Here is a 72,089-nt window from a genome sequence, read left to right on the forward strand (position 1 = left end):
TTACATCACCATTCCCAAATGGGATGCATTGCATAAGTGGAATGTCCTACCACACCATATCTCGACATATTGTAATCCCTCCCTTCAATTAAGTCCCAATTGTGGTGTTATATTGAACCTGAGAGAAATGAGAAGAGACCGAAAGTGTATTAAGTAATCAGCTATTACTCACCTTCTGACATGGGAAGGTGACATGAGAAGACTTACATGAAGCCAGTCCTATAGTTTCATCTATTCTCAGCATCACACAAATATATATATATACAAATATATGTGTATATATATGTATATATGTATATATATATATATGTATATATATATACATATATATATATATATATATACATACATGCATATATATATATATATATATATACATACACGATACACATTAAGCTGGGGAACACAGATACAAAAGAAAAAATCATATTGGTTATCAGACTCCCCAAAGTTTTGTTGTTCTTCATAAAAGGTCTCAACTGTTTTTTTTTTATTATTACTCCTCTTTGCAATACAATCAACTCTATTGCTGCAATATAAGAATCAATTAGGGCTTTAGGGATAGCCAGTAAAAAAACAAAGTCAAGAACCAGAGTGCTATGTTCAAGGAACAGCAAGGAGGCCCATGTCACTGGATCACAGAGTGTGGGAAGTCAGACGTAAGGTACAAGAAGACAGGATAGGTAGATAGGATTCAGGTTATGGAGGACTTTATAAGCAAACAGATCATTTTGCATTTGATCCCAGAGGCAATGGGAGGCCATTACAGTTGATTGAAGTCAGGTTGGGGTATGTGGATAAACTTGCATTTTAGGAAGAACAATTGGATAGCCAAGTGTAGGATGGCTATAGTGCAGAAAGACCCCAGGCAGGGAGACCAACCAGGAGTCATTTCAGTAGTGTGTGAATGAGGTAAAGAAATCCTGAAATAGAGTGGTGGAAATGTTAGAAGAGAAAATGGTGTATACAGTAGAAATGATACGAAAGCAGAAAACATAGGACTTGGCAACTGATTAGATAGGGGGAGAAGAAAGTGAAGAATTGAGAATGACATATAAGTGCAAGCCTGGGTGACTAGGAGGCTAATGAGACCCTTGATAACAATAGGAAAGATTAGAAAAGGGAAGCTTTTATAGGCAAGACAATGAGTTAAGTTTTAGCCATGTCAACCTTAAGGGGTCTATGAGACATTCAGGTTAAGATTTGCAATAAGCAATTGGAGATGCAAGACTGGAAGTAAGAAGACAGATTACAAAGTAGATATTTAATAAAGATTTTAAAAATTGAATTAAAATAACTATGCTCGTAGCACACCAAATGAATGTTAAAAGGAAATAAAAATCTTGTGAATAACAATGCATGACTACAAATTTTAAGCATAAGTCCAACAAATTCAATTTTTATATGTTAATCATTCCCAGTGAAGTTAGCAAGCATCATTTAAATAAACATATCATTACGTTTATAGCAGAAACTATAATGTAATTGTAACATATTGCTTTTCTTATAACTGGTGAACACAAACTAGTTGGTAGAAATGTGTTATGATAAATATAAATATATTAAAAGTTTGAAGATTCCTTGAAATTGAACAATTATTTACTATTTACATGCATATTATTTAGTGACTATAGATATAATATTCTTCTCATCATTGTGGGAGATACAAAAAAATGAAAGAGAAACCATTCTTGTGTTCAAGGGATACATGATTAAGTTGCAAAGAGAAGACACACACACACACACACACACACACACATGATTCAAATATCAACACAAGCAAAATCTAGATGTACCAAAATGAATAGTAGAACCAATGTCATTTTTTTCATTGACATGCACCATTGGATAAAAGGAGCATATCTATAGTTGGCAAATGCATGAAACAGTCATAAAAAAATGAATCTTAAAATGAATCACAGAATATCAAAGATAGAAGAACCTCCAGACACGTTTTATGCTTATGAATTTGTATGAATAAAATGTGAGCTCCTTGAGAGGAAGAACTCTTTGATGTTTTTGGCCTTGGAATCTCCAAGGCTTATCTCAATACCTAACAATATCTAACCTGAACAAATGCTTAATTAGTGTTGGTGTTGCTTAATCTAATCATATCCACAATATCTAGTCACCCACACACTGCTCAAAGACCTGCAACTGAGAGTAATGCCTTATCTTTTGGGGCAGTTCATTCTATGTTTGTATAGATGGAATTCTTAGGAACTTTTAAAATTTGTTCATATTGCACATTCCATTATGTATGTGTATGTGTGTGTGTGTGTGTGTGTGTGTGTGTAAAATCTTGTGTGTATGATTTTTTTCAAATATTGGATCTCCCATTAGAATATGAGCTTCTTGAGGGCAGGGACCATGTTTTTGCTTTTCTTTGTATCCCCATGACTTGGCACATGATAAGCACTTAACGTATGATTGTTAACTGACTGAAAATATGTCTCCTTGCAATTTCCATGCATTGCTTTTAGTTCTAACCTTTAAAGCCTAGAATAATAAGTTAAATCCTATTTACGTGTGATAATTCACCAATTTCCTAAAGACAGATTTTATGTAACCTCCTCCTACCCTAAGTATTCCCTTTACAAGGCTCCATCCTTCTAGTTACTTTGCCTGATCATTGGACATTATTTTCAGACCCCTCCCCAATCTGGTTGCCCTCAATGTCCTTCCTAAAATGTTTTCTTTCATATATGGATCCAAAGATAGTATCTGTTTATAGTATTCATATGAAATTTCTTAGTTTTTTGGGAAAAACATCAGAATATTCCATAACTTGATGTAAGCTGAAGGCAAAAGTTAATACTGGCCTATTAGTTAGCATTTCCCTCTCCCTTTCTTTCTTTCATGACTTCATTATGACATCTGTGGATATGTTATTTGATAATATTCTAAGAAGTTATACTATAGAATGAAATTTCTTTGAGAAAAATTAAATCCAGAAAGTACCCCTTTCTCCTTTATGAACTTAGACCTCCTCAATTCAGGCTATAATGACACTTTTTCAGATATAATGCTTTGTCACCCTTCCTTGGCTCAGCCAGCTCTTTCTAGTTTGCCAAATGTGATGGTTCTTACAGCAAGCTTTGCCTGGGGTGATATGGCTGCAGGCCAGAGGAATCGCACATTTCGACACAAAAGCCTATACAGTGAACAAATATGTTTTATGTATTGTTACTGTGTTTCTACTCTCTATGTGATGGAGTGCTTTGAGCCAGAGGAAAATGTGTCTATAAAATTTTATAGGACCTAATGATGCCAGAATTCAGTCCCCAGTCCCTTCAAAGAATTCTTTCAACCTAATACAGTAGGTAGGCATCATGTCTCTATCTTTTCTAGGTAGAGGGTTTTCTTGAGGAACATGGGATCATGCATGTAAACATCATTAGTAAGCTTAATCTGCTTCATTGTCATCCCATTGTAACAACAATGTGGCTAGCAGCTGCTGAAGGGTGTAAGACCAATAACACCAGCACACAGAGTGCTGCTAACATAGGTTCTTTGATCCGCTTTTCTAAGGAAAGCAACTTTAAGGGGTTAATAATCTCAGTTTAATCAAACATACATATACTTATATCATTCACTTAGTTCAGGGGGAAAAGATCAGCCTCCTGAACTTCAAGGCAAATACAAACAGAAATTACCAACATCCACATACAGATCTTTTCTAATTCAAATCACAATTTAGAGAAGCACCAATATCTGTCTGGATTATCAAAGCTGGAGGGGGGTGGGGCAGTTATACCTTGCCCAGAGTCTCAACACTCCTTCCATAAGAGATCCCCAAAAGTCAAACACCAAACTCCCCTCAATTACATCCTGTTTGGACCCCTGAGGGCTCTGACCTCACCCAGGCTGGGTGTGTGAAAGTTCCCAATCCCTAGCATCACATCATATACAAGTCAATGACACCTGATTGCCTCAGTGCTGAGAAATAGCTGAGAAATACACGAAGACAAAGACAGCAAAAGGTTTCCCACCAATTCAAACAAAGGGGAGACTTAATAGTCTTAGCATCCCAAGAAGGAAGAACTGGGAAAAGTCTGATTGCCATTACACCCATTTATGAAAGTAAATCAGCCTTCTTAAAAGTTAGCAGCCATCACATATAAATCATGACTGGCTATTTTGCAACCAATTTATAGAAAACTCTATTGTAGATTCTCATTGTACCATCAACTATGGTAAATGAGAAGGCACAAAACAGTAAAAAAAAATACAAAGGAAACTTTTTAAGTAAAATTTGATTGCTTATCCTGACATTCAAGCCTCTCCACCTTAATCTTTCACCATCATCATATAAAGCTTCTCCCCATGTTCTGTACACTCCAGCCAAACTTGGCTATACTTTACCACTAAAAAACACCTTGTTCTTTCTGATCACAATCCCTATGGTTGAAATATCTCCTTTCTCCCTAGTTAACTGTTGAAATTATGCCCTACTTTTAAAGGATAACTCAAGTGCCAGCTCCATCGTGATGCTTCCCTTGTCCCTTCTAATTACTTACACTTTCTCTCCCTGCCCAGCCTTACATAGAATTGATTTTCATTTCTACAGTAGGTGAGGAAACACAGTCTTTCCTTTCAGTATTTTGGGAGGGAGGGCTTCTCTTTTCCTTCTGTGCTTAGTTATGTTTAAGTTATTTTAAAAGGTTGTTCCCCATGAAGCCCCATCATATGAGAGTTACTCTTGCCTTACTTGTCACTTCTCTAGCCTTATTTCTCTCGTCAGTATATATATATATATATATATATATATATATATATATATATATATATATATATATATATATATATATATATATATATTTTTTTTTTTTTTTTTACCCTGGCCACTGCAAACCATGCACTTGATATCTCCTCATCTTCCAATTCAGTTCCCTTGATATTAACTTTACACCAAAAGTAATTTCTACACCTTGCTTTATCATTTTCTTTGGTAAGGAATTGGTTTTACAGCTTTCTGAACAGATGTTCTCTCATCTGTCTATGTCAGAAGAGGCATAAAAAGTTATATTTATATATACATACATATATATAAATGTATATGTGTGTGTGTCCTAGATCATGAGTAAAATTTACCCTCTGGAGCCAAATACAGAAATATTAAATAAGACCATTTCATTCAGTAAACCAAATAAATATTATATGAAAGATGAAAAGTTAAATGTGCTACTTTTTTGTGGAATGTTCCTTTCATTAAGAAGTCTCTTGGTAAAGAAATCACTCAGAAGTCTTAGAAAGAAAGGTGAAGAACGATGTATGTAATACAATATGAGTTGTCCTAGAACAAGACATGTGACACACATGAATATTCATAAATATGTATATGAGTGTGTGTGTGTGTGTGTGTGTGTGTGTGCATAGCAGATATATGACTAGGGCCAATTGCCAGCTGGGTAGTTAGGACTTTGTTCCATGGTGCTAAACTTAAACATGCCTAGGTAGTGCAGAGGACAGAGCACTGGCCCTGGAGTTAGGGAGACCTGAATTCAAATGCAGCCTCAGACACTTATTTCCTGTGTGACCCTGGGAAAATCACTTAACCCTGTTTGCCTCAGTTTCCTAATCTGTCAAATGATCTGGAGAAGGAAATGGCAAACCACTCCAGTAGATTTGCCAAGAAAACCCCAAATAAGGTTGCGAAGAGTTGGGCATGACTGAAAATGATTAAACAACCGCAAGCTGAACTTAAAGGAAAATGATCTCTAGGTCTAGATACTAGTCCATGTTTTACTTCTGGATCAGATTAAATGATAATTTTGGAAGAAATGAAATGATTAAATATTAAAATAATAAGGACACAGGAGGATTAGAAAATAGAATCTGAGGTTGAGAAATAAAAGGAGAAGATGGTTTTTAAAACAAGGTAAACAAAAGTAAATGAAAAAAATCAGAGAGTAAAACAAATTGAGGACTTGTGAGTGGGGCAAGTTGGTGAAACAGATAAGGGGTTAGTGCTTGGGGAAGCTGAGGTGAGGGTTGTGGAGTTGTTAAACATAATGAAAGAGAATTAAATTGGTTTGTGAAGAAGTGATAATTGGTCATTACAATTTTAACTAGGTATTTTTGATAAAAGTCTCTCTCCCTTGCTTCCTCTCTCCCTCTCTGTCTCTCTATCTCTCCTTGTCTCTCTCTCTCTCTATCTCTCCCTCCCTCCCTCCCCCTCTCTCTTTCACTTTCTTTTTCTCTCTCAAGCAAAACAGCTTAGCCTTTTCTTGAAGTTTGGATTAACCATGAAGTGGAAATTGTACTATGGATCTTATTTTCACTAACAAGGAAGAATTGTATTGGAATGAAAATAATGGGGACTCTGGGGAAGGAAGAGCACTCTTCTTCAAGTCTTGATAGAGGACACGAAATCTGAACATGATATCATATGTGACCTAATTTTTGGGAAAGAAGCTTCTAAAGTGAGCAGAGGAATCATAGAATCCCATGGATAGAATTCCCATGAGGCATGGGAAACTAGCCTAGGAGGACTAGGAGATTCTCAGGAAAGAAATTCAGAAAGGGTAATAATACCAGTGAAGAGGTAAAATAAATCAGGAATTGCCTGAACAAAATTAATGTAGGTACAGAAAGAATTCCCCAATCTATCTTAGATTTAAAATAGAAGTGTACAGACTATGTTGAGACCAGGTAACTGAAACTAAAGAACAGCAAAGTGGCAAAGTAGGTGGAGCACTGGGCTTACAATCAGGAAGACTCATCTTCATGAGTTCAATTCTGACCTCAGACACACACTAGCTGTGTGACCCTGGGCAAGTCATTTAACCCTGTTTGCCTCAGTTTCTCATCTGTAAAATGAGCTGGAAAAAGAGCTGGCAAACCATTCCAGTATCATTGCCATTAAAAATTCCAAATAGGGTCATGAAGAATCAGCATGACTGAAACAACCCAACAAAAACAACTGAATATAGGTTATCAGAGCATGGCATAGTTCTATAAAAAAAGTGTCAGAAACAACTTAGAATGAGCAGAGTAGGCAAAGAAAACTAAGGCAAAACTAAAGCACATGAACATACACAGACAGTTTTTTTCTAAATATATTGGGGGAAAAAGAGAGGATCAAAGGAGTAGATGAGATGATAACTGAAAACAGAAGCAGAGCTCCTCAATTCTCATTGGCTTCTGTTTTGCTCCAAAGAGAGTAACCTTTGCATTGTAAAAGACAATAAAATGATGCTTAGGGAATTAACACTCCATATTAGTGAAGAAAGAGTAAGAGAACAACACCCAGTTGTCCTGGATGAATTCAAATCTCCTCACACAGGTGAACTACCTCCATAAGTCTTGAATCAACTGGCGGATGTGAAAGCTTAGGTATTGTCAGTGACACTTAATGCTGTTCCTCTCCAGAGTTTTGGGGTTGCTGTCTCCTAGGCCTAGAATGCACTCCAATCTCACCTCCACTTCAAACAAGAATAGTTTAGAGATGGTTGTAATAGACAACTCTTGTTAAATTTTCATTGACATTCAGTCAATTGATAAACATATACGAAGTGCCTACTAAATGTCAAGTACTGTGCTAAATTCTGTGGATACAAACAAAGGCAAAAGACAGCCCTTGTTCTTAAGGACCTTAGTCCAATGGGCAAGTCATGTATTTTTTAAAAAAAATATTCAAACAAGCTATATGCAGAATAAAATAGAACTAATCAACAAAGGGAAGGTGTTAGCATGCAAATTCTAGAAATCAAGGTTTAATTTATTGGGGTTTTTTGGCTTGGCTTAAGAAAATGATGATGAAAATAATGCATTAGTTTAATAATGTAGATTTTATTTAAAAGAATCATGCCTACATTTTTAGATGTAGTTGTTATACATTTAATAGCATGTCTTTAATTTCATGTAGCCCTTTATATCATTCAAAACTGTGCTCACTGGACTTTCTATTCACTCTCTAATCTGCTTCACCTTTGCATCTTCCTATCTGTCTTTCTGTCCATCTGTCTATCTATCTATTTTTTTATCTATGTATTATGTATCTCAAGCTTCGCTTTCACTTGAACCCTTTCCTGATGTCTCTAGCTGCTAGTATCCTTCCAATAACGCCTCAAATTATTTTGTTTTATTTTGTATCTATATCTGTATGTCCTTTCCTCTGACAGGCTATAATCTCCTTTAAGTATGGAAAATAGAAGGCACTTTAATGCTGATTGACAGATAATAGTGATCATAAAAAGAGGTTTGCCTGCCTTCCTTCCTTCTTTCCTTTTTCTTCCTTTCTTGGCCTCCATCCTTATTTTCTTTTCTTCCATCCCTGTATCCTTTCTTTTTATTAAAATGTATTTCTATTTTTACAATTATCAAGTACTTTTTTTCCTCTCTCCTTCCTTCCCATTGAAAAAAAGAAATGCAGAATCCTCATATAAGCAGCGCTAAGCAAAATAAATTCTCATGTTGGCTGTGTCCAAAAAATGCATTTCTCTTTCTTCATATTAGTACATCATCTGTCTGTCGTGATGTTGGAATCATTTCAATCAAGCCTCTGGGAAAAAAAAAAACTTGCCCTCTTAATTACATTCAGGCCTCGTCTTTTTCTTGGCTATCACTATATCCTAGTCAGGAGAGCCAGAGTTAAGGCCAAGTGGTCTTAAAAATCTGTCTAGTGCTTAACCCGTTGACCCATATTACCTGCCAAATAGGTCAAAAACTTCTGATTTCTTAACGAGGGTCATCTGTTTAAGTTCGTTTAAAATGGTATTAATCCCAAGAAACACTATTTTCCTAAATGAGAGGGCCTTTTAAATATGGCTGATTTTAAAGCCAAGTGGCCTTTAGTGCCTCTTTAAATAAACCACCCTGTGGATCAAACAAGTATGAGTAGAGAACTGAAAGATTCTCATTGATTTTCTTTGAATGATAGAGCAAAACAGTTTTTGGCTCCTCTGGCTCACGTATGTTGATATTGTTAGCTAATGAGGATTTCCCCCCCCCCCCCCAAGCTATACATTCCTAGTGATATTATGAGGAAAAATTCTGGTGAATAAATGTGAAAGTAAACAAGAAGGGATACTGTTGGCTTCAAGTATATGAGAAACAGAAGAAGGATAAACAATGAAATATATACATATGATACTTTGTGAGAAATATAAAAATATGTGTTCAATATATATGTGTATATGCATATATGTGTATATATACACACTCACATGTGTGTGTTTGCACACACACATATACAAATTGAGAAGGCATAGAACAATTGGGGAATAGATTTCAGTCTTCAAAAACAATCTCCTCCACATCCCCATTCCTCCTCAAACAAACAAACAAACAACAAATTGATAATCAACCAAACAAGAGGAAAAAAATTTAAATCAATCTACATCTATCCAACACATCTATACCATGACATGTTATATGATATCAGTCAGTCACCAAGAATTTATTAAATAATAACTATGTTCAGCTACTTAGGATACAAAGAAAACACACACACACACACACACACACAAACACACACTCTCACACAGGATAGGAAAACTGGTTCCTGCCCTCAAGAAGCTTATATTCTAATGGGCGATACAGCATATAAATAGTTCACTATGTATTAGATACATACAGAGTAAGGTGTAATCTGAAAAGCACAGGCAGATGGTAGGACTTAAAGGCCTCATGAAAAAGATGGAATTTCAGCTGCATTTTGAAGGAATCCTGGAAGCTATGAGATAGAGTTAAGGGAGCAGAGCATTATAGACCTGGAGACAGCCATTGCAAAGGCATAGAGATGGGAGTTGGAGGATCATCAAGGAACTGCAAGTAGGCCAGTATAACTGCATTGTAGAATGTGTGGAAGAGAGTAAAAATATAAGAAATCTGGAAAGATACAAAGACCACAGATTCAATTATGTCTCATATATGGAAGGCCCTATATATTAGGATTCTGGAACAAAAAAAAAAAAAGATAAAAGCCTGCCCTCAAGTACCTTCAATTTTATTCTTCTTAATCCAGTTTGGCTGACCTATACTGAATATGAGGGGGAGGAAAGCAAAATAAGGCCGAGATATTGGGTTGGAGGTAGGTGGTAATGGACCTAAAAGGCCAGATTAATGAATTAATATATTATCCTATAGGGAATTTTTTTTGTAAAGCTGAACCTTCACAAACAAGTTGTTTCAATTATATTTGTAGTGGTTTATAAAATCCATCTTTTAAAACATCACCTATAGATTGGACAACAACTTTGGTATAATTGGGGTAATTTTGTCCTCATATGAATGGTGGGGAATTTGTTACCTGAGCCATCTTTTCTAAGGTATTTCAGACATTATCTCAGTTTCTTCATCTGTAAAATGAGGATAATCATAGCACCTACCTCTTATGGTTGTCATGAGAATCAAATGAGATTTTAATTGTAAAGCACTAAGCATAGCTCCTGGGATGGAGTATGCACTATATAAATGTTAGCTATTATTTCTAATGATATGTTTTATCAGTCTCTCTCTCTAATATAATATAATCTGTTTTAAGCTTCACTTTAGACATGAAAACTTTCCTAATTTCCCTAGCTCCTAGACCCTCTCTCAATCTTCCCTCCATTTCATGTATATATAAACATGTATATGTATGCTATTTCCTCTGACTCCTTAGATTCAGGTATGGAATATAATAGCTTCTTAATGATGATTGATTGATTTTATAGACTAAGAAAAATATAGGAAGTATAATGGGAAAGATAAAAATCATCTTATTCTTTCATGGTGGAGTACAAAATTAGGAAGGCAGTGAGTGATGAGTCAGCTCATTTCTAATGTAGCTTACCTTGCTCCTGCTAGTTCTGGGTTTTTGATTTTTTACTTCCCTCTCATGGGAAGTCTCAGCAAATAAGCCTTGAGGAAGCCGTAAAGCCATCTTAAAGGGATGGTCTCAACAATCTCTCACTGTTCACTTTGGGTGTGAACATAGCACTGAAACCTCCAGAAGCAGGGTCATATAGAAGTATTCTCTCAAGCAGAACAAATAGCACATCTTATTACAAGGAGAATTGAAGTGTAAGAAGCATCCCAAGTATTTCAAAAGGCAGAGATTTCCTCAAAAATTAAACTTCCTACCTAGATTTCTCCCTTCCTCTTTCCATTTGCTTCTCTCACATTCTTAGTTCTCTAATCTAATCTGAGATCAAGGATGAGGAAGAGAATACTGTCAGTGCCAGTTTGAAAAATGTAAAATTTTTTCTAGTGCAAGGAAATTTGGGTTCTTCTCCTGGTTCTATCATTACTAGCTATATGACCTTGGTATTTACTTGTTTCAGTCTCAGGTTTCATATCTGCAAAATGAAGGAGAGTGGACTATATCAGAGCAATCAAATATGCTGCCTATGTGCCACATGCCACCCGCAGTATGCCCAAGGGTGTCCTGAACCAGATTAAAATGTAATTGAAAAAATTTAATAAAATATAATAAAACCTAGACAATACTATATCTTAACACTAAGTCAATATGTGGCCCACAGAGGTCCTGATATATAGGTCAGCAGTACCATTTCTATTTGAGTTTGACGGTACTGGATTAAACACACACACACACACACACACACACACACACACACACACACACTGGAAGGAGTGTAGGGTGTTCAGGGAAGACTAGTACTTCTGGTGTGAAGGCTGCCAAGCCCTTTTAAAGGCTACTTTCCACCTTTAGTGTCTAACTAATTCACCCAACCCTCACCTATGGCTCCAAGAAGGTGTAGCATGTGTAACAGCAACACTCCAGGAAACTCTTTTTTGCAGATAGGCTAAACCAAGTTGAGAGTAACTGAGGGGTCTTGAACCTATTGGTGAATTATGGGGGTATCTACTCCAATCATGTGAAGACTTTCCCCAGTCGAATGGATGGATGAGAGCAATTTATTCTAACAGTCATGAAGATGGATGAAGCAGATGCTATGGAATTCTTAGAGTTCATTTTGACATTGAAGATGCCAAGATCATCCACTGCATCCAGAGCCATGGGCAGTCATCCTGACTTTTGTCTTTCCACTGGACTCTATTGGCTCTGGAAGAGAGTGAAGCCAATGATTTGTAGCAACTCTGCCTTACTTAAATCCAATTTATGCTTAAGTCAAAAGACATCACCCATACCATTTTACCATTTTTGTGGTGACAGGCAAGTGATGAAACAGCAGGTGTGGATACACTGGGAGCCATAGTCCAACTCTGCACACAGGCAGCCCCAGCTATAGGATTGTCTTGTCACTAGAATGAAGCAGCAGTGGGATTTGACAGCCCCCTGGATATCTGAGCAGCCTTTTTGAAGAATTGCACCACTCACTTCTTGGCGTAAAGAAGGGACTAAAAATGTTGCCCTAAAAATCATCTGCTTTACCCAACATTGGCCTGTTTGCTACAGCAGGCAGGGATCACACCCTGTAGCCAAAACACACACACACACACACACACACACACACACACACACACACACACACAATGTACAAAACTTTTACAAAGATGATTCCATTCACTGTTGGTACATGGAATGTGCTTATGTTAATAGACAACATGAAATCCAGTAGACCTGAAAGATGAACAGCTCTTGTTCAGAGAGGACTCAGCAGGTATCATATCCAAATAGAATCCCTGAGTAAAACAAGGCTGACAAATGAAGGCCAGCTTCCTGAAGGGAGTCCTTGGGAGGAGTGGAGTTGAAATAACAACAGCAATAGTCACTTACTACAAAAGATTTGTGTGTCTCATGACCTTCTTAGCACCAACATTTGTCTTCCATTTAGCTAAACATAAAAAACCTTCATGGATACACCCTCTTAGCAAACACTGGCATATAATTGATTATGCCAGTTTAAGGAGAAGAGACAAACAGGATGTGATAGTAACAAAAGCAATATGTGGCACAGAGTGCTGGACCAATCATAGGCTTATCCTCTCCAAGCTAAATATTCACATTCCACAAAAGCAGGCCCCCTGCCAAGGCAAGATGACTACCAGAAAACTTAATATCAACAGATTAGAATGTTTCTCCAAGAGGAATGTTCATTGGTAACTTGGAGGAAAAGCTGAGCCAAAACATGGTTGGAAACAGAGGAGCAGAAAAGGAGTGGGCAGCTTTCAGAAATTTGGTATATACCACTGCATTTACTCATCCAGGCCAGACCACTCACAAAATCAAGATTGGTTTGATGAAAATGACGGGGAAATTCAGAAGCTCCTAACACAAATTGAGAACTCTCCAGGGTTTACCAGCAAAATAGATCATCTGTCTGTAAGAAGACATTGTTAAACTTCATCAAAAGTAAAGAGCAAACAAGGCTTAGAGATAATCAGGATTCTTGGCTTAGTAAGAAGGCTGATAAAATTCATTTTTATGCTGATAGTAACAATCCAAAGAATCTTTATAATTCCCTGAAGGCCATTTAGGGGCCAAGGACCTCTGGTGCATCTCAACTGGAGAGATGGGCTGAACACTTCCATAGTGTTCTCAACATACCATCATCTATCAATGCTGGAGCCATTGATCATATACCTCAGGTTGAAGTCAATCCCTCTTTAGCCAAATCTCCAACTGAAGAAGAAGTTTTGAATACCACTAGGCTTCTCTTGTGTGGCAAAGTGGCTGGTGCTGATTCTATTCCAGCTGAGGTTTACAAGGCAGGGAGGCCACTGGTCATATAAAAGCTGACTGAAATTTTCTGGCTTATATGGCAAGAGGAAGTTATCCCCCAGGAATTCAAGGATGCCTCCATTGTTCATCTCTATAAAGGAAAGGGAAATAGGTTGTCCTGTGACAACCACAGGGGATTCTCTCTCTTAGTCATTGCTGTCAAGATTCTTACCAGACTCCTCCTTAATAAGATGATCCTTCACCTGAAAGATGGTTATCTGCACAAGAGGCAGAGTGGCTTCAGAAAGGAATGAGGAATAGTCAATATGGTGTTTGCTGATTGATGACTCCAGGACGACTGCCAGGAGCAGAACAGAGGTTTGTATACAACATTCATTGATCCAACAAAAACCTTTTATTCTGTCAGTTGCAAGGGCTTGTAGAAAATTATATCAAAATTTGTTTGTCTGGAGAAGTTCTTCAGTACTGTACATCAGTTTCACCACAGAATGCTTGCCTGGGTCCTGGATAAAGGACAATGCTCTCTCACTTTCCTAGTCACCAGTGGAGTGAAGCAGGGCTATGTGCTTGCTCCCATGCTTTTCAGCATGATGTTTTTAGTGATGTTGTCAGACATCTTCAATGTGGATAAAAAGAGCATCAAGGTGAGCTACTGCACTGACCATAAATATTTTAACTTGTAAAGGCTACAAGCCAAGGCTAAAGTGGAGGGACAGTTTGTGAATGACAACTTGTTTGCAGATGATAGTGTACTCAATGAAGCCACTGAGGCTGAGATGCAACAAAGTATTGATTCACTGTCTGTTGCTTATACAAATTTTGACCTGATAATTATTACCAGGAAAACAGATTGCAACAAATAGAGAAATTTTGAGTAATGTGGATGTGTTCACTTACATTGGCAGTATACTTTCCAGGGAGGTATGCAGAGATGATGAAGTTGATGCATGCATTGACAGAGCTAGCTCAGTGTTTGGGAGGCTCCAAAGGAAAGTGTGGAAGAGAAGAGATATTAGACCACCTACAAAACTGAAGATCTACAAAGCCATTGTGTTGATCTAATTGTTGTAAGCCTACCAGTGCTGTTCCAGGAAACTGAATCCCTTCCATGTGAATTGTCTCAGCAAGATTTTGAAGATCAACTGGCAAGATGAGGTACCAGACAATAAAATCTTTTCTCCTACTGAACTGCCCAAAACTCAAACTCTATTGCAGGCAGTGCAACTCCTATGCATTGGCCACATTGTTAGAATGCCTAAAACACTATTTTACAGAGAACTTAGAAAAGGCAAACACTCACACGGAGGTCAGAAGAAGTGATACAAGGACATTGTCAAGGTCTCTCTGAAGCCTTTTGGAATCTATTTTGTCATTTTGAGCCTCTTTGAGAATGAGGGACCAATTAATGAGCTGGAAGAAATTTTAGAGATTGAATCTGCCCTTCTTTGTTTTATGTATGTATATATATATATATACATATATATATATGTATATATATGTATATATATATGTATATATATATCATATATAATATACACATTTATATCTTTATATAAATATATACACATTATTCTAAATCTAATTCTTTTAAATAATATTTTATTTTTTTCCAATTACAAGTAAAGACAATTTTAACGTTATTTTTTAAATTGAGCTCCAAATTTTCTCTCTCTTCCTTCCTTTCTTCCTCCCTGAAATAGTAAGTGATTTGACAGAGGTTATATGTGTATAATCATGTAAAATATTTTCATATTAGTCATGTTATAAAAGAGGAAAGTTTCTCAAAAAAAGCAGTTTGAAAAAGGAAAAAAATAACATGAGAAAAATAAAAATTAGAAAAACCATGAGAAAGGAAACACACACACACACACACACACACACACACACACACACATGAAGTGAAAATAGTATGTTTCTGTCTGCGTTCAGACTCCATAGTTATTTTTCTCTATGTGGATAGCATTTTCCAACATGTCTCAAATTGTCTTGGATCATTGTATTGCTGAAAAGAGCTAAGTCTGTCATAGTTGATCATTGCACAATGTTGCTGTTACTGTATACAATGTTCTCCTAGTTCCGCTTACTTCACTTTGCATCAGTTCATATAAGTCTCCAGATTTTTCTGAAATCTTTCTGCTCACCATAGTATTACATTACATCTAAGCCTAATTCTAAATTCATTGATTTATTTTATTAAAATTTTCAAGCATTTCTTCTACCTACTATTTCTCCCCTCTTCCCCAATTAATTTAAAAAAGAAAACAAAACTCTAGTAACAAATATGCATGGTCAAGTGAAGCAAATCCCCTCAAACAAATCCTGGCCAAAAACTCATGTCTCATTCTACCTTTTAAATATGTCATTCAGCAGTATGCTGGTGACTATTTAACAGTTATCTCTTTGGAAGAGAAATATACAACACACTCAAGTTTAATCTGCATCATCATCCCTCTGTCAAGTGATAGGTAGCATCCTCTGGAATGATTATATCCATTGATATAGAAAGGACAGAGGTTTAATTTTGAGACAGGAAATTCTTGAGGACATGGTTTGCAGTAGAAGCATTGCTGTATGGTATTGATTTCTCAAAATTCACTTTTATGGGGTACTTTATAGTTTATAAACATTTTTGCCACAACCACAATGTAAAGTAGATAGTACAAACACTATTATTATTCCAGTTTTACAGATAATAAAACTGAAGTTCATAGAGATTAAGTGATTTACCCTGGCTCAGTTTATAAACATAAAAGATAGGATTCAATAGCAGGTATCTCTCGCCTAAATGCAAAGCATTTTGAATTCATCACACTATCTCTCAATAGGAGATAGTGGGAACACTGATTCACTAGGTTAATTTTCTAGCAAGATATTTAGAAAACATTAATAGGTCTATTTAAAGATAAAACATGGAATAATAATTATGCAAGGGCAAAAAAGAGTTATTTCTTCAGTTATTTTTATAGTGGAATTGTTTGTGATTGAAAAAAAATCTGGAAGTAACCTAACAATAAGGGAACAGTTAAATAAATTGTGAATGGTTGAAGCACACATATAATTCTCAGATTTTCTATTAAATTAAACCTCCCACATTGTATCCATCGTTGCCACCCTCTCATGTCACCACTCCCCATCTACCTCTACTCCCTTCTTAAACTAATTAAAAGCCTAAAAGATCTGAATTTTTTCTTAGTATTCTGCTTTCAAGAGAAAAGACAAATCATGATAGTTGCAAAAGGACAATACGTCATCTTAAGGTATAAGTATAATGGAATGTATCCCATCCACATGGCAACTGCTTTCGCTGATACTACAGAAGAAGTGAGCAGCAGAAAAGTATTTGAGTAGCTTAAATGTTGTAAAATATCTGTTCAAGACATGAGATTGTCCACCAAGTTTGATTTTTGAGTACCACCAACTCATTTCCATTGCAGGTTCATGATTTCTGTTTACTCTAAAGTATAAGTAGGGTCTCATATAACCCATAATTTATCAAATTACCCTAGCCATAAGTCTTTTCAGGATCTGATTCTACTTACCATTTTCAAAAGGCCCTGTTAGACTTATTCACTCACATAGTGACTTACGCTAATTTAATAATACAAAATTAAAATTAAGAAAATAGAACTGTTAAAGGGCTTCAAATTGGTGGAGGTCCTTTGAACTCCCCTCCTCAGCCCCCTTCCATGGCTCTGACACGGAATGGGAATATGTCATACCAAGAGTTTTTGAAAGACATACACTCTTAAATATTCCCTGACAAAATCACACTTTTTTGCTCCTACTCCTGCATTGAAAACCAAGTAATAGTTATCACCTTCTGACTCTCAACTCTTAGCCAACTGCCACTTGATTCAGCCATCAGATATCTCTGCCAGTTTCCATAATGAACGTGGCTGGTCTTTTTCTGAATTTCACATGAGGTTTCCCCTGCCTCCCTGGAATCATAGTTCCTGAGCACAAGCACCCCAAAAAGCAACTACTATTAGATGTTTTCATGTGCTGGACCACTTTATTCTTTTCTGTACAATGGATGCAAACATGGCTACCCTTTTATTACATGCTACAGAATCTGAAACCCAGACTGGTAGAGGTAAATATCCAAAGTCACACAGCTGGGAACCAGAAAGGTCAAAAGCATGACTCTCCTAATGAAGAGAGACATGAGTGCTATTTCATCCTTTCAAAAGTTCCTACCAGAGCTGAAGACTTCTTCCAACCCTTTGATTGTGGTCCTTGAAACCTGCCTTGTAGCCATTCAGCTCCATACTCATGTCCATTTGATTCCTAATCCTATGGACATTGCTGAAGAAACATGTGCTATTTATACATAATGGGAAATTATTGTAGAAGGTGTTGTATAAGAAAGCACCAATAGGCTTTGCTATCAGATGGCATTAGACTGGCTGTCATGGACCAATGACATTTATTTGCATCTCACTTCCTTTTTATCTGGTGGAATCATCTCCGCATTGGTCCCTTCCTCCCTGAGTCATTGTAGCACCTACCACCCACTGCTACCAAAACCTAAGGCCTCTGGTTATCTCTATGTTTCACTTAGTCTTTAAAATTACTCTGAATGTGATCAAGAATGACCTTATAATCACATGTTGTTTATTTAATAATCTTCATTAGTAACCTAATGATCCTTACATTATCTTTGTTATACTTTAACTGCACATAACCAAATGATTGCAGCAGACCTCTTTCAATTTGTGTCTTAGAGGCAATTTGACAGATGACCCAAGCTTGATCATAGACCAATCAAAGACTCAGTGAAAGGAGAGTTTCCAGCTGTTCAGGGAGGAATGGTGGTGAATAACTTTAGCAAAGATAAACAAAGTACAGCCTGAAGATTGATTTCCACATTAGCATGTGCTTAGGAAAGAATAAGTTATCTTGTTATGACAAGAATAATTTTCAGAGTGTGTGTGTGCACATGTATGTGTGCATGTGTGTGTGCTAAAGAATGTCCTTTTCAATTTTTTTTGTCTCTAGCCCCAGAACGCTGACATCTTAATCAGTAGAAGTAAAATATAAAGCTTTACATATGTAGATTCTGGATTCCTTCCTCTAAGTTATAGGAAAAAATTTAAAGCTTATATTGTATTCAAATCTAAGGTTAATTTTGAGATTGAGTTTGTACTGTCTCTGAGGATTTTAGGTGACTGAAAAATCCCTCTTAAAAATAAATATTATAAAACCAGTTAAACTTGTTTTGTGACTATTACATTAAAAACATTAATTTTAGTGCCTAAAGTATCGTAATTTTTTTATTCCCACTTCTTGTTTGCATCTCATTCTCTCCACTCACAGTCACCACTCAGTATCAGGCCCTCATCACTTCTTACCTTGACTACCAAAATAGCTTCCTAATTGGACTCCATAGTTCTAATTTCTACCCTCTCCAATTTATCCTTCAGACACTTGCCAAATACTCTTCCTAAAGTAAATATTACAACCCTGCTCTAAGAGCTTCAATGGTTCTCTTTTACCTTGAGAAAGATGGTTCAGGGTTCAGTTGTTTCAGTTGTATCTAATTCTTTGTGACTGCTTTTGGAGTTTTCTTGGCAAAATTATCAGAATGGTTTGCCTTTTCCTTCTTCAGCTCATTTTACAAATGAGGAAATTGAGGCAAACAGGGTAAAGTGACTTAATCAGGTTAATACAGCTGGCAGGTGTCGGAGGCCAGATTTGAACTCAGGTTTCCTTCACTCCTGGCCTGCTGCTCTATCCATTGCACCAACTAGCTGCCCCAGAGATAAAATATCAACTCCTCAATGAACCATTTAAAGGTTCTTCCAAGTCTGGCACACCAATCAAACTGACCTAATTGCTAACCCTCAGATTTGTCATTTGATCAATTTCCTTCATGCCATTGTATAAGGGGTCTTACATGGGTCAGAAAGCACTCCCTCCTCCCTCACATCTGCCAATTAGGATCCTTAGCTTCCTTTAAGTCACAATACAGATAATATTTCCTGTGGCAAACTTTTCCTCATGTATCTGTTTAGTTTCCTCCCTCACCAAATTATAGCTATTTATTTGCTGTATCCCAATGTAAAAGTATAAACATCTTAAAAAGAGATTTTTTGTTGTTATTTTGCCTTTTTATCCACAACACTAAACAGTGTTGTATATATGCTTAATAAATGCTAATTAAACTGAATTTAAATAAATGTGTTCCTGTCCCTTAAGTCTCCATCTCAAACAAGGTTTTTGTTTTTTTTTTTGTTGCTTTATTTACATTTACTTTCTTTTTTATATGGTCACATTTACTAAGTACTCTGTTGTTTTTTTAATTCTTTTTTCACTTTGCATTATCTCTTGAAAGTCCTTCTAGATTTATTTATATTCCTCAAAACTGCTAAGTTTAATTTCATTATAGTATTCGGTTACATTAGTGTACCACAATTTATTTAATCATTTCCCTTATTGTTGGACATTTAGATTGCTTCTAGGTTTTTTTCTTTTTTTGCAATTACAAATAATGTTGCTATAAAAGTAATTGAACAAATATAGCCCTTTTTTTCTTTTTTGATAATACTCTTAGGGATACATTCCTGACGGTGGAATTATAGGCTAAAATGCTCTGGTATAAAAAAAACTTTTATTGAATACTATTAGAACACTTTCTAAACAACTCTAGTTTGCAACTCTACCAGCAATGAAGGAGTGTAGCTGTTTCTCCACAATTTAACCAATACTGAATTAAGAATACGAACAAGCTGTGGTATATGAAGGTGATGGAATACTATTGTGCCATAAGAAATGGGGATGATGCAGACTTCATAACAACCTGGAAAAACCTACACGACATAATGCTGAGTGAGCGGAGCAGAGCCAGGAGAACGTTGTGCACAGCCACAGATATGTGGATTCCGTGAGGACCAACCCTGACATACTGCGCTTCTCTCAGCAACCTAAAGGGGCAAGGACAACTCCAGGGGACTCACGATGGAGAATGCTATCTTCATTCAGAGAAAGAACTGCGAAGTTTGAATACAGACTGAGGCACACTACTACATGCTCGCCTTTTCTGCTTCTCTTTTGTTTTTGGTTTTGGGGTTTTTTTTTTGGTTTTTTTTTTTGGTTCTGTTTCTTCTTTCTCATGATTCATTCCATTGGTCAAAATTCTTCTCCACGACTTGACTAGAGCATAAATTAATTCAATGCGAAGTTATACATGACAGTTATATGAGACTTCATGCCGTCTTGGGGAGGGAGGGGGGAGGGAGGGGAGAAAAACTGGAACTCAAAACTATGTAGAACTGTGTGTGGTAAACTAAAAATAAATAAAAAATAAATTAAAAAAAAAAAACAAACAAAAAAAAAGAATACCTATTTTTCATGTGTTCCACATTTCATTTCCATTTTATGTTAATCTTGTCATCTAACTTACATTCATATGTTAATTCATGATCAAAGCCTTAGCATCCTTTTTTATAAAAATCACCAGTAGGTGAATTTGACAGCAAGTCATTTAGAAAGATAAACATTAATAAGTCTATTTAAAGAAAAAAAACATACATACTAATTATGGGCATTCAAGACAATGTAACTCCAGGCAATTTCCTATCTGCTTTTGTAGAACAGGGCCACTCCAAGAGAAAAAATAGAAAAGAAACATACAATATCTCTGTTCCTACAGGAATCCCATACTGTGACAAGGGAGAGAGAAATCCATTACTTTTAGAATGCCTTCCCAAGAAAACATTTCCCCCTAATTTTGAATATGACATAAAAAGAAAAAAGTGGAGAAATCAGAAAAACTTATCAGATAAACACTTAGCAATCAGAACCAAACCTTTATCTCATCAATCTTCGTCTAGTACCTGGTGAGTGTGATTTATAGATAATCACTAGCCTAGCTGGACAACTTAAGAGTTAAACAGTATCCTTCATCACTGAAGAAAGACAAGTCAAAAAACTAAAGTTTTCTATTCCGGTACTCTACTAAGGAGGAAAAAATGACCTAGAAATTTATAAGGAGAAGGAACCCTCGACCTCTGGTACATCCCCACTGTCACTGGACCAACAACTAAAGAGGACATAGAGATTAAATGCCATAAGCAAGGTTATATAGATAATAAGTGTAATGGTTTTGAATTTGAGCCTAGGCTCTGAATCCAAGGCCACTTCTTATTCTACTACCTGACAGTGATTCTGTTCAGGGCCTTAGTAAAGATACTGTTAATGCTAATGACTGTTTTGCAGGCCTATGTGACACTGTCTAGTATATACTTAGAAGGGAAGACTGAATCATATTCTAAAGAAAACTCCCTTTCCTGATAGTTTGAGCCCATTTTTTCATGTGGTTCAGCTTACCTGCTCCATGGAAACTTCCATGAATAACTGTACTCTCATGTTGACTTTATCATACCTCCTTTATGCATTATGTATGTATATATATTTATATGTATATATGCATGTATATATGTATCTATGATATGTGCATATATACATACACATGTACACATACAATATATAGATGTGTGCATATACATATATGTGTGTATACATGTGTATATGTGTATACATGCACATATACATGCACACATATATACATATACACATGTACATGCATATATACAATATATACATGTGTATATCCATATATGTGTATGTATATATGTGTATATGTATATATGAAATATATTTCACATATATTTCATACATGTATATTTCAAGTATGTATATTGCATATGTGTATTTGTGTATGTATGTGTGTGTGTGAAATGACGGTGAGCACACTGCCTTCTAATTGTTCTTAAGTTATTTTCTATCTAGCCAGATGATAGGCTCCCCCAGAGAAAGGTATTCTTCTTCTATTTATTTTTTCTGTCCTCTGAGCATGTTTAATGGTACCATGTACATAGAATCACAGATGACTTAAAATTCTGATATAGATCGACACATCATTATCACTATCATATCTGAGTACACATTTTACAAGGGCGTTCGTTATGTTGTGGAACTCATCATATCTGCGTGTACATCCTTTTTAGCGGATGGTTTTAATGTCGGGTTGTCACTAGAGTAGCCACAAGGTGGCATTTCTCGAGTCTGTGATGATTTATGCAACAACTCATAGACTATATATGCTGATTTAGTTTAACTCAGTAGCACATACTTATAATGGTCTTTGGGTGCACTCTGCTTAGTTCTTTATGTCTATTGAAGTGTCTTAATGGTTGCTTGCCTATCTCAGAGTTCATCATGTTCTGAGTAAATGTATACAGGCAGAAGAGCCATTGTGGAGTGTGAGCCCAGCCCTCCCCTGAGCCATTGGGTTTTGCTCCTAAGGACATTTCGATTGAAACATGGTCAATGTTACATTGATAAACTTTGAGTCTTTAGCCAAGAGAGAGGTACTGTGACTATATACCAAAATGAGCTGTGCACAGAAATACATCTTGGTACCTTGTCATCTGACAATATATGATGAAGTAACATTATTTTTTACATGCCACATTTTCCTTCTTTGAGAATTGTGAGTGATTATACCTGGCTTAACCTACTTTTTAGGACGTCAAAGACAAATGCAGCAGGCCTTCAAATTAGAAGAGAATGTGTATGGAGGATTATATGTGTTTTGCACTGAATATTTCTGCTGGAACCTGTAGTTTCACTTACATAAGGAATTCCTTGGTGAGACAACTCCCTTAGCTAATGCTGATTGCCACTTTCTTAGCAATTTATAGTTAAAGTCACCTAGAGCACTGAAATTTGCCCAGGTTAATATAGTTGGTATGTGTTAGAAGCAGGACTAGAACCTACCTTGTTCTGGCTTCAAGGCTGTCTGTCTGTCTGCCAGGGGTGGGGAACCTGTGGCCTCAAGGGCACATGTGGCCCTCTGGGTCCTCAAAGAGCTTCATCTGAGGACCCAGAGTGCCACATGTGACCTTGAGGAGGCAGATTCCTCACTCCTGTACACCATGCTATCTGTTTCATAACAGTAATTTTATAAAAAGGGAGTAGATTGATGATTACTTCTTTGTAATATAGTTTTAGATCTGGTATGGCTAGATGTGGCATTCTTAATGAGATATTGTTTGTAAAGCGCTTAACACAGTGTCTGTCATGCAGTAGTCAGCACTTAATAAATGCGTATTTCCTCCCTTCTTTAAAGTTTATAAAGTTCTTTAAAGTTTATAAAGTACCTCAGAGACATTATCTATTTTGAGTCTCATAAAGACAGCCATAACAGCAATGATTACTACCATTCAGGTATTCTTTTAAAGTTTGCCAAGCACTTCACATAGGTATTGCATGCATTGTTAACTCCCTTTTGTAAGTAAGGAATCAGCTTCAGAGTGGTTAAGTTATAGTGTAGAAGTGGTAGAAATTGAATTCATTTCAGGTCTTTCTAACTCCAATGGAACAGAATATTCATAATACCATGTTACATACCACTGTTGCATAGAATAGCTAGGGTTAGGTTTAGTCAACATATTACGTCTTCTACTCAGGTCTATCGTTAAACAAGTCACACAAAGGGAATGGAATAGATTGTTCTTGGATCTACATGGTGGTGAACAGAGAGGACAGCTGGGAGAGGGCAGACACAGAGGCCAAGGGAGACTGGATAGAACACTGAAGGCACTATAGTCCCTTAGTTCCCCTGCTGATGGTGGGCTCCTGGTTTTTCCCACTTGTATCTTCCTTTTGGTGAACATGGAGGTGTTCTGGCTTATCTGTGTGGATTCAGACCTATGCTCTCATTTTTCTTTGGAAGCCAAAAATTGCTTCTGATACATTATAGGGAGCTGCCTCCAGGTGTCATTCTAATTATGCTGACTGAGCTCATGCCATTCCCCCTCCCCAACAGTATGACATCGCAAGTGGTCATGGGACATTGAGTGTTCAGAGGAACCGTGATACTCATGTACACTTTGCAAAATGTTGTGGTAATGCAAATATAAAGAATTGTTATGTTTAAGAAAGGTGCTAAACACACAAATACTTTAAAATAACTAGTAGTTAAGGGCCAGGTTGACAGTATCAGACGCTATACCTTCTTAAGGACTTCAGCAGACTGTTGGCCAACCTTTCAGAGACGTTGCAGAATGGATTCCTGTGTCCAGTAAGGACTTGGAGAACCTGGAAGATAGTAAACATTGATCAATATCTGTTGATTGATTGATGAACTAGACTCTCCCTAAACATGCTTCCAATTCCAGGATGGTATAATTCTGAAGGGTAATAGGGAATAACAGACCTCTGTTTTATTATAGTAATGTGCTGGCAAAGTCCAGAGGTATCAACTGAGCAGGAAAACAGCAACTTTGTAAATATCATCAGGGTTCTCTGGGACCTTGCTCAGAAAAGAGGCTGGAACTTGCCAACAGTGAAGGCAAATTGCCAGCCATAAATAACCCAGAATAATATACACCCAACAAAAGCAAACTGGAAAGACACATTGACCTTCATGGTACTGTGGAAATAGTTTTCAACTTATACTTAGAAGGCCTAGAATGAACTCCCTCTTCAATGCTACTTTTGAGAATCTCAAAGATCATTCAAAGCTCATTTCGAATGCCACCTACTATATAGAAAGCCCATCTCATTCATCTCCCTCCCTAATTTTAGTGCCATCCCTTAACTGGTTTTTATATTTTTTTTACATTTAATCTCCCAATGGAATGGAAGCTTCCCAAGTGTAGACACTTTCATTTGCATCTATTTTCTCAGCACCTGACATGGTGGCTGGAACACTTAATTTTTTATTGAAATTGGACCTGCTAGAATTGGATTCAAAAGTTGTATCTGCTGCCATATGAGTGATTGACAAATGTTCTGAGCTTCATTTCACTCATCTGGGAAATGGGGAGAATAATTCCTACTACCCAACTCATAAAATGATTATAATGAAAGCATTACATAAATGTGGACCCTGACATCATGGAGCAGCTGATTATGTACATATGAATAATTTATCATTTTTGGCAACTGCAAAGTTACCACTTATTATAGCACAGTTCTTGGCACATAGTAAGTGTTTAATGAATCTTTATTGATTGATTTAAGTGACTTGCCCAAGATCACATAGATGAGAACTATTAAAGGCAGGGCCACTAGGTGGTGCAGTGGCTAGAACCCTAAGCCTGAATTCCAATAGGGCCTCAGATACTTGCTAGCTATATGAACCTGGACAAGTCATTTAATCCCTATTTGCCCAGTTCTTCATCTGAAAAATGGGAACACACTGGAGAAGGAAATGGCAAGTCACTCCAGTATCTTTGCCAAGGAAATTCCATGGACTTTGTCCATGGGGTCATGTAGAGTCAAAGACAATGAAAAGACTAAACAACAATAATAAACAGAACTTGAACCTCTGACCTCTGACTAAATTATCCAGTGGTCTTCCTATGACACCATATACTTCCACCCTTTTGAAAAGTTCCCATCTAGAAGCTATATACATAACAATGATTCTAGCACTATAGAAATCATTGTTAGAGCTCTTCATTGTAAATGCCTTCAGAGAGCCTTCTTTGTTCTTTTAAATATCCTTATGTACATGCAAATACTTATCCTTTCAAGGTAATTCTGAGTTTTGGAAACAACCAATAGCAATTCAGAGCGAAATATGGTGAGGAAGTAGGATGGTCAAACGGGGTAACTGTTTTGGATGAATAATGAGGCATGAACAATAAAACGTCATACTTAGGTGGCTTAAAAATGATGACGATTACAATAATGAGCATTATGTGCCACTTTCAAGGTTCGCAAAACTCTTTAAAAATATTTTCTCTTTGGATCCTTGCAACAATCTTGGACAATAGGTGCTATTTTTATCCCTATTTTGCAGATGGGGAAACTGAGGCAGTCAGAGGTTAAGTGACCCAGGGTCACAGAGCTAGCCAATGTCTAAGGCCAAATTTGAACTCGATCTACTTGTTTCCAGGCCAACCACTCTATCCACCATGCCACCTTGCTGCCTCTAGCACTGAAAAACCATTCATTCAATCGAAATGATCACTGAAGATAATTCTGAAAAAGAAATCTAGGCAGAGCCATGCTATGCCATAATCCACATCTGCATTTGTCATTGCTAGTTTTCATATCATTCAATTAGCCTCATTATCTCTCAGTTCTCCTTGGTTACTGTCCTCCCTTATGTCAGTGTGAGGAATCTGTCTCTTATCAATGTTGTTCCTGTTCCTTTCTTCTTTACTCTTTCAAATATGTAAATTCCAAACTAGAACTCATGCACTTTGAGGAAAATGCGGCAATGACATTTAATAAGAATATTTTCTGGATATTTAACACAGGGTGTAACAAAATACTTGCTGTTCCTACATACCAGACAGTGACTGTATATTGCAAGAGAGGAGGAGGTGGGTGGAAAGTGGGGAAGCATGTTTTAGGCCTTTAAATATTTGTAGACAGGAGGCTATTCTAGCTGAAAAAAAATGACTTTTTCCCAAAAGAAGAAAACATTACATTATTTCATGCTCTTAATGGAATCACTCTGCATTACATTTTATTTTGTTCAGTCTTAGCTAGCAAAATCCATGCTTGCAAAGAGCTTTGCAAATATTAAAGTGCTTGGGAGCCATCACTATCATCTACAGATGCATAATTCTGTGAGGAACAAAATTTGAGCTCTTATAAAGAAGAGTGCCCTAGTTTCTTTTTCTTTTTTTGGCCAGAGATGTGATTTCATCACTGAAAGGAATTGCTGGTGAGAAAACTCCCTCCAATGATAAAGTCTTTTATTGTTGCTTGGGGAACTGAGAGGATAAGTGATTTAGTGACTTGCCCAGAATCACTGATCACCTAGTACATGCCAAGGGTGGGATTTGAACATAAGACTTCCTGAATCCAAGGTAGGCCACTGCTTCTTGCCAGACTTTGTCTTGTTTAAATATATAAACCATTACTATATTCAATAAGGAATTCTACTGACTTGCTGTGTGCAATTGGATAAATCTCCCAACATCTTCCCTTCTATAAATATAAAACAAAATATTATTTATGCATTTTGTTCTCCTAGCCATGTCCTCTTCTCACTACACCATCGGTTGTTTAACCAATGTGTTGGGATCTGGCCTCAAGATTTCTTTCATTGCATGTATATCAGTGGAATACTTGGATTGTCCATTGACTATCCACCACCTTAGTTACAAGTCAAACATTTCTTCTTTTCTTGTCCAAAAGCATTCTGAGAACATACTTCATGCTAATATTCCTCTGTGATTTTTGATTACTGTTGTATTATGGCCTTCTTACATCTAGCACATACCTCTTCGTTGTGCCTTTGTTTTTAAATTTTTGGAGACTATGATTTTGTGACTCATCACTGGAAGAGTACAACTCTTAAAATGATGGATATTTACTTCACAGATAAGCTTTTGAGATCATTAACCACAATGCATCACTTCCCAATGGCAAGTTAACTTACTTTCTTCCTCCTGTCCAATTCTGAGAATTACCCATAAGCAACATATTTTATTTCCAAAATGTTTTGATGGATTATCCAGCCAAATACATATAACAATCTAAACAATAGTCATGCTTCATTCACTTTCTTCCCCCATTGGGGACCTGGGGCAATGGAAAAGAGTTGTACAAGATTAGAAACCATGATGGCTTGTGAATCTGCTTCATTGAAGGAAATACCTGTATCAATAAGATCACAGATTTCTATAAATATTTAGTGATTATTTCCATTGAAAACCTTGATATTTAACATATATATATATATATATATATATAACATATATATATATATATATATTACTGAAATACTAAACAGTAAGTTTCTAAATTTAAGCTACATCTATATGAAACAACTACATGTAATTCTTTAAGTCAGCAAAATTAATAAAGTTGACTAATCTGCATTTAGTGTACCTAGTCATCCCATTTTATGCCATTTTATGTTCTTTCTGGTTTTTCCCTTCCTCCCCTGCCCCCAATCAATAACACAGTATGGAAGAACTCACATGAGGTTAGTACCACAGACGATGGGGCTAATCAGCATAAGTTTCTCCAGGGGTTGGCAGATGGTGCATTGTACTAGAGATGAGCATTGAGGTCTACCCGGATACTGCTGACCACCTTTCCCTTCCAGATACTCTCCTCTCTGTGAGTTTTTGTGACAGTGTTCTCTCTTGATTCTCCTCCTACCTGTTTGCCCTACTTCTCAGTCTTCTATGCTTTTCCATTATTCATTTTATGCCCACCAACTATGGTTATACCTCAAATATCTGTCCTGAGCCTCCTTTTCTCTTCTCTCTGTTGCCTCACCTGATAATCCCCCAAAGGGTCCAATTCTTTATGCAAATGATTCACAAATTGATATCTATCCCTATTGTTTGTTCCAGACACAATCCTGCATCTTCACTTACCTATTGGGCATTTCAAAATGGATATCAACCTGTCCAAAATATATATTATTATCTTTCCCCTGAAAAATCCATCCCTCTTCTGAATTGACTTATTACTTTTAAGGGCAATGCCATCTTTCCAGGCACCCAGGCTCAAAATCTCAGCATCATGCTTGATTCCTCAGTCTGATATATTCCACATATTTAATTATTTGTCAAAAATCTTTGTATCATTCTCAAGACATTTCTCAGATATATTTTCTTCTCTCTGTTTGCATGAAAACTGCCCTAGTTCATGGACTTATTACCAGTTGGCTAAATTATTGCAATAACTTCCTAATTGGTCTTGAGCCTTGTCTCCCTTCACTCCAGTTGATCTTTCACAGAGCTGAAAGAGTAATTTTTTATAAAGCTGACCCTATCATCCCCTGATTAACAAACATCAATGGTTTTTTATTACCTCTAGGATCAAGTATAAGCTCCCCTGCTTGAAATTCTAAGCTCTTCACAGCTTGTCCCCTTCTTAGCTTTCAAGTCTTCTCACATACTAGTTACTGCTGTGCACTCTATATTCCAACTGTGCTGGATATTGAACTGCATTATTTCCCTCACAAATGATATTTCATCTCCTATTTCTTTGTCTTTGCACTGTTTGTTTCTCATGCTTGGGATGCTTTTCTTTCTCACCAATGACTCTTAGCTTCCCTTATTGCTGTTAACACTTGGCTTAAACACCACTTTCTGAAGGAGCTCTTTGTTAATCTCCCCTCCTGCTAGTACTTTCACCTCTAAGGTTTCTTTCCATCTACCCTAAACATTCTAGTAGTTGTTTGTCCTTCATTTTTAAAAATTTTGTCACTTTTTTATTTTATTTTTAATTTATGGACTAAAATAAGCATTTCCATTAAAAAGTACTATAAAAAGACGATTACACAAGAATTACAAATCTACTGTACACAATGTGCTACTCCTTTCAAATATACAACAAAATCATGCTATAAATTACTTTTCTTCCCTCCCCCTCCATGCCCCACCTGAGAGATGGCTACCATTAGATACAAAGAGGCATATTTGTAGATAGATAAATATAGCTGTATATATAATATATATACAGATACATACGTATATGTACGTATGTAAAATTCTATACATAGTTCTATTTGTCATTTCTTTCTCTGGATGCAGAAAGTGAATTTGTTCATATATTCTTTACAGTTATTTTGGGTATTTATAATAGTCAAAATAACTTATTCACTCAAAGTCATTCTTAAAATAATATTGCCGTTACTACATACAGTGTTCTTTTGGTTCTGCTCATTTCACTCTTCATTTTTTTGGGCAAGTCTTTCCACGTTTTTCTAAAATCATTGAGCTCATAATTTTTATACCATATTAGTATTCCTTCATTTTAAAGACATCAGGAATGAGTGATGTCTTGATTTGCATGTGAATTGGATTTAAGTGAGGCAGCATTGCACAGCATTGTCAACCTTACTTTCTCTTCCTGAGTCATTGAAGTCCAGTGTCAAGACAAAAGTCAGGACACCTGGCTATGGCCCAGGATATAGTGGATGACCTTGCAATCTTCAATGTCTGATCAAGCTCTAAGTGCTCCACAGTGTCTGCTTCAGCCTCCTTTATGGCCATTGGAGCAAATCGTTCTCATCCACCAATTCCTCCAGGGGAAGTCTTAACATAGGTGAGGTAAACACACCCCTAACTCACCAACAAATTTGAGGCCTGTGGGTTATGTTCAACCTGGTTTAACCCATCTGGAGAGGCAGTTTACCAGGGTGTGGCTACTATGCAAGCTATAGCTTCTTGGAGCCACAGGCAAGAGTTAGGTAAACCAGGTGGACACCAAAGCTGGATAAGAAACCCTGAAAAGGGTTCAGCAGGCCCTCACACCAGAGGTGCTAGATCTCCTGAGCACATCATACAACCCAACATTCCAATATAAATTCCTTGAAGGCAGGGATGGATTTTGCCTATTTTCTTTTGTATCCTCTGCTCTTAGCACAGTATCTGGAATATAACAAGTACTTAATAAATTCTTATTGATTAATATAAAAACTCTATTAGTTATCTAAGCTGGTTCTGCACTGCTTTCAGTTTAATCTGGTCAGAGTACCCCCACTCTCGTGAGACTTTCTGCAGAGTTTATGAAAGAATAAGGTAGTATAGAGGCACTCAGCTTCAAATCAGACATCGTGTAGACATCTTAAACTCAAAATACCCAAAACTAAAAAAAATATATCCAAAAATATTCACTTTCATCCTCGGCTCCCCACTCTTCAAACCGTCTATATCCAGGCTGTTACCAAGGAGTCAATTTTACCTTAATAATGTCTGCCATCATTCTGCCAAAGACCCTCATTACTTTATACTTGGACTATTGCAATGACCTGCTAGTTGGTCTCTCTGCCACAAGTCTCTCCCTACTCAAGTCCTTTGACTGTCAAAGTGATATTCCTAAACCCCAGGTCTAACTATGTTACCTATCTTACTGAATAACAATGGCTCCCTAAACATACACAAAATCCTCCAGCCTTTAAAGCCCTTAATAACCTTCTCCACTCCCAAATATTTCCAGTCTTCTTATACCTTACTCTTCCCTACACACTCTTTGATCCGGTGAAATTGGTCTTCTTGCTATTCCTCGAACAAGGCATTTCATCTATCAAATCTAGGCATTTTCATTCTCTCTCATGCTTGGAATTATTTTCCTTATTTTTATTTCCTGGCTTCTCTGGATTCCTTCAAGTCCCACCTAGAATCATGCCTTCTGCCTTTCCTGATCTGCTTTAATGATTCTTCTGTTGATTGCCTCTAGTTTATCCTGTATATTTTTGGATTGCACATAGTTTCGTCTGAATATTGTCTCTGCCATTAGACTGTGAGCTTGGTCTTTTGCCTTTCTTTGTAACCCCAGCATTTAGCACAATGCTTGGCACATAGTAGGTGCTTAATAAATGTCTAACTGACTAAGGTTTCAGGAAATTTGTAGTGGCTTTCATAGATATGTTTATTTGGTGTTCCAGGTATGTCCTGGTAACCCTCCAAAAAGTGTTTTTGTATTTTAATTTTAATAACTTGGTGACAAAGTATTGATTACTATGTCATTCAGAAAAGTACGATATTGTATAACCTAGATTTTGTAGAAATTTATAGAAAGCCTACATTTGCTGACAGCATGCATCCCCATTTATAGCACTGAATTGTCATCAGGCCTCTCCTTGCTGTCCAAATAGTATTCTAGAAAAAGTGCCTTCATCAGGCATGCCCAGCATCATGTCTGCAGTGATTGAAATCCCTGTTGCAAGTACTTTACTGAAATAGCATCAAAAGCCTGTGTCTGCTTTATGAGTCAATTTTATTATATTGCTTTTTTATCTTAGTATATGAATTGGTTGGTTAAGATAAGGAAAAGGAGTAGACAAACTGAATTATAATGAATGTGCAGATAGTAGTTTTGATATCTTGGACTCTTCAGTTAAGAATTTAAATAAAAATAATGCTACCTTCTATACCAATTTATGCAATAAACTGAATATGTAGCAGAAACAGATTTTCCTCTTAGGTCAAGTCAATGTAGCTCCTGTCCAAAGCCATTAGACATTGTGTCTGATGATTCAATATGAAAAAATAAAGCCAATATTGAATATTTAGAAGTCCTTACCAGTCTAGATGGACTATGCTTCCTAGACATAAAATAAGAGATAAACAAAGAAGTTCATAGTTTGCAAGGTATGACAAGTATAGGTGGTTGGTTTAGAGTCTATCAAATGATACTAGATTTTACATTGACTGGTAGTGCCGTGACTGAAGAGTAATGGAACCCTTAATTGACATTATTCTGGTTTTTTGTATGTTTGCTTGCTTGTTTTGTTTTGTAAAATGTGGGAGGCCATTCATGGATCACAAAAAGAATTTCACAGTTTTGATAAAAATATACATTTCTAAAACCTGTCAGTATGCTCTAAAACAATGGCATTGTCTTGGCAAAAGACTTGTAGCAATTTCCTTGGAAAGCTCCTTCTATTCTATATTCCCATAGAATACGGCTTAATTATGGCCTTAACCAAATGCAGAACAAAACATTGTGTCTTCATTAAAAGGAAAAACAGTTTCAATAATGGACATTACTCAAAATGGCCATGAATGTGGCCCGATATTTTCAAAATGAAAATCATTGTCTGGTTCAATATTTGATATCTCATCAGGGAATATAAACAATGGTGTTCCATCTATTTTTGACCATTACAGTAAATGTCCTTGACATTGTTTAACTTGGCTAGTCTTTAGTTGTGTCTTCAGCATGTGATGATGCTAGTGCTAAGTTTTGATATACTCTTGGCATTCAAGTGAAATGGAAAGAAACAGTGAAACATGGGAGTGCTATGGGCGTTGTTTGAGCCTCTTCCTAGTAGATCCATAAACCTCAAGGGCCCAAGAGAACTATCTGGTTTCTTTGTTCATGTTATTTATACTCTATGCTTCCATGGAGGGTAGTTCTTTGTAACCATGAGTAAAGAAGAAGATTTCCCTAGAATTCCTGTCTTGGGTGAAGAGTCTGATTTTACTGGTTTCCTTTAAGTCCTAGCTACAGTCCCATCTTTTACTGAAAGCCTTGCCCATCTCCTCTTAATTGCAATGTCTTACCTCTGTTAATTGTTTCCTGTTTATCCTGAAGATAGCTTGCATGTAGTCTATATGTGTATCTTGTATATAGTTTATATATACTTGCTTCTTTGTTGTTTCTTGTATTAGATTGTAAGTTCTTTGAGGGCAAGGACTGTCTTTTGCTTGCTTTTGAATCTCCAGTGCTAGCACAATACCTAGCACATAGTACATGCTTAATATTTATTGATTTGATTTCTGTAAAACAAAACCCACCCATAATTTTATTTTTTATTTCTTTTCCACTCTACTTTTTCCCAATTGCCTGTAAACATAATTTTAATATTCATTTTTTAAAAATTGAGTTTCAAAATCTCTTCCTCCCTTCTCCCCTCCCTGAGATGGCAAGCAATTTGATAGAGGCTATACAGTCATCACCCATCATTTTATAAACCTTATCAGAAATTTTGCTCATTACAAAGAATTAGCTTTGTCAGTTAATTACAGTGATGTGATTGAGGAATTTAAATTCATAACTCCTAGGAAGTAGTAACACCTCATTCTCTAGAATAAAAAGAAGACAAATTAATCTATTTTTCTTACTTTGAGTTAGGTCATTATCAGGTTAAAGTTAAAGATTATGAAAATCAAGGATATTTTTATACATGCCTGCTTATAACTACAGCAGAAATTTGGCATTCCAAATCTCTGTTTTGAAGCTGGTATTTTAAAATGGTTTATGTTAAAAATAAACTCATGATATTAAATAGTTTAGTTTCTAACAAAAATATTGTTTTGTTAAGTTTTAGATTCTTTAATATGAATAAAATAATAGTCTTTATAATTTAGTAGTAAATAAATAATTGCAGAAAATTCCTTGGATGCACACCCTAATGCATCAAAGTAGATTCTCCCTTCTCCATTGCAAATTGTCCTCTAGCATCCTGCCTGCAATCATGAGTGGCCCTAGCTGTTGCACCTCTGTTAAATATGAAAAAACATCAGCCAGAGGATGGTGTGATGCCTTTGCATCTATAGGGGTTATGTGTGATATTAGATGAAGGTCTGGTCAAAATACATCCAAGCAGGAATTCGAACAGCAATGGTAAAGCTGATAGACTTGGTGTCAGACCTATAGATTTAATTCTTCATAGCTAAACTCAACCCCTCATCACTGAAAAAGACTATCAGTGGATATCTTCAATACAGGCTGTGCTTTCCACCTTTTCCAATTTCCACTTTGCACGCTCTTCAGAAACCAACTGAAACCAGCTATGGCATATGTAATTTACCTTAAGGTGTAAATAAGTAGTCACAGGCCAAAGTTTTAGCCTTTCCAATGGCATGTTCATTTGAACAAGAATTAAAGAATTGAAATGTATTGAGCTCTAAATGGAATTTAGACATCAGATAGAGGATAGGGTAAGATATTTTGAGCACCAAGTCCTTCATCAGTGCTCTGGAAATCATACCATGCATGTAGGTGGTTGTGTACTGTTCCTAATGATAATAATAGCTGACGTTTATTTAGCAACATCTTTTACATACATTTTCTCATTTGAATCTTATAACAACCTCATACAGAGGTAGAGAAAGGGAGATAATTATTAGCTCCATTTCAGAGATGAGGAAACTGAGATTCAAAAGAATTTAATACATTATATGTATTTACATAACCTAGCCAAGTGTTAGAGGTGGGATTCAAATCCTGATCTTCCTGACTCCAGGTTTCGTAACCCATTCACTAACAGTAGCTGCCTCCTTTATCTATAAAGCTAGCTTCAAGAGCAAGTCACTATGGAGTGGGAGCTTTGTCTTGTAGCAAGAATGAATTGAATAGGACAATAATCAAACCCAAGAAGTATTTATTGAGTAATTTTTATGTGTACTTTGGTAGATTAAATTGACTTTGAGGTAGATTGAACTGCCCATTAAACCATCAAAAAGTATTAAATAAACCTCACTCTGATCCAATCCACTTTTTTTTTCTTTCATTAGGTGAAACAGCTGGTTTCTTTCATTAGGTGAAACAGTCTTAGTTTCCAGCATTCAAAAGTACATTCTGTTCCCTAGGTTTCCTTTAATATTCCCTTGATACTCTGCCCTCCTACATCTCCATTCTTTCTTATAATTTTAATTTAATGATTTTTTCCAATTAAGGAGCATTTATTTTCTCTCACTCCTCCCCCTCCAACTGAATAATGAGGAAATGAAACCCTTCAACAAATATGCACAGTTAAACAAAACTAATTCGTATATTGGTCATGTCCACAAATGTATTTTTGCATTATATTTTAACTCCATTCTAAGTCTCTATTTTAAGCAATTTTAAGTCCATTTAAGTCCATTCTGTATGTCCACCACCTCTCCGGCAGAAAATGGATAATGTACTCCTTCATCAATCCTCTGGAATCGGTAATTATCTCCATTCTTAAATATTATAGCCCCTTTCTTTGAATTCAAATTTACCAGCTTCCCCAACTTGATAGATTGGGCTTGTACCCAATGAGTGGAACTCAGTATTCTCACATATGCCTAGCTCTATTGCCCCCTCAGCCACCTGGCTCTAGGAATAGCATATCCTAAAAACTAATAAGATCTCCTTTCCAAATCAGCTGATTTAAAAGAGGAATGCTCATTCATAATTGCTTTTTTTTATTTAAAAAAAATGAAAGTAGGTAGAATATTATCTCCTGGGCCACTGACCACATTTTGACCCTCCTCTTCTAAATATTCCTTATAATTTCATCAGAGATGGTTTTTTTCTTCCCTTTTCATTTTAAACTGTTGTCCAAGGCCAGTGTGTACTGTTAAATAGCTGCTGTCGCCCTCCCTAGAGGATGCTGTGTTTTTGCATTGAATTTAGTAATCCTTATCTAGCACTGCTTACATCTCTGGGGTGTTGTCTAAATCAGTAAAGGACCTCTGAGACTGGTTTAGAGAAAAATCAGGGAAAGATAAAATAACCTTAAGTCATTCAGAAAGAGTATTCCATTGTGTTCATTACTATTATCGTTATGTTGATTTAGAGAGATAGAGAGCTGGCCTCAAAACCTGGAAGACTCACGTTTAAATTGTGCCTATGACTCATCCTTGCTATGGTTGTTTATCCTTCCTTTTCCGAGAGAACCAGTGACATCACATATGATGTCTTGACTTGCTTGTGAATTGGATTTAAGTGAGACAGAATTGCACAAAAGCATCACCTTTATTCCCTCTTCCTGAGTCATCAAAATCCAATGGCAGGGCAAAAGTTAAGACAACTAGCAATGGCCGGGAAAGCGGTGGATAATCTTGGCATCTTTGATGTCTGACCAAGCTCTAAGTGCTCCTGCTTCAGCAGCCGTAAAGGCTGTTAGAACAAATTGTTCTCATTCACATATTCTGACCAGAAAAGCCTTCACATACTTGGGGTAAACACACCCCCTCCCCAACTCACCTACAGGTTTGAGGCCTGTTGGTTATCCTCAACCTGTTTTAACCTGTCTGCTGAGATAATTTACTGGGCATGTGACCACTGGGCATGCTACAGCTTCTTGGAGCCACTGGTGAGAGTGGGATGAATTAGATGGACCCCAAAGGTGAGTTAGCAGCCCTGAAAAGGGCTCAGCGAGCCATCACACCAAGGTGTTAGTCTTCCCAAATACCCCATACACCCCAATATATTTACATCCTGATTATATGACCCTAGTTAAGGAAATCACCTAACAGTTCACTGCTCTAGGCAACTCTTTAAGTCACAGAAAAGGCTCAAGACTGTTTTAGTAAAGAAAGTCCCCTATACTAATGAATTCTCAAGCTCAGTCCCTAACCCCATGTTAAGATTATGATTTAAAAGTTTCTTGGGAGAATCAATTCAATTTACTTTCAAACACTTTTGAGCCTAGTACAAAGCCTTAATTAATTGATTGTTTTGATAATAATTCAATAGGCTTTAATCACAATTCATATCTCCGATTTAGAGATTGGCTCAATGGAATTATTCTCATTTGATAAAGTTATCTTGGCTAAATGCAGTGGGGCTGATCAAAGGAAAGGCTCAATGGACCATCATGTTTACTGAGAGAATCTCATTAATTTAATGCTTCAAAAGTTCAGTGATATCATCCTATAGGTGAAGAGGTCACAATCTCTCAATATTTTAGTAGAAAATGTCATATGTTGCTGTGGCCAGAAAAATTTACCTGGTGGCTAAGCTACTTATGATGAGTCTCTCCAAACTTAGTTGGACTGGTTCCTTGATAGAAAGCTGGAAGTTTTTTCAATCTAGTATGACCTGTCAGAACTTACAATAAGCTAGTATAGATTTATAGAATCCATAGTGATTTCAAAGTCATGATGAGGCAGCACAGCAGTGCTTTAATAGAGAAAGAGCTGAATCAACTAACATTTATTCAATATCTACACATATGGGTGTTGAAAATGGAATAAGAATAAGAAATGCAAAATAGCAGAAGATTTGATCTATCTTCAAAGAGTTTACAATCTAGTTGGGATGGCTTACCTAAGATAAAGCCCAGTTAAAAAATTGTTAAAATGTGAAAAATATAGCATCTAGAACTCAAGCCATATTTCATCATTCACAGTCGCCAAATGTTAAGAACATCATTTCTAGAGCTCAAGAATGGAGGCAAACTAAAAAGAGAACTGAGATACAGGCAACTTAGGCATGTAAAACTACTCTCCTGCTAAGGATTTGAATAGCCAAATAGTCTATATAGTAGAGAGGAGTGATTTCTATTTGTAGAAAGTGGATTATAATGAGAAAATAAAAGTCAAATTTCCTAGAAGCCTTGTTCTTAAGAAAGGACTAGTGTCTTGTTTTTGAAAGGGGGATATAGTAGCAAGGCAAAATTCATGTACATCCCTGAATGGTTTGGAATCTTGAAGTATAAGGAATTCTCTATGTAGAAGGCAGAGGAAGTATAAAATTTATTTAGACTCCAGAGGATCAAATCCAAGCACCAATGCCCCCAATTTGATACAGTAGCAATAATATTCTAAAACCGGTAAGCCTACCTCACTGTAGTAACACGGAAATTATAACAAAATATTATAGCAAGGAACCAAGCCATATTTGTAACTTCCTCTCTCTGTTAGGGCCTTCCTATAAAAGATCACTCACCAATGCTAACTTTCCTCTCAGCACTCTATCCTGCAGCTCTGCTGACTCCTTGATCTTTGCAACTCTCTTTTGTTCAGCACTCTCTACTCTCTTGATGCTGGCTCTTAGCTTCTGAATCCTGCAGGTCTCCACTCAGCTGCTCCCAGTTCTGCTGCTCTCAGTTCTGGGTTCTCTCTTTGTACAATACTAGCCATCATCTGATTGACTAGAACTCAGCACACATACCATTGGCTCTAGTCTTAGCAAATCCCCTTACTGCCCTGAGAGCTTCACTCCTCTCAAAAACTAGCAAACTAGTTTGCTAACTAGCCTGGGGCCTCATACCTAATTAGTGTAAGGGTGTGGGCCTGTCTCTAATCAGGCCTCCCTTTGCTGGCCCCATCTGAAACCTACTCAATAGGTGGGAAAGATCTTTCACATACTAGTTGGCTTTACAGGGGAAAATGTTTTAAAAAAATGAAAAGGTTTGCAAGATATTTTGATACAAAGTCCTGCATTATTTTTAAAAGAATGGAATATAAGAATTAAATAATCATTATTTGTGATATAGAGGAGAAAATAAGCAGTATTTATACTATTGAATTTGAGTCTAGAAGTATAAAAAATATATTTATAGTTTATTTAGATAGAAGGAAAAATTCCTAAGGTTAATGATACAAAAGAAAATGTGTAGCAAATGTTGAAATTGGAGTCAAGAAGATCCAGCTTCAAATCCCAGTTGTGGTACTTACTAGCTGTTTGATCATAGATAAATGACTTAAACACTATGTGCCTCAATTTCCTTTTTCTTTAAAATGGGGGGGGGGAGATGTCAGTAAGATTCAGCTCATAGAGTTCTCAGGTTCCAATGAGATAATGTTTGCAAAATATTTTGTGATCTTTAGAGCAACATATAAATGCTGGTAGTTGTTATTTGTTTGAGACTTAATAACTATTATGTGGATAACATTAAAAAAATTCAATATTGATGAAAATTTAAACATATTTAGGAAAATGAGGTCCATTTAGATTTATAGAAGAGTTTAAATTCCCCCCAACTCCATATGATAAAGGTGGAATGAATAAGTTAATTGTTAAAAGCAATCCTTGGATACACTATAAATTTTATTTTGAAAAGCATCGGAAAGTAGTTTGATACTGCTATGTCTTTCTGCCTGTCCCCATAGGTTGTTGTTTTGTCCTTCATTCTTGAAGAGAACCATGACATTAGGAAGGTGATGACATTACTTGCAAGTAGTTTAGATTTAAGTGAGGGAAGGCTTTGCAAAGTCACCAGCCTCACTTTCTTCTCTGAAGTTATCTGGGTCCAGTGTCAAGATATAGATCAGGACAATTGGAGATGGCTCAACCCCATAGGTTATATTCTAAATGTTAATGTCAATGACTGATTGGTTACTTTCTCCTGGGGCAGCTGGGTGGTGCAGTGGATAGAGTGCTGGGACTGGAGTCAGGAAAATTCATCTTCCTCAGTTCAAATCTGGCCTCATACACTTAAGTAGCTATGTGACTGGGGAATTCACTTAATTTTGCCTAGTTTCCTCATCTATACAAATGAGCTGGAGAAGGAAATGGCAAACCACTCCAGTATCTCTACCAAGAAGATCCCAAATGGGGTCATGAAGAGTCAGACACAACTGTGCAACACCAACAATCAATAACCTTTTTTCCTAGGTGGTTGGAAATGTGAAGAGAGCTTCGTTGGAAGCTGAAAGTACAGTGGAGAGAGAGAAAGAGAAAGAGAAAGAGTGGGAGGGAGGGAAGTAGAATGGAGGGAGAGACAGAGAGACAGAAACTGAGACAGAGAAACAGAGACATTGATGGAGACAGACATTTAAAATAATAGTAATAAAAAAATTCTATCCACTCTATCCACTGAGCCATCTCAATATTTATATAGTGATAATTATTTTCATTTTAATAGTTAAACTATTTAATAATTGAGAAATGACACCAGTCTTAAAATATAATTATATATCATGGCATAATTTGATATATAAATATCATATAATTTAATATATACATATATAAATACATTCAAATATTTACATATGCATTGATCTATATATGTAAATATTGCCTGTGATCCTTTTTTTTGAAATAAGACCCATTGTATCACACATTTCTGTCTGGGTGTTTGGCCTCTGGTGTCCTTGTCCTTAAAAATGGATGAATAAAAAGAAGAATGGATGAATAAAAAGAATCCAAGGAGCTACTTATGGCCAGGCAATCATTCTGGAATTTTCTTTCCTTTTTTTCTAAACATAGGATATTTTATATTTTGAATGCTGTGGAGAATCACAAGGAAACAACATAGTATGGTGAAAAGTCTACTAGATTTGGAAATGAACAGATCTGTGTTTTAACCCACAGATTGACTGCTTACTACCTGTGTGATCTTGGGAAAATGACTTAACCTCTTAGCCCTTACATTCTTCATCTGCAAAATAAAGGGTTTAAGCTAAATTGCCTCTAAAGTCCCTTATAGCTCTAAATCCGGTAGTTCCATTATCAATTATTATTTTGGCAGAAATTTGCCATTTAGAGTCAGGGTAAGGGGTCATTGAGTCGATGCCCTTCCCATTTCACAAACTTGTGGCTCTAGCTTAGAGTTCTTTAACTTGCCTCATTGTAGTAAACCAATACAGCTATAATGGCTATGCTAACTCAGTTCTTTTCCCTGTGTAGTATAGATGATGGTCTTGGAGTTATGCTTTGGTTGATCTATGATCTCATTAATGAGGCCAGTTCTCCTAATAAAGCAGCTAACCACCTATCCTGGTTCTTTCATCCTAGGTGACTCTTGATTGTGTCCTACTATAGATCTCCCACAGGGGGCCCAACTGGATATTTTGGGGGCTTTCCTCTAGATATATTTCGTCTTGTGAATTCCAATGCAGCCTGTGGGCTCTCCATCAATTATCCTTAACTCTAGCCACATGACTTACCCATGTTCCTTTCTGGTCTTCATTGATAACAAAAATGTCAAGATGGATATAATTCAGGTCTTCTCGTAAAATGTTAATTCATTGGTTATGGTACTAGCATCTCACATTTAGAGCACTAAATTAATGTTTATAAATCATCTGAAAAGTATGTTATTCTTAGTATACTTTACCACCATCCTGCCACCAGCACTGTGGATGAAGAAGGGGCACACACAAGACTGAGGACAATTTTGTATTCTTTGCTTCAAGGGGTGCCATGGTTAAAGAATTTATCAATATGTATCTCCTATATTATCTAAGAGTCACTTGTTTAGCTAGGCTTGTTATCAGAAAGCAGACATAGTCAATTGCCAGGAGCATAGTTAAAGCCTTTCCAACATGATAGAACATTCTAGAGCTTGCCCTCAAGTGGCATAGACTTTCTGAACCCATGGTCACTTTCACTGCATATTGAATACAACTTTGTGGAGGTTAAGACTATGTTACACATAAAAAAACAAATCCATATTGCATATGAATTTTCTACGTGTATATTAAACTTTTTTCCTCTAATTCTTGTGTATATTTCTGTAGAAAAGGTAGACTATTGTCCGTTGCTCTATTGTTCTCACAATACTTTTTTTTGTTTGGTCCTGAGGAATTCCAAAATTTTCTCTCCCATTACTTTCCTCTAAAAATAGATTTTGACTGTCAGATTCTCCCAGGTATCAGCTAAGAATTTCAGATAATTATATTTTCCTCTTGAAATGTGGAATGGTGGAGAACTCTTTAAAATCACCCAGAAATTAGTTTGCAAAGTATATGAACCCTTGGGGAAAATAGATTAAAATCCTGTAGCAAAAGAACCCATGGAGAAATAGCTCTGAGTAAGGGAAGAAAATGTCAGTTTCACTATAACACAGAAAGGAATATTTTTATTACTATTATTTTAAATTTGCCAATTGGTACATCATTATAATTAATCTTGGAGTAATTGCTTTGATTATAAACCTTCTGGACTGGGATTGATAGCTCTCTAATGATCTGTACAATGTCATTCAATAAAAATCAGTAATTGTCATTTTTATTTGTATACTTAACACAAAGTCATCATCTAAAGTGGTTTCATTCTATCTTGTGAATAGTTATTTCTTAATCATTAGACCCACCAAAATGCCAGAGAATTTTCAGCGATCTCAGCCCAATAAATCAATGATGGCCTGGAACCACTGCTCCCTTTCTCTCCTACTCTTCCCATTCCTGGAATACCTCAGCTTGGTTGAAACAAAGGCATCAGCCAGTTCCTAATATGTTTAGTTTACTCACACCTCTTCTGCCAAGAGATTCCTAAGCAAATCAAAGGAAGAAGGAGCAATAGATGTTGATTTCTTTTCTCAGGTTGCTGCTGCCTTCTCTTTAAATCTATTGCTTACCTGCTTTTAAAACATAGGTATAGCTGGTGAATTTAAGGATTATCTTTTCATGGCCAGTAAGCCATAAGAAGCTGACTCAAGAGAACTAAATAAAGGCCCCTGAACCCATTGGGCACATTCCCTGTGATAGATTTATGGGAGAATATGGGTGAATTGCATAGGATAGGTTATACTCAGTTTCATGACATGGACTACCCATACTGATGAGATCATTGATCCATCAAACACCATTTTAGTCCACTGTGTTAGAGGTGACTTAATGGGGCCATGAACTTATCATTTAGCAATGTTATTTAAATGGACTTGAGGTGTGGCACCTGAGAACTAGAATGCCAAGACATGATAGTATTCCCTCTTCTGACTCTGCTGGAGTGGTAGTATGTAGGGAATGGAGGAGGCACAATATTTAGAGCTTTAACATATTTTTCAGCATTTACTATGTGCCCATCAAGGTAGAAAACAATTATAAGAAAAGAATTCCATAAGTATTTATTAAGTATCTACTGTGTTTAAGGCTCCAGCATTACCAAGACAAAGCTGACCTCAAGAACTATAAATTCTATGGAGTGGGAACAGGGCAAGCTTCTAAATTAGGACCTGAACTTCAAAGGAAGCTAAGGTTTATAGTACTAGTACATTCCATGAATGAGAACACAGCTGAGGTAAAAGCATGGAGAAGGAAGATGGAATTCTGAGTTCTAGAAGCAGCAAGAAGGAAGTCGGTTTGGATAGAATAGAAAATATGTAAATTAGAGTATTGTGAAATATATTTGAGAAAGTATCCTGGAGTCTGACTGTGAAGGACTCTTTGTTTGTTTGTTGTTATTATTGTTTAGGCTTGAGGAGACAATAACAATCCTCTGAAGATTCTTGAGCAAAGGAGTAATGTCGTCAAACCTATTTTTTAGAAAGATTCTTACGATGGAAGAGAGGATAGACTAGAAGCAAACAACTCCAATTTTCAATAGTTTAACATCTAGTTAGGGGATGCAAAGCACTTTTCTTCTTGGAATGCCCTCTCAGATCTGCCTATTCTCTTCCTTTCCTTTCTTCAAGGCCCAGCCCAGATGTTATTGCCTCCATTCCCTAATGTTCCCCAGCTAGAAGTGCTCTTCTTTCTTTAAAGATCTACAGTACTGTGTAATTCTTCTGTAGTTCTCTCATACTTCACCTTAATAAGTATGTACATGTCTTATCTTTCCCACTAAGCTTCATGGGGACAGGGACTATTTGTTATTCTTCACATCAGTTAGTCTCACTATTTTCTGTAGAGTAAAGAAATGAGGTAATTTGCCATAAGCATTCTGCCTAGAGCTGAGGGTGCTGGTGAGAGGAGATAATAGTCACCAGAGGGAATGAGATATAAGGATTCAATAAGGATGGTGGAACAGGAGGAGTGTTGAGCATCAGGAAGGCCTAGTTGTGGTTATGTACCATGAATTAATGGTGGGTAAAATCAGCTGGATGTTGTGATTTTCCCCATTGGTATCCAGCTGCTCTGGAACAGGAGTGGAGAGACTAGATGGTCTCAGTACCCCAGGGATGTGGCTTCACCCTGCAGTATTTCAGTATCTTTGCAGGTCTGTAGTGGGTGGCAACAATAAGCATGAATTGTAGGGGAAATAAATGCAGAAAAATTATCCATGCAAAGGGTTTCTCTAGATAGAATAATTTTCTCATTTTTCATCAGGTATGAACATGCTTGAAAATATGGGTGAATCACTCAATCCATTAATAATCAAATGAACAATGAACGAATATATGTTTTATGCACAACAGGTAAATTATAGGTATGTGTGGGGGAAAATTTTAAATGTTGTGCATATGATTTAATTGTATCTGATATAAAAAATATAAAGGGACACTTCTAAGGGCTAAATATTTTATGCACTCTACAAAGCTTAAACGTATGTATCTGTGTGTGTCTGTGTATATGTGAGGGGGGAGAGGGAGGAGAGAGAGAAAGAGAGAGAGAGAGAGAGAGAGAGAGAGAGAGAGAGAGGGAGATTGTAATATAGAGGAAATACATATATTAGGGAAAAAATCTATCCGTTAGCACCACAAAAGGAAAGAAACAGCAGGAGTTAGGGAGGCATGGGTGTAAACTTAAATGGGAAGAAAGAGAAAATAATTATGCCTGGTTAAAAGGAGCAGGCAAAGATAGCAGGAGTGTAAGGTTATTCTTTAACTTATTTATTTTTCGCTGTTCCAGAAATGAAATGACCTATGGAGAGGGAATGAAAACTAATAATACTAATTGCTAGAAACTGCAATATGGATGAATAGATATAGTGCTGGGATTGCATGAAGGAATCCCTTAGTTCAAATCCTGCTGTTGACACACGGTAGCTCCATGACCCTTGGCAAGTCACTCAAACTCTCCAATCTTCCCATTTTATTTGTAAAATGAAAATTTTAGTAGCACTTCTCCAGGCTTGTTGTAAAGATCAAATGAGAAAGTACAATATGAATGTTAGGTCTACTTATAATGTAATTATAAGACACCAAGACCTAATGTGTTCAATATATTGAACCAATATGGTATGTAGTATGAGAGGCAGCTGAATGGCATGGCAGATAGTGCACTGGACCTGAAATCATGAAAACCTGAGTTCAAATCTGGCCTCAGATACTTAGTAGCCCTGTGATGCTATGCAAGTCACTTAAATTATCTTCCTCAAATTCCTCATGGTGGGAATAGTAATACTTCTTGCAGTTTTTGTGAGGATCAAATGAGATAATATTATGTAAAGACCTTTATAAACCTTAAAGCACCATATATACGCTAACTATTGTTATTATAAATTGGAGAAATAAGCAAACATTCTGTAAAACACAATCAACTGAGTTTGAAAGTGATAATAAATAAAAGTTCCCTGTAGTGGTTATATATTTGATAAATTTGATAGAAAACTGCAGAGGGTTTGCTATTTAAAGAATATTCAGTATATTCTTGAAATATAATGAAAAACAAGTATTTTCCTGGAATATGACATAGTAGAAAGGGTACAAGATTTGGAATCTATTGACCTGGGTTAGTGTCCTAGTACTGATAGTTATTAACTGTGTGAACTTGGGAAATTGTTATTTTTTTCTAGGATGTAGTTATATTTTCTGTAAAATAAAATGATTAGAGTACAACTTATCACCTGTGTGGCCATGAGAAAAAAAAATCACTTAACCTCTCTGACTTTCAAGTTTCTTCTCTGTAAAATAAGGGATTGGACTACATATTTCTTAGATCCTTGTCAGTTCTAAATTTGATCATTGTATTATCCCTATGACCAGATTCTACCCAAGAACCTGACATCTAGTGATTCTTTGATACTATTTTTAATGCTTTAAATGCTTTTGTCCATCCTTCAAGACCACATATCAAATGGGTCCATTATAATTTTCTAATGATATATTGCTATCTGGTCAGAACGTTACATACCAACCAAGGGAGTAACCACCCTTTATGTCATTGTCTGATGCTTAATGCCATTCAGTATCTTTGCTCTTGTTCTTTCTCTTCCCAACAATGTCCTCTTCCTTTTTTCTTCAATTACTCATCATTTAGGGATTCACTTTATTTCTACCTCCTCCACAAAACCTTATATCTTAACCTGGCATGGGAATCTGGCCCTATATCTAACTATGGACATGCAGGACTTTCTCCAGGATTCCACTGGCCACTGAGGTCATATATTGTGTGTGCGCTTATAGCTTTTTGTGGTGAAGAACTCTGGGAAATAAATATCTGTCAAGAAAGATAAGGAGATGGAATCCAATGAGTGGAGTTGCATCCTCCGTCTTGGGAACATATGAGGAGATTCTGATGCTCAGATACTCTGGCTGATCATTTAAAGAAATTATAGGAATAACTGATATTATAGTTGGTTCAGCAGTCAAGAGTGAAGAGGTGCTGCCATGCTGAATGGACCTGGTTCAGTGAGACTGCCCTTCAGATGCATTGTCTTTTAACTCTGAGCCACAGAAGCAGCCACCATTTTAATTGCCTCCTTTCACTTGTCTGAGTCTGAAAAAAGTATTTCTTACACTACAGAAGTTTTCAGGGTTGGTTGTTGTATTTCCAATTTCCAGGGAGCCATGGTGGCCAGAACTTCGTACTCCAACCCCCTTTATTTCTCTGTCTCTGTCTCTCCTCCCTCTGATATACTATCACTAAACAAAGAAGAAATTAGCATGTTCACTTTGTTTATGTCTATTTATTTAGGTTATAGAATGTGGTGAACAAAAAGCAAGTATGGGTAATGTGGTCAACTTATTGAACACCCGTTGTAGAGGTAGGTATCAGAGGGGGAAGCAGCTAGAAAATGGGTTCTCCCTGGAAATTTACAATCCTGATCATGCTGCTTGTGATAACTTTCTAAGGTAGATCTAGATAGTAAGTATAACAACAAACAAAAGCAGAGACGTATCTATAAGGTGAAATCATAGCTTTCCCAAACTAGTGTTATTAGTAAGCAAGACTCTTGGGACAAAGAAGGAAGAGAAAGAAGCTTACTACATGGGCTTTCCTGGGTTCCTCTATCCCTCACCTTCTCCCCCTATGATTTTGCTCTTCCCAATCTGTATTACGTGTATGACAGCAAAATTGTTGCCATCTTCATGTTCAGATAAAGAATCTGGGGCCACCAACCAAATGAATTTTTCTTCCCTGCCACTGCCCTCTAATCCACAATAATACTTTTTAAAGTTGAAAATAAAGTAATATAGTGAAAAAAAACTGAACAAAGAGTCAGGAGATGACTTCTAGCTCAGAATCTTATACTAACTAGCCATGAGATCTTGGGTTACTTTCCCCTTCTAATCCTTACTTTCCTCTTCTCAGAAAGTCACAATACCTATGGCGAAAGGGGGTGACTGATGGGAAGGTGGTATAAAAGTTCAATCAAGTCCCTGAAGTCAGAGAAATGAAGCCTGAAGCATCACTGGTATTTTCCTCATCACCAGTTCTATACTGAAGGTGTAAGGTCACCAGCCCTTTTCTCCATACTGCTAAACTGTTTCTCTCCTCAGGCATTTGTATTAACAGGGGAACAAAGATCCACCCACTGACCCACCTACCATCACCAGGTCTGCATGCTTCCTTTACTAGTCCAGAACCTAAAATTTCAGGACTTTGGCCTTTAACTTGCATGATATCAAGAGCCCTGTTTGTTCAGTGGTTAATACTTGCAATCACAGAATCTAGCTTGTATCTAGCTTGTAAAGTGTTTTAAATCCTATTTCTCCAGAAGGATTATCAGGATATTACTCCAAAAGGATTTCTAACAGGGGACATATTATGTGTTATCCATTTGATATGTATCCCCCTCTATATTAGCTAATCTTCTCCTTTTTGTGTCATCTGAAAATTTGACAAATATCTCATCTTTATACTTATTTTAATCTCTAATGAGAATTTTTTTTAAAAAGTCTTCCCTGTGCCCCAATTTTCTTTACGTTTTGTGGACTTCTTACAAGGTGCTTTTTTAAAGCAATACAGTTGTGAGGTAGGAAGAAATGTCACATTCAAATTGCAAAAATTGGCTTCCTCTATATTTGTCAGAACTTAGGACAATAATTTTACTGTCTGATTTCATCAAATGAGGCTGAATAGTCCTTTTACTTTTTTTTTACAATAAGGTTTATAATAAGTATTATGAAAATTAAGGCAAAGGTAAAGCCTAATGGTGAGTGCCAGGCCATGAGAGATAACTAGATAGAGATTACTAATTGCCCGTATCAACCCTCTCATCTCCTTATCTGTCATCTTTTCTCTGACCTCTTTATCTCTCTTTAAAATGTGCAAATTCAATTTAGCTATTATATACCAGAGGAATCCTGTGAACATTAACTAATGGAGATTCACTTTGAGATTCTCTGATAAAAGGTTCTCTCTCTCTCTATTTTTTTATTATCATGAAACGTTTTCCCTCTCCAGAAAAAAAAGAATTAGCGATGCCTTCAATGTTAATATGATTCAATTATACCTTGAACTGTTGCAATTACCTATAAACTTTTTTAATTATGGCATTTTTACATTTTCAATTCCATCAGCTTTAACTTTTTAAAATAAATCCAATTTTTCTTGCTTTTGACATTGCTTAATTCCTGGCAAATTACAAATAATGCAGCCTCAACAAGTTTTTAAAAGCTCTACCATACTCTGAAGTGATGCAGAACACCAATTAAAATTCATACATTAACTGACTTTTTAAAAATTTCAATTGAATATTCTTTATCCTTACACAGTATGGTGTTAAATCCTTAATACAAATGGTTTTTAAAAAATTGTCTCTGCTTAATGACTTTTTGCAGTGTTGGTGGAATGAGATCGGATATAAAATATTCATGTAGTTTTTAATGTTTCTATAGAATATTAATGTCCATCTGTTTCTTAAGGGTGGGAACTGTGTCTTATTCAACTCTCCCCCCATCCACTCATACCCCCGACACCTGCCAAGGTGCCCAGTACAGTCTTAAACATAGTGGACATTCATTTGTTGATTGACTGATGGATGAATGGAGTAAGAGGATGAAATTTCTAATATGAAATATGTTCCACACTGTAAAGTTTAAGTAATGGTCACTTTAGTGCCCCATTTTCAGAGTTTTGTTTCAACATTTTTTCCCACTTCTATCTTCAATCGTTGTGATTTATGTACACTGAACATTTAATGTTGTTCAAAGCCTGGCTCTAACCTATATTTCAGACTAATTTCCCAATATTTCTCCTCTTATAATCTAAATTTCAACCAATCTGACCTGTTTACTGTGTCCCCTAAAGAACATTCCATCTCCTATCTCCATGACTTTGCATAAGGTGTCTCTTCTTTCTACAATGTTTCTCTTTTTCACTTTCTGCATCATGGAATCCCTAGTTCTGTCCAAGACTCAGCTCAGCTACAGCCTTTTAAGACATGATTGTTCTCTCCAGTCATTTGTATTTTCCATCTGCTATATATATATATATATACATATATATATATACATATATATATATATACACACATATACATATACATATGTATATATATGTATGTGTATATATATATACATATATATATACACATATATCACATATATATTGCCCAAACTTTGTATATATTCCCTTTTTACTTATTTCTGTAAATGTTATTTATGTCCATTAGAATGTGAACACCTTGAGAACATGGGATATCTGGGTTTTCTCTTTTTCTCTCCTTTGCTTTGTGTTGTGTCTTAGACATAGTAGGTACTTAATATATGCTCATTAAGTAACTTTATCCATACACACCCCTATCTCTCAACTGTGTCCATGTAAATGAGTTTATGAGGTATTAGGTTGGTGTTAAGGAATTCAGTTTGTCGCTATGGAATGAGTAGAAGCTGACAATTCATTAAGAAGATGAAAAGGAAGACTGGCATGACTCCTAATATGTCTTAACTAGGAGGGGGAAGGATGCCTTAACAATAACTACAAACTCAAAGATTCTTCCTTCCTCCTTCCTTCCTTCCTTCCTTCCTTCCTTCCTTCCTTCCTTCCTTCCTTCCTTCCTTCCTTCCTTCCTTCTTTTCTTCCTTCCTTCCTTCCTTCCTCCCTCCCTCTCTCCCTTTTTCTCTTCTTCTTTCTTTCTTTCTTTCTTTCTTTCTTTCTTTCTTTCTTTCTTTCTTTCTTTCTTCTTCTCTTTCTTTCTCCCTTTCTCCTTTTCTCTCATTCTTCTTTCCTTTCTTTCTCTCTCCCTTCCTTCCTCTCTTCCTTCTTCCTTCCCTTTATTTCCTCTCTCCATTCCTTCCTTCTAAAATTAAGGCCTTTCTCAGCCATACTGCTTAGAGTGTTAGAAAATGGCACTGCATTCTATTTATTCTTTCTACTTACTCTGTATTGTGGTAATCAGAACAATTAACTACATTGAAAATTTCATCCCCAAACTTAGTATGTTCCAGGATCCTCATCCTGTCACAGAGGGTGGCTGAGTCTCAAAAAAAGCAAGACCTATCTTGTACTGTTTTCCCTTAGACCATCCTTTGAGTAGATAGTGAACTGTGATTTTGAAATCAAAACTGGAAGTTTCAGTGTGGATTACTCAGGAAATTGTCAAATCATTCATGTTTGGTGACTGAAGTTCTGAAAATTGTCTTTGAATAAGGTCACTCAGATCTACAGCAGCCTCTTGAACTCCTGAGAAGTCAGAGACAACTTGCTTTATTAGTTATATCAAATGATGCCACTTCTGGTTCTATTTGCCTCAATTTTTCTCGTCTTCTTGGTATTTATTTGAAAGCAGGGAAATAGACTCTTCCCTTCACATGCAGTATTGTGATAACAGCTGAACTGATCCCCCTACCTCCAATTTTTCTCCATTCTTATCTGTGCTATAAATTGTCACCAGAACATCTTCCTAAAGCCATACTTCAATTTTAAAAAAAATCATCATTTCCTCACTGTTTACCAAACCAATTAATCAATGAACAAGGATTTATTAAGGACCTACTCTGTCAGGAAGTTGTTTTGGGGGTTCCAAGTAAAAAGAATGAAACAATCCCTACTCACACTCACCATACATTTTAATGAGGGAGGCAACAAAGACATATAATATATATGTATAGCTAGCTAGCTAGTTAGCTGGATGTAGATATGCTGTGGAAATATAAAATTTTGAATGCAAACATATACAAAGTGATTAAAAACAAGGTAGTTGGATTGGGGAGGGGAGGATACTAAAGCTGCTGGGAGTTTAGAAATCTTCCTGCAGATGATGCCTAAGCCCTATCTTAAAACAAGAGGGTGACTCTATGAGGTAGAGCTAAGAAGGGAGGGTATTTTAGGCTTGGAGGTCAGCCAGGGCAAAGTCATGAAGATGAAAGATTGAGTGTTACACGTGAAGAACTGAAAAGGCCAGTTTGGCTGGATCACAGAGTATGCGGTGAAGAGTAATGTCCAATGAGACTGGAAAGATAGATTGGGACAAGGTTATGTAGGGATTTTAAAGCTGGAGTTTATCATTATCCTACAGGCAAATAAAATCCAAATTCCTCTATTGAGCTGTGTTCCACAGTTTGACCCCAAACTATCTTTCCAAACCTCTCTGTGTTCCCTTTCACTCACACTGTACTCTGGTCAAATTCAACCATTTGAGGGTGTGTGCCCCTGTTTAACCCTACTTTTCTGTAGAATTCCCACTGTTGCCTGAGTGGACCTTGAATATCATATGTTACAAGTGCCCATCTATCATAATAAGTGAAAACATAATTGTTAATCCATACATTAAATATTACTAAAATTTAAATTATTTTTTAGTTTATCAACATGTCTATTTTTCCCCCAAATGAATGCAGGTACCTTTCATGCCTCGCTCTTCTCACATCCTTTTAATCAGAAGAACCTCATTTCCTTTAATCAAATACTAGGTACTAGGTGTAACTTATTTTTCACTTTTGACCAGTGAGGAGCTCAGGGTTTGTGTACAGGTTGAGATGGCATTCCACCTGCTTAAAAAAGTAATATTATTAAAATCTAGGGTGGAAAGATTGATTGATAAGCAGAACTCTCTTTAATTCAGCTTTTGTCCAAAACACAGAAATAGCCATGCTGGAGTAACCACATTGGAAACTGAGTTAGTATATATTTCTAAATATCCCCTCCTTGAGAAATACCTTATACTGGGTCTCTCCCTATAAATCATCTATAAATAATAAGGCAAGCCCAATTCTTCAGAACCCCACTCTCCTTTTTTCCCTTCTTTAGAAAATCATACTGTCCAGACAGTCATCAAGATCTTTCGTTATCACATCTTTAGATTTACTTCATGATTGCTCATTTTTCAAACTCTTTCCTAAACTCACAGTGTTTTGCAGGAACATTTTGCATTTGGGCTGCCTTCCCATCTTTCTGGGATTTTAAATACCAAGAGGTTTGAAATATTAGTGTTGTTATCTTCTTTTTTTGCAAATGAATCTGAATTTAGCTACTTGTCTAATTCTTCCTTTGTACGGGCCATTGCCAATCACAGTTAAGTGAGCGATTTTTTGGCAAGTCTTGGAAGAATATGACTCTTTGAGTTCATGCTTACCTGTGGCCACTAGGTGGCTGGTCCCAAGGTTTGTCTCTACCATATATCTAGCAGCTTGTTATCTGCCATTTTCTTTGGTTTCATTTGTGGAAGCTCTAGAGGGCCTGTAGACTAACTCAGGAATTAGAATGATAGAGGCAGTTCTTGAAGGTCTCCAAGGAAGGAATTAATCTTTAGGAGATGAAGCTTCAGTGTCCTACTCTTTTTTCTCTGTAAAACAAAGTCTTGAGAAGAAATAAACTACAAAGCTGGGCAGGTTATAGAAATTTTTCCCTCTCTGTTTTTCTATTTTTATTTTCTTGCCCTTCCTCAATATCCTGAAATCTATTCTAATTCAGGGCATCTTTTCTTATGGACTAATTGGCTTAGCATATAGAGAGCTGCCCACTGAGCCAGTAAGAACTGAATTCAAGTCTCATCTCTGATAAAAATAGGCTAATTGACCCTAGGCAAATCATTTAACCTCTCAATGTTTCATGAACTTTTAAAACTGTAAGTTACAGAGAAGGTGCCAGCCTTAATTGGTAGATAGATTTCCCTTATTTCGTAGTTTCCTGTATCAACAAAATCATAAGTCCAGCTGCTTTCCGTATCACTTTCTTTCCTATCAATTTCTGTATTACTATCCATTGCTTGTCATTTATAGCTCTCCATGATTAGGCTCAAATCAACCTTTCCAGCCATACTGCGCAATATGTCTCCACTTCTCTTTATGTACTCTTTGGTCCAACCAAACTGATGTTCTTACTGTTCCTCTTACAGGTCTTTATATCTCCCATCCCTGCATCTTTGTATTAACTTTTCCCTCTCCCCTAAAGCCAACTAGAATCCATATTATCCTTTAATATGGCTCAAATGGCATCTTTATACATGAGACCTTTTCCAGTGCCCCACTTGCTAGTGTCTTCCACTTTGATATGGTCTTATATATTTTGTATACACCTATACACACATGCATTATCTCCCCCAATCTAATATAAACTTCTTAAGGCTATAGACTGTTTTACTTTTTCTTTGTATACCTTGAGGCAGGCAGCAAGGGACAAAAGTGGGTAGAGCACTGAGCTGGAAATCAGGATGACCTGAGTGCAAATCTAGCTTCAGACTCTTGCTAGCTGTGCGACCCTGGACAAGTCACTTTATCCTCAGTTTGCCTCAGATTTCTCAACTGTAAAATGGGGATAAAAATAGCACCTACCTTTCAGAGTTGTTCCAAGAACCAAATGAGATTTGTAAAATCATTAGTACGGTGCCCAGTACATAATAGATGCTTAACAAATCATTCGTTTCTTCCTTTCTTCCTTCCTTCCTTCCTTTTTCCTTCCTTCCTTCCTTCCTTCATCCTCCTAGTAATACAATAGCTGACACATAGTAGGTAATTAATATATGTTTCTGATTCTAATCTTTATCTAGCATGTTGGTCCTGGTGCTCTGAACTTGTTCAAGCTCATAGATGCCCAGATCTTCAAAGGAGAGTGGGAAAGAGAGAAAGGAGCCAGCTGGAGGCCCCACATGCCCTGTGACTACCTTGGGCTCCTCAGTTCCTCCAACCCAACCTCCTTAGCCCTGCCATCCCTGCCTCAATTCACTTCTTGAGATGAACACAGCTCCTCTCAGACTATAGCTGTCTTCTCTGCTACCACTACCTAGGCCTCAAAGAGAGGGAAGGAAAAGAACTAGTAGACTGGTCATCTCTTGTAGTAGTCACCCAGATAGAGCAGCATCTATAAGAAATTGGCCATACTGGTCTCATATTTCTTCCTACACTTGATCCAGTCATCTTACATAACCTTTGAGGGGGTTAAAATTTCCACTTTAGAGACCACTGCTCTAAATAACACAGTTCAGTACTAGGTATCACTATGGATTACTAAAGTCTCCATTTTCTTCACTTTTCCCTCCAAGATAGAAGGGGGTGGAGTCAAAATTTTCATAGCCTTTCCTACTAGGCTAGCCCGGATTTGGGGTTTTCACTTACTGTCTCTCCTATCTACCTTCTTTCATTTGGTAAAGGGGCAGCACCTAAATCTCCAGAAGCAACATAGATCTAATTAACTCACTAGGAAAAATCTAAGATCCTCAAGTTCAGGGTTTTTTTTTTAATTTTTTAGATTTTTTTTTTATTTCTAATTCACAACACTCAGTTCCACAAGTTTTTGAGTACCAAATTTTCTCCCCCTCCCTGCCCCCCCCACCCCGTCAAAGACGGTATGGAATCCAATACATGTTCTACACATACCTTCGCATTAAACTTATTTACATAATAGTCAAGTTGTAAAGAAGAAGTATGACCAATGGAATTAATCATGAGAAAGAAGAAACAAAACCAAAAAAAAGAAGAGGAAAAAAAGGAGAGCAAATAGGTTGCCTCAATCTGCATTCAGACTCCATAATTCTTTCTCTGGATATAGATAGCTCTTTCTATGATGAGTCTTTTGGAGCTGTCTTCGAACGTTGTATTTCTGAGAAGAACCAAGTCTATCAAAGTTAGTCATCACAGAAGAAATATGTCTGTGGTTGTGTGCAATGTTCTCCTGGTTCTGCTCCCCTCACTCCGTATCTTCCCCATTTCTTATAGCACAATAGTATTTCATTACATTCATATACCACAACTTGTTTAGCCATTCCCCAATTGATGGGCATCCCCTTGATTTCCAATTCTTTGCTACCACAAAAAGAGCTGCTGTAAAAATATAGGGTCCCTTTCCCATTTGCGTGATGTCTTTGGGATACAGATCTAGAAGTGGTATGGCTGGGTCAAAGGGTATGTACATTTTTATAAACCTTTTGGGCATAGTTCCAAATTGCTCTCCAGAATGGCTGGATCCGTTCACAACTCCACCAACAATGTAACAGTGTTCAAGTTCAAGTTTTAAGGCTTCTTTTGGGTGAATTATAGGACCACTCATTAAACTGTGAATGGATAGTGCCCAGGTAGTTGTTATACCTCCTTTTCTAGGGCTACCAGGTCCTACCATAGACACTCTGTGAAAAGCAAAACTCCATGCAACTATTCCCTGTCTGCCCTTCTCAATGCAATCAAACTCTAATCTCAAGTATATGCCCTGACTACGGAAAACTGTATCAAATTCACTCATAAAAAGAAATAAAGCTTACAAACTACTACCAGCTATGGAGGATGGAACAATAAGAACATTCCAATTCTATCCAAATGTTAGGAGAAAGAGAGGAAAAGGAAAATACTCCTCAACTACTTATGTGATTTTAAAGCCAAAAGGTAGAAAATGGAAAGAGAATAAAAGGTGCCAGCCTAGACATGAGGCAGAGTACACCGAGGCAAACAGCAAATATGTTCTGGAAGTTTCTCTTTAAGTGGATTAGTGAACCAGAGCACACTGCAACAGCTCATGATTATGGTCAGTCCTCAGGATCAGCATCCTTCCTTGGCAGGCACATCTCATTCTTATACTCTTCTCAAGAGAGTTCTATTCTCCTTGGCGCTTGGATTTTTCCATCCATCTAGGAAAATTACTTCCCAGCAGCTCTTATTACCCATATAGGATGACAATAGTATGTCTCTCATTCCACATTTATCTTGAATTATCTGTTTTCACATATTTCTTACCTCCCCAGAAATTCTTTAAAATCAAAAACTGCATCTTAGTAAAATGTAAGCTCTTTGAGGGCAAGAAGAATTTCTCTTTTGTCTTTGCATTTTGACACTTGGCATAGTACTGAGATCTAATAGACCCTCAACAAAAATGAATATTTATTGAATGAATGGATGCTTGTAGATTATATGTGCTAATTGTTTTATTTTTTTTACTATACATATACCAACAAATATTTATTAAATACACTAAACTATTTTCTTGGAATACAAAGTTTGATGTAACACCAAGTTCACTGAAAAGTATAAGCAAAACAGAAACAAAATTAGCATAAGGTCAGGCAGTTAGGTGGTTCAGGTTATAGAACATCGGACCTGGAGTCAGGAAGACTCATCTTCATGAATTTGCATCTAGCCTCAGACACTTACTAGCCATATGACCTGGACAAGTCACTTAACCGTGTTTGCCATAGTTCCTCATCTATAAAATGTGCTGGAGAAGGAAATGGCAAACCACTCCATCATTTTTGCCAAGAAAAACCCAAATGGGTTCATAAAGAGTCAGACATGACTGAGAAAGGACTGAACAACAAAATACAAGATCGTGGGAGGGGTGGGAATGTGGGTTAGAAACAATGACAGCTAGCAAGCAGAGCTCTGAGTCTCTAACAAAGGCAGCTTCTCCCTTTCCAGTGGCCACATCACTACTTTGGAATAAACAAGAGCCTTACATAATCACAGTAAGAAGTAGTTTGATGAGCGAATGTGCCCCCAAAGCACCTAGTTTTGCGCTTGAGTTATTTAGGCCCATGAGATATAGATGGCCCTGAAAAGGAGAAAAATAAACCATGCATAAATCATGAAAGTCCCTTACATTTATACAACCATCAACACTACTTTGTCAGGGCTCCACAAATGGAAAAAAAAAATCTCCAGTTGCTGATTACACATTCATACAGCCTATAGATGTTCTGGGCCCTAAAGGACTCAGGCTAATACATTTAACCTTCCTCTCTTGGACACTAAATGCATAGATGATAGTGTTAAGTTTCTGGTGATTGGAGTTGACCTTGGTTAATCCCTAAAGGGCATTTAGCTATAGATTCCCGAAAGCAATCCTCATTCGGGAAAGTTTGAGGGATAAAAAGGATAACTACAGGTCAAGGCTGAATTATATTTTGGTGGTAAGATCTTTTTTTAGGGAATAAAGTAATCCATTATTTTCCACACTTATAAACACATACTGAAATCTCTTGGTATAATCATCTCTCTCTCTCTCTCTCTCTCTCTCTCTCTCTCTCTCTCTCACACACACACACATACACACATACAAAGACACACACACACACGCACAAACACACACACACACACACACACAATTGTAATATTTCTAGTAGGAAATCAGAAGACCAGAAATTTATTGACAACATTTTGATCCCTTTTATTCAGAAAAAAAATTTAAAAATTTCAGGATTTCTGAATTCCGAGGAGCTGTTTCTTTCTCTCTTCTCCTCCCCTCCCCTCCCCCTTTCTAGGTAAGTTAAAGCTTTAAACAGAATCTTGGTTTTTCTTTTCTCCCCAGAAAGACAATTGCCTAAAGTGTGTTCTTTCATGCTGGGTTAATGACAGATCATGGCTACTTTAAAACAATCCCTATCAACATCAAGAGTCGACATTATTAATTGATATTGGAAATTCTCTATTCAAGCTACCCAAAGGAGAAAGACATACATTAGAGCATGGCAGCAGAAAACCACAGCTGCTTAAGAGTCACTGTTACTAAAATTTCCTCCTTTAGCTCCTCATTTTTTAATTCTAGGAATTATTCATTGATCCTTTGTTTCAATCCTGTGGAACTGTATTATTTCCCAGGGAAGAGCCTTCAGCCTCTGTGGCATTAATATGTTTCCTAACTGATACATACTCTCTGAAATTATAGGCAAGGAGTGTTGTGAGGCAGGGCACTGATGATTTTCCCATAATGCAGAGGATTCTGTTTTGTTGTTTGGTTCATGTCATACAGTGATGTTTGTTGTCTCCCCTGCCCCACCTTGCCCCCATTAGACAGTGTGCTCTTTCAGGGCAGGGCCTGCCTTTTGACTCTTTGTGTCCTCAACTCTCAGCACAGCACCTGGCACATAGTTAAGGTCTTAATAAATGAGGCTTTGGTTTGTTTTTTGTTTATTTGGATTTTTTTTGACTGACTTACTGATATACAGTGAACATTTAGCATAATGAATCCTTGCTATTAATTTTACTATTTTTCCACATGTTCAAAAAATGGTGACATATATTTTATCAGTCTTGCGAAGTAATCAATAAAGGAGGTTGCTATAAGGGTCACTAGAGATCATCTAATATGGCCTCTTTATTTTATGCATGAGGAAACTGAGGCCTAGAGAGGTAAAATGATTTACTCAAATTCACATAGCTAGGAAATAGCAGAAAGGCACTTAGATTTCCTGTTCTAAACCACTCAAAGTTCACTTGCCGTTTTGGGAAATAGAATCACTGAATCATGGAGGTTTAGACTTGTATGTGAGCTCAGACGCTATGTAGGACAATCTTCTGCTTTTGTAGATGGGAAAACAGAAGTCCAAAGAAATGAATTGAATTACCCAAGGTCACAAAAGGACTAGATCTTGAATGAAAACACAGGCCTCCTGGCAGAATTTCTTGAGGTTCGAGGTGTTTAATAAATTCTATAAATTGCCCTTAAGGAAGAGAAGACAAGTATTTCCTGTACTATTTGTATTTAAATTATGGTCTTAATCTCTGTTTTACTTGCATTGGAATGAAAATTATTTCAGTGGATTTGTGTGGTAGGAGTGAATTATTTTATAACTATAAATAATCAGGGTTTAGACTAAGCTGTGGCATTGCTGGGTAGAGTTGTAATCAGGAATTGTTAATGTGGGAGGGGGGACACACAAGTAATGATCTACAAATTACACCTAAGTTTAGCAATATGAACGGTGTTTCCAGATGAGAGGGGAAGCAGCTCCCAGGTGAAAAGACAGAGACTCCACTCTATTGACATAGACTGGAATACTGTGAGTACACTTCCATGGAGGGGAGATGCCATTTGACAGCTTCATATTTTAATCAATTATTCTTGATAACTAGTTGTAAGGTCAGTAACTTATGTTACTATTTTTAATAAAATACTCTATTTTATGTTAATATATGATGTTGGTGTTATTAAACTAATATTAATAGCATTTAAAAATACATTATGTTTTACAAAGTATTTTACAAATATGTTCTCATTTTATTTTTGTAAAAACTCTGGGAGCTAGGTGCTGTTATCCCCATTTTACAAAGGGGGAAACTGAGATACCAGAGATATCTTGCCCAGAGTCATACAGCCAGTAAAAATCTCAGGACAGATTTAAACTCAGTTCTTTCTGACTCCAAGCCTAAGATTATCCATTGTGCAAATTAGTTTTCCTGAATGCCTTTTTTTCACACCTAGAATCCATGAAGCTTGAATATTTGGGAGAAAAGGTAAAACAATAACCTCTAAAGCAAAGTTCTTTTTTTATTTCCCTATTTTCTTTTTTCTAATTTATTTTTTAATTTTAGTTTACAACACTCAGTTCCACAAGTTTTTGAGTTCCAGATTTTCTTCCCCTCCCTCCTCCTCCCCACTTCCACCCAAGACAGCATGTAATCCAATATATGTTCTACATATACCTTTGATTTGAGCTTATTTACATAATAGTGCAGTTGTAAAGAAGAATTATAACCAATGGAATGAATCATGAGAAAGAAGAAACGAAACCAAAAAAGAAGGAAAAAAAAAGAGAGCAAGTAGTTTGCCTCAATCTGCATTCAGACTCCATAATTCTTTCTCTGGATATGGATAGCTTTTTCCATCATGAGCCTTTTGGAGCTATGCTTGAACCTTGCATTGATGAGAAGAGCCAAGTCTATCAAAATTAGTCCTTACAGATACCTGGTATCTGTAATCATGCACAATGTTCTCCTGGTTCTGCTCCCCTCAGTCAGCATCAGATCATATAAGTCTTTCTAGGTTATAATGAAGTCTGTTTGCTCATTTCTTACAGCATGATAGTATTCCATTACATTCATACACCACAATTTGTTTAGCCATTCCCCAATTGACATGCATCCCCTTGATTTTCAATTCTTTGCCACCACAAAAAGAGCTGCTATAAATGTTTTTGTACATACTAGTCTATTTCCCGCTTGTGCGATCTCTTTGGGATACAGATCTAGAAGTAGTATTGCTGGGTCAGAGGGTATGTACATTTTTATAGCCCAAAGGAGTTCTTAACCTGAGGTCCATGAACTCTTTTTTTTTTTAAATTTCCGTGACTATTTGAGTGTAATTGGTAATTTTATGTACTTTATTTTATGCATTTAAAAATAATCTGAGAAGTGGTGCATAAGATTCACCAAACTGCCAGTAGGGTCCATGACACAAAAATAGTTAAGAACTCCTGTCCAAAGAGAGAAACATTTTCATGGAGAGGGCTGAAAGGAAGTTTGCAGCAAACCATCTTACCCATTGGAATATACCTTTCATAAGGACAAAAACTGCTTTTTCCTTTCTTTGTATCCTCAGCACTTGGCAGGTTTTGGTACATAGTAAAAACTTACTAAAAGCCTGTTGACTAATTAATTGCCACTGTTGACTCACTAATATGGTGATCATTAGAAATGTGTGGTTGCCTGGGGAATATGATGGATAGAGTGGTGGATTTAAATCTATGCCCTCAAATATAAATAATTTATACCCTCAATGTATGCTAACAGAATGCTAGAGTTGTAAGTGACCTTAAGGGGAACCTATTACGGATCATTCATTTTTTCAAGGGGAGTACATGGACCTAAGGCAGGGGAAGTGACTTGGCTAAGGTAACAGAGCAGGGATCACTCAACTCTTCTTCAAATTGACCTTACGATGGAGTCACTTGGAGCCCAAATCTCATTCTCAGGCTTTTACAACTGGAAGAAACTTTAGAGACCACCTTGTCCAATCATCTCTTTTTATAAAGGAAGAAACCAAGACCCAAGGTTCTTTAAACAGGGACTAGAATGCAGGTTTCAGAAATTCCAAATCTCTTGGGCAAATTGTCATCTGGAAGCACTACTCCTTTCTAAGAATTACTGCCCTACTTTCATGACTCAGAACAAACAATTGAGATGGAAGAGGTTCCTTAGAACTTTCCCAGATACACTATGGTACCATGCTCATATACCTCAGCAATAACTTTGGGAGGGTGGAGTTAAGGGTCAGCAGACCAAACAATCACCTCCACTTGCCTTCCCCATAACCTAGTTTAAGATATTGGACGCTGAACACAATCGTTAACACCTACGGAACCTGCTTGCAAAGACTTACGATAATTCCATTTTCTTAAATCTTCATGACAAATATGTATTGTATGACATAATGAATAATAATAAAAAATAGATAAACTCCTTCATCCCTGAAGCCTCCAACTGGATCCACTAATTGCTATATTAATTCCTCTCAGCCTTGTTGTGGTTAAAACATTCTCCAGGTCCTTTTGAAAGTCCAACCCCAAGTAATTTGCAACTCTGAAACAGAATGTGCTCCAGGCTGAAAATCAGCAAACACATCCTTAGCCCAAGAGAGAAAATAGTTACAAATTTCAGGAGGATCCATCTGGCAATGAGAAGAAATTCAAAGACTAATGTGGCTCTGTGGTTTCCATTGCTGGGGACTTCAAAACATCTTCCATTAGTACTGTAGTGGCTCAGTGGGTCAAAAATCTGATAAATGTCTACATTTCCTCCAATGTTACAGAGAGTGAACCACCCACACCAACCCATGTTCAGGAAGCTTTGTCCATGTTGCCCCTTAAATCTTCCATAGAGAATCTACTTAAAATCGGGGAAAATAGGGGGGCGGAGCCAAGATGGTAGCAGGTAAGCAGGGACTAGAGTGAGCTCCCTAACGAGTCCCTCCAAAAACCTATAAAAAATGGCTCTGAACCAATTCTAGAAAGGCAGAACCCACAGAACAGCAGAGGGAAGCAGGGTTCCAGCCCAGGACAGCCTGGATGGTCTCTGGGTGAGGTCTATCCCACATGGAGCTGGGAGCTGGGAACGGAGTGGAGCAGAGCCCAGCCTGAGCAGCGTGGAACAACCAAACTTCTAGTCGGGCGGATGGGGCCCCTAGCGCCCTGAATATGTGAGCTGCGGCAGTTACCAGACCCCTTGACCCACAAACACCAAAGACTATGGAGAAGGTTAGTGGGAAAAGCTGCGGGAGTGGAAGGAGTTCGCCGTTCGGCTTCCAGCCCCGGGAGCAGTGGAGGTGGGGCAGCTACAGCTGTTGTTACTTCCAGGCTCCAGGCCCACCTGGTGGGAGGAATTAAGTGGCGGATCAGAGCAGGAGTGCACAGCCTGCCGAAGATCTAAGCCCAGTCCAGGTTGGGGGTTGGGGAAGGAGCAGTGCTGGTGTGGCAGAGCTGGTACCTCCCCCCCAAACGTGGAACATAGAACTCGTTAGTCTACAAGCAGTCATATCCAACTGAAAAACTCAAGGGTCAAGTTAGTTGGTTGGGAATATAGCCAGGCAGCGAAAGCACACCCAGATTCAGTCTCAGACTTTGGATTCTTTCTTTGATGACAAAGAAGACCAAAACATACAGCCTAAAGAAAACAACAAAGTCATAGAGCCTACAACAAAAGCCTCCAAGAAAAACATGAACTGGCCCCAGGCCATAGAAGAACTCAAAAAGGAGTTGGAAAAGGAAGTTAGAGAAGTAGAGGAAAAATTGGGAAGAGAAATGAGAAGGATGCAAGAAAACCATGAAAAACAAGTCAATGACTTGCTAAAGGAGACCCAAAAAAATACTGAAAAATACACTGAAGAAAACAACACCTTAAAAAACAGACTAACTCAAATGGCAAAGAGCTCCAAAAAGCCAATGAGGAGAAGAATGCCTTGAAAGGCAGAATTAGCCAAATGGAAAAGGAGGTCCAAAAGACCACTAAAGAAAATACTACTTTAAAAATTAGATTGGAGCAAGCGGAAGCTAGTGACTTTATGAGAAATCAGGATATTATAAAACAGAACCAAAGGAATGAAAAAATGGAAGACAATGTGAAATATCTCCTTCGAAAAACCACTGACCTGGAAAATAGATCCAGGAGAGATAATTTAAAAATTACTGGACTACCTGAAAGCCATGATCAAAAAAAAGAGCCTAGATACCATCTTTCAAGAAATTATCAAGGAGAACTGCCCCGATATTCTAGAGCCACAGGGCAAAATAGAAATTGAAAGAATCCATCGATCGCCTCCTCAAATAGATCCCAAAAAGAAATCTCCTAGGAATATTGTCGCCAAATTCCAGAGCTCCCAGATCAAGGAGAAAATACTGCAAGCAGCCAGAAAGAAACAATTTGATATTGTGGAAACCCAATCAGAATAACCCAAGATCTGGCAGCTTCTACATTAAGAGATCAAAGGACTTGGAATGCGATATTCCGGAGGTCAATGGAGCTAGGATTAAAACCTAGAATCACCTACCCAGCAAAACTGAGTATCATGTTCCAAGGCAAAATATGGATTTTCAATAAAATAGAGGACTTCCAAGCTTTCTCAGTGAAAAGACCAGAACTGAATAGAAAATTTGACTTTCAAACACAAGAATCAAGAGAAGCATGAAAAGGTAATCAAGAAACGGAAATTGCAAGGGACTTACTAAAGTTGAACTGTTTTGTTTACATTCCTACATGGAAAGATGATGTGTATGATTCATGAGACCTCAGTATTAGGGTAGTTGAAGGGAATATGCATGTATACATGTTTATGTATATATAAGTGAATGTGTATGTATGTATATATCTGTGTGTATATGTATATATGTGTATGTGTATATATATATATGTGTGTGTGTTTATATATATATATATATATATATATATATATATATATGTAAAAGAGAGAGAGCAGACACAGGGTGAGTTGAAGATGAAGGGAAGATCTCTAAAAGAAATAAAATGAAATTAAGGGATGAGAGAGCAATATACTGAGAGAGGGAGATAGGGAGAGATAGAATGGGGTGGATTATCTCGCATAAAGGTGGCAAGAGGAAACAGTTCTGTGGGAGGAGGGGAGAGGGCGGATGAGGAGGGAATGAGTGAACATTGCTCTCATCAGATTTGGCCTGAGGAGGGAATACCATACATACTCAGTTGGGTGTCTTACCCCACAGGAAATAAGAGGGAGGAAGATAAAAAAAAATAAAAGGGGGGGGATGATGGAGGGGAGGGCAGATGGGGGTGGAAGTAATCAAAACAAACACTTTGCAAGGGGGACAGGGTCAAGGAAGAAAATTCAATAAAGCGGAATGGGTTGGGAGGGAGCAAAATGCTGTTAGCCTTTCGCAGCCTGAGTATTGTGGAAGGGTTATACATAATGATACATGTGTGGCCTAGGTTGAATTGCTCGACTTCTTGGGGAGGGTGGGTGGGAAGGGAAGAGGGGAGAGAATTTGGAACTCAAAGTTTTAAAAACAGATGTTCAAAAACAAAAAAAAAAAGTTTTTGCATGCAAGTAAAAAATAAGATACACAGGCAATGGGGCGTAGAAATTTATCTTGCCCTACAAGAAAGGAAGGGAAAAGGGGATGAGAGGGGAGGGGGGCGAGAGAGGGGAGGGCTGACTGGGGAACAGGGCAACCAGAATATATGCTATCTTGGAGTAGGGGGGAGGGTGGAAATGGGGAGAAAATTTGCAATTCAAACTGTTGTGAAAATCAATGCTGAAAACCAAATATGTTAAATAAATAAATTTAAAAAAAAATCCTGGAAAATGCCCTCTACTTTAAATGGATTCATATTTACCAGATCAGTACTCTTCCTGGACATCTCTTACCCTTTGCCCTCACTTCTAGATCAGTCCACTTCCTTTTTGATAATTCGTTACCTAGTCATTGGTCCTTATGCCACTTCTTTTGTGTTGGTGATCATTGGAAATGTGTGGTTGCCTGGGGAGTGTGATGGATAGAGTGACAGATTTAAAAGTAAGGAAGTCAAGTTCAGTTCTTTCTTACATTAAGAATTAGCTAGGTAAATACAAGCGAGAGACTTGACCCCTCTGTGTCTGTTTTCTTGTTTACACAGAATGGAATAATAGCAATTGTACCTACTTCACAAGGTTGTTGTGAGGTTCAAATGAGATAATATAAGCGTTTTCAAAGCTTAAGTAGCTATATAGATGTTGGGTTTTTTTTCACTTTAACATATTATGCATTTCTCCTTTTAATTCTGGGTCACAATAGCTTTTATTCTGCAGAGATTGTAGTGTTCCAAGATTAGGAAATACATAACAACAATGGGAAAACATTTGTGCTGAAAAACTGCACTTTTGTGCCAAAGAGTTGCTAGGGATAATTAAAAGCACTAGGCAATTTCCCCAAAGCAGTTCAATTTATTCTGCCTGTTTAATTCTGGGCCCAGTTTATTGTGCATCTGAAGTACCTGTTGTGTGTGTGTGTGTGTGTGTGTGTGTGCGTACACATATATACATATGCATACATACTGATATGCAAACTCAATAAACTCATCTTGTAACTGTATAACACCTTGACAATAAGGATTTTTCATCCATTTAGCTTTCTTTTAAGAAATGAATGGTAGCTAGATAACTCACTGTAGAGCGCTGCCCCTAGAATAAGGAAGCCATGATTTCAAATCGAGCTTCAGATACTTACTCCTGTGTAACCTTGGCCAGGTGACATCACCTTAGTTTCCTCATCTATAAAGTGAGGATGATAATAGAACCTACATCCCAGGATTGTTATGAGTATTAAATAATATTTATAAAGTGCTTTGCAAACCTTGAAGTGCTATAGAAATGTGAGTCGTTTTTACTTTGGTTGTTGTTCAGAAACCATGGATCTTATTAAGAAGGGCCTATAATGTTATTGATCCTATAATGTTATTGATACTATAATCAGCATAATACTATCTTCAAACACGACCGTCTGGAAGTCTCTACCATATTAAGTATTCCCTTTCTCATTTATACCTTGCTCAGGATATCCTCCACTATAGCCATAAATATCTATATCAAGTGTACGTATTACATCATATAATGTTATGTTATGTTATATCATATATCCCAATTTTTTATTATATTATATAACTATATTATAATGTATTATATATCCCAATATATTATTATATTCATCCCAATGTAATATATATTCCAATTTTATATTTCATTTCACATTAATAATCAACAGGTTATCAAATACAATTATTTCTATGATTTCATTTCTCAAGGAAACTTTTATGATCTTAATGTGTTTGATAATCTCCCTGTCATAGCCTTAATAGATGATTTTTGCTCTAAGGAAATTACTAATTGTTTAGAGTCTTCGACCAATGGCTACAGTGGCATCACATAGTTTTCGTACAATGCAAATTTTAAAAAATATTTAATGTCTACTTTGTGCAAAACACTATGTTAGGTACTTGGAATCTAGAGACATGAAAAATAGCCATTGTCATCAAGGAGCTTACCTTTATAAACTACATAGACAAAGAAATGTAATATAATTCTTGAGAGTTCTAACAATACTAGGACCATCACGAAAGATCTCCATTAGGAAATAAACATGAATTGCTCCTAAGAGGTAGAGGCGGGGAGGCTCAAAGGTAGCATGTATGGAAGAAAGCAAATGGAGGCAGAGTGGAATAGAGCAAGCTTGAAAAGGGCCTTAAATATCAGGCTGAGAAAACTGTATTTTCCCCTGGAGGCAATAGGAAACTACTGAAGGGTCAGTGACATGGTCAGACCTGTGCTCTTGGAAGATTATTTGGGTAGCTGTGTGAAGGTTAGATTGAGTTAACTGCTGACTTTTGTCAGAAAAATTTTCAAAAGCTTACATGTTATTGATGTCCTCTTGAATATTCTCTCTGCATCATAATGTTATCCTTGCCATTTCTTTTCATTCTTGTGATATCTTTCCCTCTGTGGAAGCATATTAGAAAATCTAATTTTTAGTTCAATTGAAAAATAAATATTTCTCTAATTAAAATCCCTTTCAAGACTTTTCCATGTTTGATAATATGTAGAAGGTCAAAAACAAAAAGACTGTTTTAGAGAAATAGATGAAAGGTGAAAATCACACTTTATTATAAAGAGTACCTTTTTCTTTTGTTGATATTCCCATTGCTTGAAATATTTGGGCTATACACACCTAAGGGCAGCATCCACTTTTCTATTCATTAAGAATCAAGATATTGATCAGAGTGGAGTTCTCTTTGACTACTTCTGGACATCACTAGATTGAGGTATGAATGATCACCAAAGAAATTTAGTAGTGCCTTATTATGGAATGTTGGCACCAAACTGTACTTTAACCCATTATGATCTTTTCTTTGTTCAAGACTTCTACAAATGGTGCCCCAATTTGCCTTCAGATAGTCAATCAGTAATCATTTAATAAAGCCTTTCTTAGTGACAGGTACTGTGCAGCTGTTGTTCATCGTTTGTTTTCCAAGGAGACCAATGAAATCAGAATGTCGTAGTCAAGGTAGAATGTGTTCAGCTGTGGCTGATCATGCCAATGTAATCTCAGAAGTCACTTCCAGGGAGGGGTGGAGCCAAGATAGAGGCTGGAAGACAGGGACTCGCTTAAGCTCTCCCCCAAATCCCTCCAAACATCTGTAAAAAAAATGGCTCAGAAAAAAATTCTAGAGCTTGAGAACCTGTGAAATAACGGAGGGAAACAAGTCTCCAGCCCAAGACAGCAGGGATAGTTGCTAGCAAGGGTCTATAGCACCATGCTGGGAGTGGAACATAGCCCAGTGTGGGCTGTACCAGGACCAACCAGACCGGGAATCCAGTGGAGCAGGCCCTCGGGCCTTGAATTACTGAGCTGTGGCAGTTACCAAACTTCTTAACTCACAACCACCAAAGACCACAGATCAGGTCAGTGGGAAAACTGCTGGATCTGGGTGAGAAGTGCGAAGTCCAGCCCCAACCCTGCGCTAGTGGAGGTGGCACAGCAGCAGCAGCAGCAGAAAGCTCCTGCAGCTGCTTCTAGAGCTTCAGCTGCAGCTGCTTCTGGAGTACCTGGCCCACATGGTGGGAAGAATCAAGCGGCATATCAGAGCAGGAGTGCAGGGAGCACTTTCCTGGTGCAGAGGCAGGGTCCTTCTGCTTTGCCCTGCTTGGATCTGGGTGGCAGTCTTCATTGGCAGTTCTTGGGGGAGGAGGAGTGCTGCTATGGCAGAGCTTGCTGTGTAAAGTAGCTCTGAAAACAGCAGTGCAAGGCCCCTAAAACTTGGGACAAAGTACTCTCTACTCTATAAGCAGTCATACCCTGACAAAAAGCTTAAGGGTCAAGTAGTTGGTTGGGAACATGATCAGGCAGTGAAAACGGACTCAGATTCAGAAAACAGAATCTTGTTTTGGTGACAAAGAAGATCAAAACATACAGCCAGAAGAAGTCAACAAAGTCAAAGAGTCTACATCAAAAGTCTCTAAGAAAAATACAAATTGGTCTCAGGCCATGGAAGAGCTCAAAAAGGATTTGGAAAAGCAAGTAAGAGAAATAGAGGGAAAATTGGGAAGAGAAATGAGAGTGATGTGAGAAAATCATGAAAAACAAGTCAATGAGTTGCTAAAGGAGACCCAAAAAATACTGAAGAAAATAATGCCTTAAAAATAGACTAGCTCAAATGGCAAAAGAGCTCCAAAAGGGCATGAGGAGAAAAATGACTAAAAAGCAGAATTATCCAAAAGGAAAAGGAAGTCCAAAAAACCACTAAAGGAAATACCACCTTAAAAATTAGATTGGAGCAAGCGGAAGCTAGTGACTTTATGAGAAATCAAGATATTATAAAACAGAACCAAAGGAATGAAAAAATGGAAGACATATATCATTGGAAAAACCACTGATCTGGAAAATAGATCCAGGAGAGATGATTTAAAAATTATTGGACTACCTGAAAGTCATGATCAAAAAAAGAGCCTAGATATCATCTTTCAAGAAATTATCAAAGAAAACTGCCCTGATATTCTAGAACCAGCGGGTAAAATAGACATTGAAAGAATTCACTGCTCACCCTTTGAAAAAGATCTCAAAAAGAAAACTCCTAGGAATGTTGTCAGTAAATTCCAGAGTTCCCAGGTCAAGAAGAAAATATTGCAAGCGCCCAGAAAGAAACAATTTGAGTACTGTGGAAACAATCAGGATAACACAAGATCTGGCAGCTTCTACATTAAGGCTTGGCATATGACATTCTGGAGGTGAAAGGTTCTAGGATTAAAACAAAGAATCACCTATCCAGCAAAACTTAGTATAATACTCCAGGGAAAAATATGGATTTTCAAGAAAATAGAGGACTTTCAAGCTTTCTTGATGAAAAGACCAGAGCTGAATAGAAAATTCAACTTTCAAATACGAGAATCAAGAGAAGCATGAAAAGGTAAACAGGAGAGAGAAATCATAAGGGACTTTTGAAAGTTGAACTGTTTTGTTTACATTCCTACATGGAAAGATGATACTTGTTACTCATGAGACCTTTCTCAGTATTAGGGTAGTTGAAGGGAATGTACACATATATAGACAGAGGGCACAGGGTGAGTTGAATATGAAGGGATGATATCTAAAAAAATAAAATCAAATTAAGGGATGAGAGAGGGGAGAGGACTATATTAAGAGAGGGAGAAAGGGAGAGATAGAATGGGGTAAATTATCTTGCATGAATGTGGCAAGAAAAAGCAGTTCTGTTGGAAGGGAAGAGGGGGCAGGTGAGGGGGAATGAGTGAATCTTGCTCTCATTGAATTTGTCTTAAGGAGGGAATAACATACACACTCAACTGGGTACCTTACCTCACAGGAAAGTAGGCAAGAAAGGGATAAGAGAGGGGAGATGATAGAAGGGAGGGCAGATTGGGGAAGGAGGTAATCAAAGGCAAACACTTTTGAAAAGGTATAGGGTCAAGGAAGAAAATTGAATAAATAGGATAAGATAGTATGGAGGGAAATATAGTTAGTCTTTCACAACATAAATATTATGGAAGTGTTTTGCATAATGATACATATGCAGCCTGTGTTGAATTGCTTGCTCTCTCAAGGAGGTTGAGTGGGGAGGGAAGAAGAGAGAGAATTTGGAACTCAAAGTTCTAAAAACAAATGCTCAAAAAAGCATGCAACTGGGAAATAAGATATACAGGCAATGGGGTATAAAAATCTATCTTGCCCTATATGAAAGTAAGAGGAAAGAGGATGTGGGGTGGGAGTGGGGTGACAGAAGGGAGGGCAGACTGGGGAAAGGCACAATCAGAATATATGCCATCTTGGAGTGGGGGGGAAGCTAGAAATGGGGAGGAAATTTGTAACTCAAAATCTTTTGGAAATCAGTGTTGAAAACTAAAAAATATTAAATAAATAATAAAAGCAAAAAAATAAAAATAAAAAAGAATGCACTTCCAGGGATAGAGAAATGCCTGAGGGCTTGGTGGGGTGAGAGAGAGGGATAGCCAAGGGTTAGGCAATTTGGACGTTTCTCTCTTTAGGCTAGATATGCTTAGATTTAGAATAAACTGGAATTCTATAAAATTATTTCTGACAGACTTGTGCCTAAAGTCAGAGTTTAGCATTATTTTTTCTTTGATACCTTAATGAAATATAAATAAATTCTTTCATGTTATCAAGATTGTATCTCCCTCCAGGATATGTTTCTTTGGTGTGTAGTTAGTCTTATCAATCTGCATTTCCCAACTTCTGTCTTAAGGGTCATTTCTACTTCATCTTACTTAGCACATGGGGACTGAAATTTCCTGATTCTTCTGTAATTTATGATTAAAATCGTTTCTCTTCAGTTGTCTGTAAGGTGCTTGGTTCTTCTTCGGAAGCTAAGGCCGCGTTGGGGTGACCCCTCACTTCAGCCGGCGACTAGCACCACTACAAACAAGTCTCCTCGTCCATCCGCTGAAATGGCCGTCTCCCAGCTCGCTTGCATCTACTCCGCCCTCATCCTTCACGACGATGAGGTTACGGTCACGGAGGATAAAATCAATGCCCTCATTAAAGCAGCAGGTGTAAATGTTGAACCATTCTGGCCTGGATTATTTGCAAAGGCCCTGTCCAATGTAAACATTGCAAGCCTCATCTGCAATGTAGGAGTTGGTGGACCTGCCCCAGCAGCTGGTGGTGCTCCCCCTGCTGGAGGGGCTGCTCCTGCTAGCACAGCTGCCCCAGCTGAGGAGAAGAAGAAAGAGGAAGCAAAAAAGGAAGAATCCGAGGAGTCCGATGATGACATGGGCTTTGGTCTGTTTGACTAGATAATTTTTTGTAACATTAAATAAAAAGCTTGACTCAACTAAAAAAAAAATTTATGATTAAAATCAATTTTTATAGGAATGTTGGCAAATCTGTTCTACGTTCTGTCAATTTGTTATTTATCTGA

General features: G+C 37.1%; 1 protein-coding gene across 1 annotated transcript; it reads left to right on the forward strand.

Moving 5' to 3' along the window:
- Positions 1-71,519: 71,519 nt before the first annotated feature.
- On the forward strand, positions 71,520-72,007 carry LOC118829125 (60S acidic ribosomal protein P1-like). The gene has a single exon (XM_036736082.1). The coding sequence runs from the start codon at positions 71,617-71,619 to the stop codon at positions 71,962-71,964; it is 348 nt and encodes a 115-aa protein (XP_036591977.1). The 5' UTR covers positions 71,520-71,616; the 3' UTR covers positions 71,965-72,007.
- Positions 72,008-72,089: the final 82 nt, after the last annotated feature.

Source organism: Trichosurus vulpecula, chromosome 8 (assembly GCF_011100635.1).
Source record: "Trichosurus vulpecula isolate mTriVul1 chromosome 8, mTriVul1.pri, whole genome shotgun sequence".
Taxonomy (NCBI): Eukaryota; Metazoa; Chordata; class Mammalia; order Diprotodontia; family Phalangeridae; genus Trichosurus; species Trichosurus vulpecula.

Excerpts from the sequence above, each read along its gene's own strand:
- LOC118829125 (XM_036736082.1), top strand. The coding sequence starts at position 71,617 with ATGGCCGTCTCCCAGCTCGCTTGCATCTACTCCGCCCTCATCCTTCAC.